This window comes from Dasypus novemcinctus, chromosome 10 (assembly GCF_030445035.2).
Source record: "Dasypus novemcinctus isolate mDasNov1 chromosome 10, mDasNov1.1.hap2, whole genome shotgun sequence".
In the NCBI taxonomy this organism is placed as follows: Eukaryota; Metazoa; Chordata; class Mammalia; order Cingulata; family Dasypodidae; genus Dasypus; species Dasypus novemcinctus.
This window is the reverse complement of record NC_080682.1, coordinates 15,444,643-15,516,731: the sequence shown is the minus strand read 5'-3', so window position 1 is coordinate 15,516,731 and position 72,089 is coordinate 15,444,643. Positions and strand designations below refer to the sequence as shown.

Sequence of the window (72,089 nt, the reverse complement as noted above, 5' to 3'; positions counted from 1 at the left end):
AGAAGCCAGAAGTTTAAATCAACAGAGCAAAAAAGCTAAGAGAGAAAGCCACAAGAGCAGAGAGAATGCCACAAGAGCAAGAAGCTGAAGGCAACAGAGTCCAGAGAAGAAGGCAGAGACTGGCCATTATTCCCTGCCATGTGAGAGGAACCCAGGATCACTAGCAGTCTACCTTTGGGGAGAGAACTGATGCTTTAATTTGGACATTTGTTTCAGCCTCAGAACTATAAGCTTATAAGGTAATAAATCCTCATTGCAAAATCCAACCCATTTCTGGAATATTGTGTGGCAGCTCCTTTGCAAACTAAAACAGTGTTTGAACAACTTTGTGCCCTATGTACTTTGCCTGATATCTGCCCAGTCCTAGGATTAACCTAAAAGCATAAGGCCCACACTACCAAACCCAGACAAGGTGGGTTTCCTCCTTTGCTTTTTTGAAGAAATTCAATCCTTCAAGCTTCAAGGTATTTGCTCAACACTTGTGTCCCACTGTGCAGTGGCTAGCAGGGGCCTCCTTATAAGCTTCTGCAGGTTTTGCACACTGCACAAGGATTATACATTAAGGGGCTCTACTCATGCCATAGATATTATAGACTAGAAAATTACAAAAAAAAATTGGGGAGATGGTGGTAAAGTGTGTTTTTTTAAACAAGCTTAGCTTATAACAATGATATTCCAGGAGATGTAAGTGAACTGAAAAAAGGGCAACTTTTTCTAATTCATCCAAAGTAGTCTTGCCTGACAGAAACAGGAGAACAGGCATCAAGAGCAGAAATTTTCATACATTCTGAATCCATGGTGCACACTGAGTACCACAGGGGTGAGAAAAACTATGTCTGCCTCCTCTTCCTCATCAAGAAGTCTAAGAAGAGTTCTGTCTCCTTAGGAGACAATTGATTCAAAATTGTTAACTTCTCTATAAAGGAAGCTACAAAAATGAGCCCAGAGTCAAGTGGTCCTGAAGCAACATAATAGCAAACAGCAGGTGGTTTTCTAAAGTTTTGCTAAGGAGAAATAGCCCCTGGTCAGTCACTGGGAATAGCTTCCAAATGGTGTCCCGCAGGCTAAAAGTAAACACAAATGTTTGGAAATAAGTAGAGGAAAATTTGGCAGCCCTTCTCAAGAGTCAAAGTTTCTGGTTAACAATTATTCCCCATCCCTTAACCATGTGTACATAGACTCCCAGGTTCCTATTAGCCATGTCTGTACTGCCCCAGGGAACTCAGTGAATTCCTTCATTGGACCAAAGCTTTGAATCAGGTTTAGCCATGCTTTTCAGTCTTCCAAACCCAGCAATGGTATGCAGAGGAGACCTGCATACCATTACCAACCTGAAACATGAAATGTTTGAGTGGAAAGACTGTCAATCAAAGGCAGCAGAGATGAAAGCCAAACTCAGGAGAAAATATTTATTTTTAATAAAACACATCTGTGACAGTTTGAATTTGGTGAATCCCAGAAAGAGAAAGATTATGTTTTTAAGCTAATCTAGAATTGTGAATGTGATACTCTTTGATTGCATTAAATTTGTTGCCAGCCCTTTGATTCAATTACTCAGTAAGATTACTTTAGGGCTTTCGATTGGACTACATCAATGAGGTGTAACCCGGGTTGCATTTCTGCACTTTCGCTGTATCAGAAAAATGGAGACACAGACACAGGAAAAGGAGGCAACCATTTTTTACCTGCCATGTAAGAGAGGACTAGAGATTTCTTAAGCATGAAGCACCCAAGAGGCTGGACCCATGGAGCAGCTCAAGAGGAGCCCCAGGGAAAGGCTGAGACCTCAGCATAAGTTGGTGGCCATCTTGCTTTGCCATGTGCCTGGACAATAGAATCAGCAGTAGCTGACTTTGGTAAGAAAGTGTCTCTTATGGTGCCTTGATTTGGACTTTTCATGACCTTGGGACTGTAAGCTTTTACCTCAAATAAATCCCCTTCATTAAAGTCAACCCATTTCTGCTACTTTGCATCAGCAGCCCTTTGGCATACTAATACAACATCTAAAGATAGGCTACCTACCACCCATTTGGATTGGCTAGTTTGGTTCCTACTCAATGCTTCCGTCTTCCCAAAATGCTCAACTCAGTGGTGGCATTTCTCAGCATGGGGCTTCCTTTGCCCTGCATGTCTCTGGTCTTCCCCAAGCTGCACAGACCAGCAGAGAGATGATGCAAATATAAAAGCAAAACTGTCTCCAAGTTGAGACTCTAAAATACCAGAATGTTCTATCTAAAAATAGCTGCAGTTGAAATTGGGGATGACCAGAACTCAGTCTTTGACTTCAGACCTTTAAATATTATAGTAACCCTAAAATGTCAGATGTGACATTGTCTCTTCTCCCAAATCAAACTGTTGTGAATAAGCCCTGAGCTGCCAAGGTGACAGGTTGCACAACTGGCCTGTCACAGTAGAGACAGTGCTTGGAATGCTTGAGGCACAAATTCGCTGGCCCTGAAAGAAAATTCAGGCCAGGCTCTGGCATCAGGAGCAATACTTACACCCCTCCCTCTGTCCCTCTGCATTGCAATTTGTGCATATGGCTGTCTCTCTGACTTATTTGTGAGTTCCTAAGAGACAAGAGGGGGTTTCTTTTTTTAAAAAACAAATCAATTTTATTGATACATTATATCAATAATTAATAAAGCATAAATTCATCCAACGTGTACAATCAATGGTATTTGGTATAATCACATAGTTGTGCATTCATCACTCCAATCATTTTAGAGCATTTTCATTATTCCAACAACAATTAAAAAAAAAAAAACTCATCACCTCTCAATCTCTCTATGCTTTCCCTGCCATGCATAGCTACTATTGTTTCCATCTACCTGGCTTATTTTTATTTATAGTCTGTAAAAAATCTTATATATGTAATATCACCTGCATTCATATTTTACATGAGGTTTCACTATGTTATACAGTCCTATGTTATATTTTTTAGCTTTCCTTTTTGTAATATATATGACCTTAGACTTACTCTTTTACCTACTGTCATACCCATATAATAGTCCTTCTAGTTACAAACAATATGATGTTCTCTCACCATTTCCATTCATTTCCAAAGATTTACAAACAACTTTTAACTAATTCTGCACTGATTAACCAACAATTTTCCATTCTCTACCCTCATTCTATTTTCTGGTAATCTATATTTCACTTATTAATTCCATGAATTTACATAAAATATTTGGTTCTTAATAGCACAAGCATACACTATTTGTCCTTTTGTGTCTGGCTTACTTCACTGAACTTAATGTCCTCCAGGTACATTGATTTTGTCATATACTTCATGACTTCATTTCTTCTTACAGCTGCATATTTCATCATGTGTATATACCACAATTTGTTTATCTATTCGTTGGTTGATGGACTCCTGGGTTGTTTCCATAATTTGACAGTTGTGAATAATGCTGCAGTGAAAATCTACGTGCCTATATCTGTTCACATTTCTGTTCTTAGTTCTTCTGGGTATATATCTAGTAATGGTATTGCCAAGTTACATGGCAAATCTATATTCAACCTCCTTAGGAACTGCCAAGCAGTCCTCAACAGTGGCTGTAACATTCTACATTCCTACCAACAGTGAGTAAGCATTCCTATCTGTCCACATCCTCTCCAACATTTGTAGTTTTCTGTATTTTTTTTTAAATAGTGGCCGTTTCAATAGGTGTGAAATGATATCTCATTGCAGTTTTGATTTGCATTTCCCTAATTGCTAGTGATGAGCATTTTTTCATGTGTTTTTCACCATTTGTATTTATTCTTTACACAATTGTCTTTTCAAATCTTTTGCCCGTTTTTAATCACATAATTTGTCTTTTAATTGTTGAGTTGCAGCATCACTGTAAATATCATGGTTATTAAACCCTTATAGGATATGCTGTTTCAAAATATATTCCTCTTTAAGTCGGCTGCCTTTTCACCCTTTAAACAAAGTCCTCTGAGGTGCGAAAGTGTTTAATTTTGAAGAAGTCCCATTTAACTATTTTTTCTTTTGTTGCTCATGCTTTGGATGTAAAGTCTAAGAAACTAATGCCAACCACAATAGATCTTGAAGATGTTTACCAACATTTTCTTCTAGGAGTTTAATGGTTGCTGCTTTTATATTCAGGTCTTTAATCCAATTTGAGTTAATTTTTATATAACATGTGAAATAGAAGTCCTCTTTATTTCTTTTGGATATGGATGTCCAGTTTTCCCAGCACCATTTGCTGAATAGATTCTTCTGGCCCAGGTGGGAGGCCATAAAACCCTTGTCAAAAATCACTTGACTGTAGACGTGAGGGTCTATATACAGGAACCTCTTATATTTTTTAATGTAACATTTTTTTGTGATGTATATAACTTCAAAAAAATACAATTTACAAAAATGATGGTGTGGGAGGGTGGAGAGTGGGATATATGGGAACTTATTTTTTTATGTTTTTTATTTTTTTTAATTTTTTAAAATTCATTTTAAAAAAATATTACATTCAAAAAATATGAGGTCCCACTCAACCTCACCGCCCCCACCTCCCACTCCCCCTACAGCAACACTCTCTCCCATTATCATGACACATCCATTGCACCTGGTAAGTACATCTCTGGGCATCACTGCACCCCATAGTCAATGGTCCACATCATAGCCCACACTCTCCCACGTTCCATCCAATGGGCGCTGGAGGGATCTACAATGTCCCGTAGTTGTCCGTGAAGCACCACCCAGGACAACTCCAAGTCCCAAAAACGCCTCCACATCTCATCTCTTCCTCCCATTCCCCACACTCAGCAGCCACCATGGCCACCCTTCCCACACGAATGCCACATTTTCTCTGTGGACATTGGATTGGTTGTGTCCATTGCACATCTATGTCAAGTGGGGGCTTAGATTCCACATGGATACTGGATGCAATCCTCCTGCTTTCAGTTTTAGGCACTCTAGGCTCCATGGTGTGGTGATTGACCTTTTTCAACTCCATGTTAGCTGAGTGGGGTAAGTCCAATAAATAGGGTGTAGGAGCTGAAGTCTGTTGAGGCTCAGGGCCTGGCTATCATATTGTCAGTCCAGAGATTCAAATCCCCTAAATATATCTTAAACCCCAACACCAACTACAATTCCAGTAAAGTAGCATGAAAGGTTTGTGAAAAGAGATCCCATCTGAGTCCAGTTCCATCACGCAGAAACACCAGCTCCAAAGAAGGGCCATCTGCCATGGCAGTGAACCCCATCTGCCATGACCATAGAACCCGTGGGTCTCTTTATCCCTCAAAAGAACCAATACCTGGGGTTGTATCTACTTTATCTGTCTCTTAGACTCTGCTCAGTTGTGCATAAGGGCAATCCTTCTGACAAACTCCAGACTCTTTTTTAGAGACTTATAGCCAAATAAACTAATTTCTCCTTTCCCTTTCCCCCTTACATTAGGTCAAACAGCATTTTAAAGTCATGTTATTATATGTAGACAGGGATATTCTGCTGATCCGCATTGAACCTTTAATTCAAGGTCATTTTCTAGTTGCATCTTCAGCTGGTATTTGGTAGTGATCCCTTGGTGCCAGGGAGGCTCATCCCCAGGTGTCATGTCCCACGCTGGGGGGAATGCACTGCATCTACATGTTGAGTTTGGCTTCGAGACTGGCCACATTTGAGTAAGATGAAGGCTGTCAGGAGGAAACTCCCAGGCACAATGCTGCTCTAGGCCTTGTTCTTATTGCAGGCATATAGGCTCACAAGCATAGTCATTAGTATCAGGAGCCCACTGTTGGACCTTCATTACTTCCTGGTTCTTACTGTTGCACCTGGGGGACTGCCGCTGCTCCCCTAGGGACCATGACAGAACCCCCCCGGCCAGGAACCCAGTACCCCACCCAGCTGTTGTTTTTAATTGTTTCCACTATGAGTATATCTAAACATTACCATGCACCCTGGACATATGCCCTGTATAACTCCCTGTCAACCATATATAGTCTGTCAATAACTTCCCATACCAGTATTCCTCCGCCGCCATTGTTGAACCACTCTGTGATCCAAAACTTCCCGTAAAGTGAATCCCAATATAATGTCGGGTTCCCTTACTAGTACAATGGAATATAGCGATGAGTTTAAAGGTTAGATCTAGAGTACTTATTGATTTGGAAAAATTTCTACATCCTATCTTTTTCTTTTCTTTTTTCCGAATTATTGAGCTTCTCTTCACAAGAGTCTTAGACCACAGTAATTCATATATACAATATACAGTACTCCCACACATCCACCATAAAACCTTTTCCCTTCCACAGTGATAATCTTTTAACTTATTCATATCATATTTACTGAAACTGATGTACAGACTCCAAAACAATAGCTTTCAAACAAGGTGACATCTGTGCTTACAATGTGGTCCATACTTTAGGATATACAGTTTTCTAAATTTTTTAGTTATCCTATGTTTTACATTATGGTTTACATTATTAGTCTGTCATCCCCTATATGTTTTTGGTGTAATATTACATGTTTTATATTCATCCTCGTGTACTCTCGTGAAACTCCTCTCTTACCCCACATTTACCTTGGTTCCATCCATTCAACATCCATTTTCCCCTCCCCTTGGGGCCCACAGCAACAGCCAATCTCCATTTCCCCAGGAGCCACGTCCAGAGATACTTGCAACAGTGTTTAGGGCTGACTTGCTCAACTGCCCTAATGCCCTGGGAGCCACCCTTTCTCTCGAGAGATACAGTTCTCTCTATTTGATGGCATTAGTCCTCCCCAGGATGTGGGTCCACCCCAACTCTCACTTCTTGGGTCTCTACCCAATGGTACAACCCATCCTAGCAAAATGAGCCTTCAGACATTCACCAGGGGTCCATCCCGCATCAGACCATCCCCTCCGAGCATCCTAAACAGGTAACCCTCCTAATTATATTTTGATATGATTTTCTCAGCATTTTACTCTCAACCAACACCTGACACTCTCCTATGTTCGTATGTTGCCCCACCCTCACCCCAAATTCTTGGGCAATATTACCCATCCGCCCATCCCCAGCCCCCCTCAAACCCGCAAAGCCCCACCCAAAGGCAACCCCTTGCCTCCATTTTATCTCTTCTTTGTACTCATACTTACCACCAGCTCATCATAGATTCCACCCCTGCAGATGTCAGCTCACATCCTTCCTCCACCCCTGGAGTTCCTATAAGCCTATTTTTCAGTCTCTAGCTCTCTGAGGCAGGTTGCTTATTTCATATCATTGAGGTCATGTAGTATTTGTCCTTCAACACCTGGGTTGCTTCACTCAATATAAGGTTGTCAAGATTCATCCATGTTATTACATGTGTTTGTAGTGTATTTGTTCTTACAGCCGAGTAGTATTCCATTGTGTGTATATACCACATTTTATTGATCTACTCATCTGTTGATGGGCATTTGGGTTGATTCCAACTTTTGGCGATAGTGAACAATGCTGCTATGAACATTGGTATACATATATCGGTTTGTGTCCTTGTTTTCAATTCTGATGGGTATATACCCAGCAGTGGTATTGCTGGGTCATATGGCAAATCTGTGGTTAGTTTTTTGAGAAACCACCAAACTGTCCTCCAGAATGGTTGGATCCTTCTGCATTCCCACCAGCAGTGGATGAGTATTCCCCTTTCTTCACATCCTCTCCAGCATTTTTATTCTTCTATTTTTTTCATAGTTGCCAATCTTATGGGAGTAAGATGGTATCTCATTGTAGTTTTGATTTGCATTTCCCTGATAGCTAGAGATTTGGAGCATTTTTTTCATATGCTTTTTAGCCATTTGTATTTCTTCTTTGGAGAAATGTCTGTTTAAATATTTTTCCCATTTTTTAAATGGGTTGTTTATCTTTTTATTTTCAAGATATATGAGTTCTTCATATATGCAAGTTATAAGTCTCTTATCAGATATATGGTTGCCAAATATTTTCTCCCATTGTGTGGGTTCCCTTTTTACTTTCTTGACAAATTCCTTTGAGGTGCAGAAGGCTTTAATTTTGAGGAAGTCCCATTTATCTATTAGTTCTTTTGCTGCTCGTGCTTTTGGTGTGATATTCATGAAGCCATTTCCTATTACAAGGTCCTGTAGATGTTTCCCTACACTGCTTTCCAAGATCTTTATGGTCTTGGCTCTTATATTTAGGTCTTTGATCCATCTTGAGTTGATCTTTGTATAAGGTGTGAGATGGTAATCCTCTTTCATTCTTCTACATATGGCTATCCAATTCTCCAGGCACCATTTGTTGAATGGGCCATTCTCTCCCAGTTGAGAGGGTTTGGTGGCTTTATCAAATATAATACGGCTATATATATGAGGTTCTATATCAGAACTTTCAATTCAATTCCATTGGTCTGTGTGTCTCTCCTTATGCCAATACCATGCTGTTTTCACTATTGTAGCTTTGTAGTATGTTTTGAAGTCAGGTAGTGTGATTCCTCCAATTTCATTTTTCTTTTTCAATATGTCTTTGGCTATTCGGGGCCTCTTTCCAAATAAATTTCATAGTTAGTTTTTCTAGTTCCTTAAAGAAGGCTGTGTTGATTTTTATTGGGATTGCATTGAATGTGTAGATCAGTTTTGGTAGGATAGACATCTTAATGATATTCAGTCTTCCTATCCATGAACAAGGAATATTCTTCCATTTATTTAGGTCTTCTTTGATTTCCTTGAACAGTTTTGTATAGTTCTCGGTGTATACGTTTTTTACCTCTTTAGTTAAATTTATTCCTAAGTATTTGATTTTTTTATTACTGTTGTGAATGGTATTTGTTTCTTGATTTCCTCATGATCTTGCTCATTATTGGTGTACAGAAATGTACTGATTTTTGTGCATTGATCTTATAACCTGCGACTTTACTAAACTCATTTATGAGTTCTAGAAGCTTTGTTGTAGATCTCTCAGGGTTTTCTATGTATAGGATCATGTCATCTGCAAAGAATGAAATTTTGACTTCTTCCTTTCCAATTTGAATGCCTTTTATATCTGGTTCTTGCCTCAGTGCTCAAGCAAGTACTTCTAAGACAATGTTAAATAGAAGGGGAGACAATGGGCATCCTTGTCTTGTTCCTGACTTTAGAGGGAAGGATTTTAGGATTTCTCCATTGTAAACGATGTTGGCTGTAGGTTTTTCATATATACTCTTTATCATGGTCAAAAAATTTCCTTGTATTCCAATCTTTTGGAGTGTTTTTAACAAGAAAGGGTGCTTTATTTTGTCAAATGCTTTTTCTGCATCTATAGATATAATCATGTGATTTTTTTCCTTCAATCTGTTTATATGGTGTATTACGTTGATTAATTTTCTTATGTTGAACCATCCTTGCATACCTGGAATAAATCCCACTTGGTCGTGATGTATAATTCATTTAATGTGTTGTTGAATATGATTAGCAAGTATTTTGTTGAGTATTTTTGCGTCTAGGTTCATTAGAGAAATTGGTCTGTAATTTTCCTTTCTTGTGGTGTCTTTGTTTGGCTTTGGTACTACGGTAATGTTGGCATCATAGAAGGAGTTCAGCAATGTCCCTTCTGTTTCGATTTTTTAGAATAGTTTCAGCAGGATTGGTGTTAGTTCTTTCCGGAATGTTTTGTAGAATTCACCTGTGAAGCCGTCTGGCCCTGGGCTCTTCCTAGTTGGGAGATTTTTAATGACTGATTCTATCTCTTTGCTTGTGATTGGTTTGTTAAGATCATCAATTTCTTCTTTTGTCATTATGGGCTGCTTATGTGTTTCTAGGAATCTGTCCATTTCCTCTAAATTGTCATTTTTGTTGGAATATAGCTTTTCAAAGTATCCTCTTATGATAGTCTTTATTTCTGTGGTGTCAGTGGTGATATCACCTTTCTCATTTCTTATTTTGTGTATTTTCATCTTCTCTCTTTTGTTCTTTGTTAGTCTCACTAAAGGTTTGTCAATTTTGTTGATCTTCTCAAAAAAACAGCTCTTGGTCTTGTTGATCTTTTCAAGTGCTTTCTTATTTTCTATTTCATTTAATTCTGCTCTTATCTTTGTTATTTCCTTCCTTCTTCTTCCTGTTGGTTTACCTTGTTGTTGTTTTTCTAATTCTTTCAAATGTGCAGTAAGTTCTTCAATTTTTGCTCTTTCTTCTTTTTTGATATATGAATTTATGGCTATAAATTTCCCTCTCAGTAGTGCTTTTGCTGCATCCCATAAATTTTGGTATGTTGTGTTATCATTATCATTTGTTTCAAGGTAGTCATTGATTTCTTTTGAGATTTCCTCTTTGACCCACTGTTTTTCTAAGAGTGTGCTGTTTAATTTCCAAATCGTGGTGTGAAATCTGGGCCTCTGTCCCTTGCCAATTTCCAGCGTCACTCCACTGTGGTCAGAGATATTGTTTTGTATGTTTTCAATCTTTCTGAATTCATTAAGCCTTTCTTTGTGGCCTAGCATATGGTCTATCTTGGAGAATGATCTATGTGCGCTTGAGAAAAATGTATATCCTGCTGTGTTTGGGTGTAATGATCTATATATGTCTATTAGATCCAGCTCCTCTAATATACTGTTCAAGTGTTTTGTTTCTTTAGTGATTCTCTTTTGAGATGTTCTGTCCAGAGTAGATAATGGTGTATTAAAATCCCCCACTATAATTGTAGATGCATCTATTTTTTCACTTAGTTTTTCCAGTGTTTGCCTCACATATTTAGAGGCACCCTTGTTAGGAGCATAAATATTTATGATTGTTCAATCTTCTTGACAGATTGTCCCTTTCACTAAAATGTAGTATCCTTCTTTGTCTCTCACAATTGTTTCACATTTAAAGTCTATTTTGTCTGATATTAATATAGCTACTCCTGCCTTTTTTTGGTTATTGTTTGCTTGTATGATTGTTTTCCAGCCATTCACTTTCAGCCTCCATGAGTCTCTGGGTCTAAGATGTGTCTCTTGTAGACAGCATATGGATGGGTCATATATCCTTATCCAATGTCCCAGTCTGAATCTTTTGATAGGTGAGTTTAATCCGTTGACATTCAGTGTTATTACTTTCAAGGAATTATTTATGTTAGCCATATTTTGATTGGATTTATGTTTGTCATATTTTGTTTGCATTTTTTCCTTCTATTTTTGTCTTTTTTTGTTGCTCTTATACTCTCCTCCAATTCTGCCTTTCCTGTTTTTTCCTTTCTTCCTGCAGAACTCCCTTTAGAATTTCTTGAAGGGGAGGTTTCTTGTTCGCATACTCTCTCAGTTTCTGTTTATCTGCGAATATTTTGAACTCTCCATCATTTTTGAATGCTAGTTTAGCTGGATAGAGTATTCTTGGTTGGAAATTTTTTTCCTTTAGTACCTTGACTATATCATACCACTGCCTTCTTGCCTCCATGGTTTCAGATGAGAAATCAGCACTTAATCTTATGGAGCTTCCCTTGTATGTGATGGTTTTCTTTTCTCTTGCTGCTTTTAGAATTTTCCCTTTATCTTGAGCATTGGATAATTTGATAAGTATATGTCTTGGGGTGGGCCTGTTGGGGTTTATGACCAGTGGAGTGTGCTGTGCTTCTTGGATGTGTACATCTGTCTCTTTCAGTAGATTTGGGTAAATTTTCAGCCATTATTTCCTGCAACAGTCCTTCTGACCCCTTTCCCTTCTCTTCTCCTTCTGGAATGCCTATAATATGTATGTCTGAGCGTTTTGCATTATCAGTCAGTTCCCTAAGTCCTAGCTGGTTTTTTTCTATCTTTTTATCGACCACTTCTATTATCTGTTTGATTTCTGATGTACTATCTTCCACATCACTAATTCTCTGCTCTGCCTCTTCTAGTCTGCTGATATTTGCTGCAAGTGTATTTTTGATTTCTTGAACTGCGGTATTCATTTCCATCATATCTGTTATCTTTTTGCGTATGTCTGTAATTTCCCCTCCAAGTGTTGTCTTCATGTTGTTAACCTCTTCCTTTACTTCATCAAATTTGTTGGTGATAAATGTTCTGAGATCTTTCATTGCTTGTGAGAAGTTCTGCTCCCCTTCCTGATTTTTAGTTTGTTCATTGGATTCAGCCATGTTTTCCTGATTACTGGTTTGGTTTGTAGATTTTTGTTGCTGTCTGGTCATCATTTTTTCTTGACAGGCTTAATCAGTTCCTTAGCTTCTTTGTCTAGTCTTGGAGATTAATTAGCTGGGTTTTTTTGCATAAGTGTTATATCTTCTCTTTGTCACTTTGTTCTTCTTATTCTAATTTCTTATTGCTGGTTAAGTTCACTTTAAAGGAAAGTATTAGTGCTGGGGAAAGGCAATTGTGTAAGCAAGGAAAAAGTGTAAAGTAGTATTGGTGATATATGTTAACAAAGCAACAATATGAGATCTGGGAGGATGGAGGTTAGATTCATGTAACTTGTGTAGAGTTATACCAGTAGGTAGAGTACCTATAATGAGGTAGACAACTGAATATGGGAGGAATATGGTATGAACTAAAAAGGTATTGTTTTCGTGAGAGAGGGAAAGAGAAAAGAAAGGTAATAGTTTCAAGAGTGGATAACAGACAGAAAACAAAACAACGGTATTAGAAATTAAGAGTTAGACACTTTGTGAATCAAAGAAAGGGAGGTGGAATTTAGGAGAGATAGTAGATGATGGTGGATATCAAGATGTAGGGGAAAGGGGATAGTGTAGATAGCCAAAATCTATTCACACAGAAATGAGGCAGTGGAGGATGAGGAAACCCAGCAAACATGAGGTGTTTCCTGCAGCACCTATTGTATAGTTAAGATAAAATAGAATAAGAAGAAGATGGGGGACAAGCGAGAGAGAGAAAAAAAAATAGACTTTGGGGGATACGCTGAGCGAAAAGACTAGGGGATAATGCAATGTTAGCAATCAGAACATTAAAAAAATAAAATAAAAAATAAAAATAGAATAATAATAAAAACTAAACTAAACTAAAAAGAAAAAACGCAAACATTGAGGGCTAGGACATTCAAGGACCTCAGATGGACCTCAGGGTGTGTTGGATTCAGGGATGGAAAGTCTGAGATACTGAGGACTCAAGAGGTGTGAGTCTCTGGGGTGTGGGCCACCAGGGTTTAGGGGACTCAGACCTGGCAACCTCAAGTCCGGTTAACAGGAAGCCTGGGAGCACCACAGTGCATCACAGCCTTCAGGGATCCCTGCAGCTGGGTGCCAGCCCTATGGGTAAGGTCACATCCACAAGCTCTATCCTGTATTCTGTACCCCACAATTCACTCACTCACTGGGATCTGTTCTGTGGATATATCACCAATTGACTTCAGGACCCCTCCCACCCTGTGATCCCCCGGAACGGCCACCTGGGGGCGCCTCTAGGCTGCAGCCAATTTAATGACTCAGATCAATAGCCAGGTCCGGTGGAGGGGCTCCAGCCAGAAACGCTAATAACAGAGTCCAAACCCGAAATTCCCACACTTCTCAAAATATTCCCCTAATCAGCTTCCAAACGTCTCCCACCCTACCAGACCCTGGTGGCGTCTCTTTGTTGCTATCACTTTAAGTCCACTGTAGATTGGCAGCCCGGTTTGGGGGGGGGCGTGGCTCTAGGCGGAAGCGCTATTGTTTGTGTCCGCAATCAAAAATTCCCCCCCGCTTTGCCATAAAACTCACGTTTGTCTCCCCAAATCGGTCTGCAAGTGCCTCCTGTCCTATTAACCCCCCAATAGGCTGCTCAGGGCTTATGAATTCCCCAGTACTGCAGAGCCTCCAAAAAAGAAAAAAACAAAACAAAACCGCCGCGGCAGTGTCCCGTGCTCGACCCAAGGAGGGAACTTTCCGCGTGCAGCTGGGACCTCCGTGTATATTTTATAGACGTATTTTCTCTGTTACCTTTCCACCAAATCTATGTCCAGATACCTCCTGACCCGCAAAAATCCTGAAACAGCCTGGTCCTGAAGAGCCTCCAAAACCGCCCAGCCGCTTCCCTGCAGGAGATACTATCAGGCAAGTTCACTCAGACACCATCTTGCCAGGAAAGACCTATGTTTTTTAATGTAACATTCTTTATGATCTATTAAATTTAATAAAAAAGTGTGAAAAAATAAAGAGGAGAACTCAAAAAAAATAAAATGAATAGAAGGTAAAAAAGGACGCTGGTTTTTGTCAAATGCATTTTCTGCATCTTTTGAAATGATCATGTGATTTTTTTCAATGTATTAATGTGGTTTCTTACAATAATTGATGTTCTTTTATTGAACCACTCTTGCATACCTGAGATAAAACCCACTTGATAGAGGTGTATAATTCTTTCAATGCGCTTTTGGATTTGTTTTGCAAGTATTTTGTTGAGGATTTTTGCATTCATGTTCGCGAAAGAGATTAATCTGTAATTTTCTTTATTTTTAGTATCTTTATGTGATTTTGGTATTAGGGTGATGTTGGCTTTATAGAAAGAATTTGGTGGCATTCTTTCAGTTTTTTGAAAACACTTGAGCAAGGTTCATATAAGAGCTTGAGCAAAGATTAATCTTTGAATGATCAGTAGAATTCACTTGTGAAGCCATCTGGTCCTGGCTTTTCATCTTTGGGAGTTTTATGATGACTTTTTCAATCTCTTCATTGTGACTGGTTTGTTGAGGTCTGCTATTTCCTCTAGGGCTAATGTGGGTTATTCTTGTGTTTCTAAAATTTTTGCATCTTATCTACATCGTCTAGTTTTTTGGCATACAATTGTTCATTGTATCCTCTTTTATTTCTGTAGGGTAAATGGTAATGTCCTCCCTCTCATTTCTGATTTTATTTGTGTCCCCTCTTTTATATTGTCAGTCTAGTTAAGGGTTTGTCAATTTTGATGATTTTCTCAAAGAGCCAACTTTTGGTTTTGTTGATTCTCTCTATTGTTCTTTTGTTTTCAATTTCATTTATTTTTGCTCTGATCTTTACTATTTCTTTTCTCCCACTTGGTTTGGGAATAAAGTTGAAAATTATTAATAGGTGGAAAAAAGAAAAAAATCACAAATATATGTAGATTAAAATATACACTCTTAAATAATCTGTGTTTCAAAGAAGAAATTGCAAGAGAAATCAAATATATCAACACAAATAAAAACAAGAACACAACATAACAAAACTTACAGATAAAGTGAAGGCAGTGCCAAGGGGAAAATGTATAGCCCTAAAGCATACATTGAAAGAGAAAAGCTAAAATCAAAGACCCAACTGCACACCTGGAGCAAAAACAAACATCAGTTAAGTATTGGTTAGCATCATGGCTACCTGTAGTAGAGAGACTATTTCAAGAGATTTGATCCCTACTTCATAGATGAGATAACTGAGCCTCATTCAGAAGGACTAAGGGAAGAAATGTTCAAATGAAACCCCCTTTGTCCATAGCCATGCAGTCTTATATATGGTAAAACAGTTGGAAAATCTTGTCCACAAAAAAAAGTTGTTCCAAGTTAACCAAAAATGAGCTCATATTCTTTATCCATTTTGTCAGTCTGTATATTTTGATTTCAGAGTTTAGTCCATTAACATTCAATGTTACTACTGTAAAGGCATTACTTATTTCATCCATTTTTTATCCCTTGATTTTCTGTTGTTATATCTTACTATTGTCTGTTTTTTAACCTTTCAGTTACTCTTTTTCATAATCTTCATTTCTACACTCTTCTCCTGCCCTTGTCTTTTCATTTCTGGCTATAGCACACCCTTTAATGTCTCTTTTGGATCTGGTCTTTTGGTGATAACTCTCTCAGTTGTTTTTATTTTATTTTTTTATCTTGGGCAAGTGCCTTAACTTCTCAGTTTTCATATTTAAAATAGAGACTGATAAACATACAACATCACTCCAAAGGAATAGTTTGAGAAAATATTTATCAAACACTAGGAACAATGCCTAACACAGTGTGAGTTTCCTCTTCCTCTACCTTTCCCAACCTCCCCTGCCTAGACAACTCAACGGTCCATCTACCCATATTCTGAAACCTTTATTTTCCCCAGGGAGCCCAACTCCCTCCTCCCCCCACTACACACTCACATACAGGCCCACCTGGAGTCCTGAAGATCACCAGAGTGACTTCCTGGCAGCACCTCTCTTGCTAAACCAAACAAAAAGAAATGTAATATATGCTGGAAAGTTGCATCTTAATTTGTTATATCCTAGATGTATATATCTAAAAGTTCTTCTTCCTTTCTGACAGTCCTGCACATGTGCACACACACAGATGCTCACTCTGCCACTACATATGATTGTGCAAGTAAAATATTCCACAAATCCAGGGAACTCCATTTTTGTATACTTTTTACAAAAATTACCCAGCAGATGGCAGCAATGTGTCTTGAGGAAGGGCTGCTTTTTCCAATCCAGACAAAGTACCGGTAAGCACTAGAGGTTGAGCTGTCTGTTTGAACAGGACGTGAGCAGGAGATTCCATCTGCTCAGTTGCATCTGAGGCTTAATGGCGATAGAAGTCACAGCTACAAACCTGGCAAGGGTCAGTGGGAGGAGCCTGACCCTGGCACAGGTAATTGTTTAGATTAGAATTTAGACCAATAAATGTTTTCTTTCTGAACGTATTTTATTACCAATATTGTTTAAAATTGCCTACATATGGATAATAAAAGGCAGATGGAAGTTCTGTTATTGTTTTAAATTTTCCAAAATTTGCCTTCACTTGGGGATACAACTCAGACCACCCAGTCTTGGTTTGCTATAGAGATAACAATTGCTCCCACTTTTCAAAGTGAATTGCCGTATACCCAAGTAGAAAGTACAAAGGAAATAGCCAAAACTGGTTTCCAGAAGTATAAAAGAATGAACTGGATGTAAGAGAATTTCATAATAAAATTTTAAAACCTTATTGAAGAATTTCACTGGAAACCACTTGTTGAAGTTCTGTGTTCTCCTGCCCCCTCCCACCAAAGGGGAAGGAAGGAGGAACTTCCCCTTTATCTCTAGCTCAAAGAGAGGGACGCCAGTGGGGAGCTTGGTGGATATCCTCAGTAGTTTGCATTGAAAACATGCTGATGAACCCAAAATGGCTATGGCAGGTCTCTGATCTGATGGCCAGTGTGTTAGTTATCCACCGCATCATAAAAACTCACCACAGACTTTGTGGCTTAAAACAATATGCATGTATTATCTCACAGTTTCCATGGGTCAGGAGTCTCAGCACAGTTTATCTTTATTTTGCTTCAGGGTCTTACAAGGCTGAAATCAAACTGTAATCTCAACTGTGGCTTAGGTGGGGAAAGATCCACTTCCAAGATCACAGTTGTTAGCAGAATTTAGTCTTGCAACTGTCGGAATAAGGGTGGCATTTTCCTGCTGGCCTTGGGCCAGAAGCCCTTGCAGTCTGTTGGCTGGAGGCCACACTCAGATCCTAAAGGTAGTCTTTTGCCACATGGTATACCTCCACATGGCTATTGCATCCTCAAAGCCATCAAGAGAAAGGAAGAGATTCTAGCAAGACCGTGGTATAATTTTGTATAATGCAATCACATAGTCACATACATATAATCATACATCCTGTAATCTTTCCTGGATTCTGTGGGTTAAAAGCAAGTCACAGGTCTTGCCTATGCTCAAGGGGAGGGTACTACACAGTGATGTGACCACAAGGAGGCAGGGGGCATGGAGGTCTCCTCAAAGGCTATCAGCACAGCTGAGCAAGAAAGCAGGCTTTATTGGGATGGCCTGTACTCCTCCATGTAAGCCATGTGAGAGCCTCCAGCTGGCTGGTCTTAGAGTTTGCCCCCAAAGGACACCTGGAAGAAGAAAGGAGACATGGCTAGAGTTTTCTGGTGTACATCCAGACAGGTCAGGGAGGAACTGGGAGCAGCCAGCTGAGCAGGTGCATTAGACTGGTGACAGGAACTGCAGCCCATGGAGCCAGTGATAGCTCCACAAATGCATTCAACACCTACCAGCCTGGGGAACAGTGACATCGACCTGGGAAAGTACCACTCAAGGAAGACCTTTTGTGCCCTCACCTCTCCTCGTTCCTGTCCTTGATTCTTCAAGGCTCAGAAAACTCAGCAAGTTAGGGAGAAAGGTGTGAGAAAAATAGAAAAAGAGCACTCTTTGCCAATTTCTATGACAGGTGTCCTGAGGAAAAGAAGCTTAAAGTTTAAATGAAGGTTGGGTTTTGCTTCTTGCATAAATCTGCCCATTTTAATTACTGATGTAACTGGAAAACTCTTCATTAGCTGACATAACTTACCTTAGATTCCAAACAGGAAGCAGGAGAGAACCAGCCTCATAGAGGAAGTCTAAAAAGGACAGTTGAGGCGGGATATATATATATCCTCCCACAACCCAGTGAATGGACTGGAGAAGTGTGTAAACTGCAATGTAAACTATGATCCATGTGGTGCAGCAGTGCTCCAAAATGTCTTCACTAAAAAATGTGCCACAATGATGAAAGAGGTTGTTGATGTGGGAGGAGTGGGGAGTGGGGGTAGGGGGATATACGAGAACCTCTCATATTTTTTAGTGTAACATTTTTTGTGATCTATGTATCTTCAAAAAAATACAATTAAAGAAATTAATTAAGAAAAAGAAAAGAGAGTCAAGGGTCAAGGATAAGATCGTTTTGTTTTTATCTTGTGAGTCCTGCTTAGTCAAGCACAAATTAAAAAGATTTTGAGAACTCACATAGAAGGAAAAGTATATTGTTTTTGTGTTCTCCACATTGATCATACTAATATTTTAGGAATTAAATTTCTTTATACCATGTGATATATCTTAAAGAGTCAAGATTTCTAAATTGCTCTACTTTAGAAAAAGTGTTATAACTCCAAATCCTGTAATTCAAGAGCCATAACTATAAGCCAGTTGTAATATTATTTACCTAGTCCAATTACTTTGTTTACTTAGTTTGTTTACTTAGTTTACCCCACATTTTCTATTTAAATAAATGCATTTATTATAAAATAAAATGCCGTTATGATACATTTTTATGCAAAATCCTTTGTTAAAATAAAAACAACCACAAACAAATGGAATTTAAATTAAAAATTTATGAAAAAATACAAAAGACCTGTAATAATAAAGCTAATTGTATATTCAAGAATGAGAATTAATTTGATTCTAAAGGTTAATGATGAACAGATTTGGTAGGGATGCCATTTAGTTTAAGATGAAAACATTTTCATTAATAAGACATCTTTTTTAAATTTAACAGCATTAAGAATCTCAAACCATGTGTAGCTCAAGACAGAATATTGATGAGATTTTTAATTCAATTCTCTGATATTTGATACTTGTGTCAAAAAATAAAACAATAGAGCTTATAAATAAAATACAAATTAAAAAAGCCAAGTTTATGTGTTTATATATGTGCCAAGTAAAGAAATTTCTCAGTGAGGAAATTCATTAAGTATTCACTGAGTATTCACTGAAGTGGGAAAGTGAGGGTCTGTTTTTAAACTGATGAGCGGAAGCTTCATGCTGGGTTAAGCAAATTGATGACTGAGAATTAGCACACTGAATGGGAGGAATGGGTCCACAGATCTGTATTCTGTTATTTAAAACAAGTCTTGTTCAATGTTTATAGTCATTTATCAGCTTCAACTGGATAGAATCAGCCTGTGATGGGTCACAGAATCAGTTTTGATTTATCTGCTAGAAATATTTTCTTTTTACACTGAAAACCAAGTGCTAACCAAAATTGTAGGAGAGATTTGATCAAGAAGCTATGGTTACAAAATACCATTAAAATTATGTATTATTGTCTTAGTTTGCGAGGTCTGCTGTAACAAATTACCACAGACTAGTTGGATTAAACAACACAGTTTTGGATGCTAAATGTCCAAAATCATGGTTCAGCATAGCCTTGCTTCCTTCTAAAGGGAGAACCCCTTCCTTCCCTCTCTCCTGGCTTCAGGTGGGTGGCTTGGAATTAATGGCATGCCTTTGTTTTGGTAGCATAACTCAATCTCTGCTTCAATCACAACATGATCTTCTCTCTCTCCCCACCCCTGTCTTCTTCTTCCTCTCTCTTTGTGTCCAAATTTCCTCTCCATATGACACCCATCATACTGGTTTGCCCTAATCCAGTTTGGTTTCATCTTAGCTAGTAACATCTTCAAAGATCCTATTTCCAAATAAGATCATGTCTGAAGGACTGGGGCTTAAGACTTGAATATAACTTTTTTCTGGGGTGGGGGATGGTGATAATTCAATCCATAACAATCATATAGGTGTGTGAGAGAGAGAAAATGAAAAATAAAGTTCTTCCAAGAGTTGTTTAGTAACATTTGCAAAGTGATGGCAAAACAGTTGTGTAACCATTCACTGCTACCACCTGGTTTAAGGAAGTGCTTGGGAAGAAATCTTAAACCTGTCATTTCATAATTTTCCAAGTATTTTCAGCCAAATCCTCCAATGAGCACATAACCAGGTTGTTGAAAACCATGCAAAGGGATAAATGTACGAGAGAAATTATCTTGCAAATTCAAAGCTGATTATAAACAGATGATTTGCCTTTACAATATGTTCTACATACCTTACTTACAAAAGAACCATGATTTTGCTCAGGAATAGCACTGTGCCCAGCAAAGAGACAGTGTTTTCCAGCCTCCTTGTGTATAAAAATGGCAAATGGATATAGTTGTGGCCAATCAGAGCTAAGCAGAATTTTGCTGGCGATTCTTGGGTATATTTCAGTCTCTGACCTTGGTGCTACCCTCCTCTTCCTATCTTTTTTCCTCTTCCTACATGGAAGGCAAAGGGAAAGGTGGCGGTTGAGCATACTCAACTTTTACCATTCAGCTTCAGGCGGAGCAAATCTCGCATTACAAATAACTGAGCAGAAAAATAGAAAGAACTCAAAACATTGATGATAGCATGGATCTTTTGTATTAGCTCAGAAGAGCCTACTTAGATTCTTGAGTAAGCTTACTTTCCTGATTGGCTAAGATTTGGTATTCAGGGACTATGGCAATAATAGAGTTAAATATAATCTCTTATTGCTAGGCTAATACAGGCATTCCTAGAAAGAATACATGTAATTTGTATGAATGAACAAATAAACCTCAAGATATCCTAATATGAAAGGCCAGGTTCAAAATGCTTCTTTACTAATGATTACCTCGTATATGTTTTCCCACACTTTGGGATATACTATTGTTTAAGGCTTAGCTGGGATGACCTTAGAAAGTCTCTGACTTGGTCCATCCTTAGCATTTAACCAATGAAGAAACTTGGCTACAGGTAACCACACAGAATTGCTCAGAGTTGTGATTCTGATCCAATCCTCCTAACTCAAAAACCACTGTTGTTTCTGATATGTTATGATGCCTATGGGGGTCCCCTTCATCTGTTCTTTATCATCTATTGTTAATCATCTACAGAACTATTGACATTATAGCAATTTGATAAAGTTATCAATTCCAAAAATAGATATTGGATTATGTTTGTAGTCTGATCTTTTACTGGGCTTGTTTTACGATTAGGGCTTCGCCTGGGCCATGTCATTAGGGCATTGAGTTCCCATCCCTTGGTGGGTGGGGACTCACAGATAAAAGGCATGGCAAAGGACAGAGTTGGAGCTTTTGATGCGAGGGTTCTTAATGTTGAAGTTTTGATGTTGGAGTTTGATGCTGAAGCTGGAACCACAGGAAGTAAGCTCACAGAGGAAAGAGAAGCCAGCCCCAGGAAGAAGCAAGCCCTGGGAAGAAAGGAACCTTGAACCCAGAGAGAAGCAAGACCCTGGAAGGGAGGGAACCCAGGAAGCCTGAACCCTTGCAGCTGTCAGCAGCCATCTTGCTCCAACATGTGAAAATAGACTTTGGTGAGGGAAGTAACTTATGCTTCATGGCCTGGTATCTGTAAGCTCCTACCCCAAATAAATACTCTTTATAAAAACAAACCAATTTCTGGTATTTTGCATCACCACCCCTTTGGCTGACTAATACAGACATCTCTGGGAAGCAAAACGAATTAATAGTAAGAATGGAACATGAATTAGTGAGCTACAGAGATAGCATCAGACCAGTTTGGATTCTTAGGTTCTCATAAATGTTTAACTTGTAACTTATTTCAAAATATCTTAGGGTGACTGTGGGTAAAAGTGTATCACAGGTGCTGGCAATTAATTATCTTCAAATTCAATTGTTGGGGATACCACAGATCTAGCTAGGAAATTGCCTGTATTAAGGCTTGGAACACCTCAGTTCCTTTGAGGGAAGCTTTCATATATGGGAAATACAATGAGTTCAGAGTAGGGATTACTGGATTCAATTTCTAGCTTGTGCAATTACTAGCTGTGTGCATAATTGCATAAAAATGTTGGCAGTCAGAGAATGTTTGTTTTGTATTTTGTTTTTGGAGGATTGTTGTATATACATTTGTGTCTGTATATTATATGTCTTTTGAAGGTTTCTGTGTGCCTACCTATGTCTATAAAGATCACTTTAGCTCAAATAAATTCTATAAATTCTTTGGTCATCATCTAGCTGTTGGCTTCCCATTTACTCACCGCACATCCAAAACTATAGAGTAATCAGTAGCGTGACTGTCCCATATGCATGCTATCAGAACTTCAGTTCAAAATAAACAGATCCGCTTTGACATGAAAGGAGAATCTACTTAGCGTCACAAGACTGCTATATCTTCCCCATGAAGATAAACACATGAGAGATCTCTCTGATGCTATCGGTTGTGAGCTGAGCCATACACAAAAATAATTTAAATAAAATCCTTATTCTAATGTGGTTTGTTTGTTTGTAAAGTATAAGAGTCTTCCCTGGTGGAATAAATAATGTGAAGAAAACAATTTTCTTACCTCTAGAGGGAAATGAACATGATGGTATAACCTCAAACTTAATGGAGCTCTATCTGATTTCTAGAGACTTCTGAGAGCTTATAAATATTTAGAATAATAGGATTCAGGGACTCTCAGAGGAGAAAAGGAAAAAGGGAACAATGGCATTGTACTTAAGGGAAGTGGATAGTGACTTGGTGAAGATAAGGAACAAGGATGTGCTCATTAGTATGAGGCCAGTTTTAAGAAATCCTTCTGCATTAAGTCCCTTTTTAAACAGAAAGGTTACAAGTACTTGGTAAACAAGTTTGTGCAAAATTCATTAACTCTCCTAATTATGGTAAATTCTTGGAACAAGTTGTTTTGTCAAATCCAGTTGAAAGACAGCTATGTCCTCTCCCCTTTGTTAAGAAGAAAGGACAACAGGGAGGCTGTCATTTTTAAGTTTGAGGAATTCAATGACTATCTAACTAAGGAATGGGATCCTAACTAATTGTATAAGATTCTTTACATGTCTTATAACTCAGATCAATTATCATTGCTCACACCAAACATTCAAGATTATCTAAATGCAAACAACTGAGTTAAACTAAATTGAATTGTAATAACAAATACTTTAATTAACATTGGTTCTTTAACACTTCAGGCAAGTATTACAAATTATGTGAACTCACAAAGTTACTCCATTTTCACCAGCCCATTAAACTGGGGATGAAATGGATTTTTCACTAAGTTTTTAAAGTTGAATTTCTTAATATTAAATTAAGACACAACTACAAGATCACTCAGAGATGTATTCGCTATATGCAGTGAATGTCTCATGATGATGGAGGAGGTTGTTGTTATGGGGGGAGGAGTGGGGTGATGGGGGTTGGGGGGTATGTGGGGACCTCATATTTTGTTAATGTAACATTAAAAAAAATAAAGAAAAAAAAACTTTAAAAAATGGGAAAAAAAAGACCTTGAACTAATATTAAATAAAAGGAACCAATGAATAATCCTCATTAACATGAACATTTTTAAAGAAATTAAAAGTGATAGATGCAAAAAGAGCATAAGTCACCACACTACAGTTTTGTACCTTGGTTAAACATTTTTATTCTTCATAGCCTTCACATTAAGAAGACAGAATCAATGTAGAAAAACCATTTTCTCATAATATGCTTGCTAGGCTTTCTTTTATATTCTAAAAGTAAAATGTAAAATTCCAGATAATATTGTCATCTAACAACATTTGACATTAGTGAATATATTATGCATATGATACATTAAAATGAATAATATTTTTACAAGATTATTAAGCACATAGAGAGGATATAACTGGGTAACTCCAAAGAAAATGGTATTTATACAAATAACCTGTTCTCAGCATAAGACAGTAAAACACCATTTGTGTTCTGCATTTTCTACCCAGATGGCAGAGTTTTGCCAAACTACATTTCCCTTTTAATTTTAGGAAAAAACTCCATAAACAGGATCCAAATGTGCCAACTGCTAATTGTTCAAAAGAGGTGTACTATAAACAAGCAAATTATGCCTAATAATGTGTATAGACTCCCTAGAATCCTCTTTGTTCTAACTTTTCAACCCACATAGTTGTCACTTTAGCTTTTATATATACACTTCACTCTTCCATCTGAAAATGCAGAAGATTTTGCATGACCCCGTAAGCTAGGTTGCATCCTCCCTTTAAAGAGCATTAATACCAACGTCAGCCTCCTTGCTCTCAGACGTCCCTGAATCAGCTTTAAGTAAGGTGGTGATCTTTGTATAACCACCACAGTTTTCCTGTTTTTATCTTCCTCCTCTGCTTCCTTCAACCATTCTTCTTCTTCTTTTGTTTTGTTTTTCCATCTTTATTTTTAATTTCTTGTTCATTTATTTCCCTTCAATCATTTTAAAAGTGGTTCTACTATAACATTAATCTGTTTGGCAAGATCTTTTTTTTTCTTATTTTTTTAAAATGTTACATTCAAAAAATATGAGGTCCCCATATACCCCCCACCCCCCTCACCCTACTCCTCCCACATCAACAACCTCTTTCATTATTGTGGCACATTCATCGCATTTAGTGAATACATTTTGGAGCACTGCTGTACCACATGGATAATGGTTTACATTGTAGTTTACACTCTACCCCACCCAGTCCACCCAGTGGGCCATGGCAGGACATACAATGTCCAGCATCTGTCCCTGCAGTACCAACCAGGACAATTCCATGTCCTGAAAATGCCCCCACATCATATTTCTTCTTCCCTCCTTTCTCTCAGCAGCTACCGTGGTCACTTTCTTCACATCAATGCTACAATTACCTCCATTACTAATCACAATAGTTCCATAGTACAATATCAGTAAATCCACTGTAGTCCGTACTCTATTCCTCCATCCTGTGGACTCTGGGATGGTTATGTCTACTCTACCTCTATATAGAGAGGGGGCTTAGATTCCACGTGGATGATGGATGCAATTCTGCTTGCAGTTGTAGGCACTCTTGGCTCCCTGGTGTGGTGGTTGACCTTCTTCTCCTCCCTGTTAGCTGTCTGGGGTAAGTCCAATAAACCAGAGAGTAGGAGTTGCAAGTCTGCTGAGGCACAGGGCCTAGCTGTCACATGGACAGTTCAGAGAGTCAGGCCTCCTGAGTAGACACCAAACCCAGTGCCAACTACAGGTCCAGTAAAAGTGACAAAAAGGCATGTGTAGAAAGATCGCATCTGAGTCCAACTCCAATACACTCAGGAACACAAACTCCAAAATAGGGCCAACTGACATGGCACTGAACTCCAGAGCCATGGTCATGGCAAGATCTTTTGAGAACTATTTCTTAGCCTTTTCCAGTGAGCTGATATAACCTTTTCTTACCAAACCTTTGGACCATATTTCTTCCTCAAGATACGTGTAATTTTGGAGATGATTCAGCTTGAGGAAACCACTACTGCATACTCCAAAATATAAAGAAAGAACCCTGAGCTTATTGTTGGTAGTACATCAAAATTGTAAAAAGTGTCACTGAATTTCTTAGTATTTTCTCTAATCTTCTCATTTAAAAACCAAAAAATGAGCAAATAAAAATTTCTGTCAAAACAATAGAGTCAGTCATGTCTTTATATCTTGTTTTTCTTCTTTTGTAACAATCTTGGTCAAAGAGTATATAATGCCCACTTTTTTTCCGTTTTTCTTAAAAAAAAAAACAAACAGGTATCATCCAGGCAACGCTTTCTTCCCAAAGAATGGCTATAGGTGATCCTGGACTACTCTCCCACATGTCAAGTCACATGGTTACATCTGCTGGTCTCTCTCTTCTCTTCCACGTTTCCTTCCTTGCAGCTTCTTACTTACATGACAATCTCCCTCTTTGTCTGAATTTCATTCTTTATAAAGGACTCTGGTAAGAGGATTAAGACCCATCCTGGGCCACACCTTAACTGAATTAACCTCATCAAAAATCTCTGATTACAAAATCTACACCCACAGGAATAGATTAGTTTCAAGAACATGCTGTTCTGTTGTACATACAGCTCCAAATCACCACAATGTCTTGAAGCTCATTCATCTCAAGAGAACCACTTGATATATCCTTCTTAACATCAGTTTCATACCATTGGTCTGTTTATCTCTTTTGTCCTTCCCTCTTACTAGTTCTACTACTATACCTCTTCTTTTTTCTTCTGTTGTAATGTTCCACTAAAATGTAAATGCCATGGAGGAAGGTGATTTTGTCTTTTTTTTTTTTTCATTTTTATACCCCAAACACCCAGACAAAGACTGACACCAAAGAGGCACTCAAAAAATAGTAATTGACTCAAAACTGAGGACCATTATTTTTCCACATGGAATTTTGGGGGAAGGAGGAAGACTACTGTGTCCCCACAACTCTTCAGTAAGGAGATAGTCTATGAAATACCACCTGAGGATTGCTCTGAGCACACTGAGATCAGTATAGACAGAGAGCAGGATGGACAGAAGCCTTGCAAAGCTGCAGAGAACATTGTGAAAAGACATCCAAGCCTAAGCTTCCATCACAACAAAGCATTTGTGTACTCTATTTACTACAAAGATACTTATGTTCAACCTCGTCATTATCTGAGACAATCTCATTCTCTCACCTCATCCATCACCACTGAATGGTCTCTCTAACAGTTCTGATTTACTTGGACACCAAGGGCACTCAGCAAACAACCAATGCTTGTTCCTGGGACATGGAAAGAAGGGTCTCACATCAGGTTTGGGATTCCAGTGTTGAAGTCAAAAGGATCAGAGAAGTGAGTTTCTGGGAGTAATTGTATGGCATATTACTTAAGACCATAGTCCCTGAATGCCTAGATTCAAATCTAGACTGAACCAGTTATTAGATGTGTGCCTTGGAATAAGTTATTAAGCTCTAAGTAGTTAAGTTTACCAGCCAGGATATAGGACCTTCCCAAGTTACTTTAACAGAGAGCATGTAATATAAACAAGTACTACATATGCATTATAGACCTGAAAAGACCTAAAGGAAGCATTAAATTATCACAGGATAGAAACTGCAGGAAGCAGCTACCTCCCCTGCCACCATTAAATCTTGGAGTAATCTCTGGGGTATAGTTTCCTCAACTACAAAATGTTGAGGTTGAGAAAAAAGGTCCTTTAGCTTTGTTCTGCTGTCAGGATGTGAGATTTTAAGAAGCAGAGAGAAAATCTCATGAGTGGAGTCAATCATAAAAAGGAATAAGTTAAATTAAGAAAGGACATGAAATGCACGTTGGGAACACTCTCCCTGTATTGTCAGACTCTGCACCATAACCCTGGCAAGTGTTTTCTTCCCTGAGCTCAGTAACATGCTATTTCTAGAGGAAAAAATCTCAGTACCCTCCATTAATATCAGTAGAGTCCTCTGAGATCTAAGACACACTTCTGCTTTATTAGCTTCATGGTTAGCTTGGGGTTAGCCACGTGGGCAACTGGGAAATCCCTAAACTGCCCCCTTGAGGCAGACATAGCACTATGAGTCACTGGTCAGTCTAGAGCAACAGGACCCTTTGAGAAAGGCTGAGAATATTCCAGTGTGCAGGAAGATGGATTTAGAGGAACTGTAGAAGGGCTAAGTCTAGAAGCCAGAGATCTGTCTAGGGATAATATATACTTTACTTGAAAAAAGGGATATGATGCTGAACAAGGAATACAGATTTCCTGAACAGCTAATATATGCCAGACTCTATTTTGGGTACTTTTATGTTATTTTCCTTCTTACAATTCTGAAGACATTTTTATCATTCTATATATGAGAAAAGTGACAGGATATTTAACTTACTTTTCCACAAATTCGTTCTCAGGCTCAGAAGAGGTATGACTGATGCCCAGATGCCCAAGTTCATTCTCTGACAATTTGGAAAGCAGACTATAGATCCAGAGGAAGGTCTGGATCATTAAGAGTTTCTTAAATGACAATGATGGTCATGGGGATTAAGGTGTTGATGAAATAGCCAACTGTTACCTCAACACAATCCAGTACTGGGTACCAAGAAACTTAAATTCTATCGCTACTTCTTGCACTGTGACATGTGATCTCAGGAGGATTCCTACAGCAATATCAGCCCCCTATGGAGAACTAAAGGATTGGACTGAAATTCTTTGCAAGTATTTATAAGTTTTTAAAACCTCTCTGGCTTGATCTATTCCTCTTTCAGGGGTAGCCTTGCCACCTTTCAAGAAACTGAGGCCATATGAAGTATGTAGTACTACCACGTGGAAGCTGACGTTCCCAGAGTCATCCTGATCTCTCCCTTTCTGAGCACAGGTTGTTCTCCAAGTATACTTAAGAGGAAAGTGAACATGGCAATGGTATTCCCTTGACAGCACATGCTCTCCAGAATATAAACTTTTTGGGAGCCCTGGTAGTTCTGCTTTTGACTCCAGTCCACTAACCCCTTTCCCAAAACATGACTGGGCTTCTCTGAGCAGGAAGTTAGGAAGATTCAAAGCCAGAGACAGAGAATGAAGAGGCAGAAAACAGAGGTAAAAATTAGGCAGCAAGTTCCCATAGACTGCTTTCAGCTTGCCAAGCGCCTGGAAATGGGAATATAAATAATTGCTCCCAAGTTTGAAATGAAAGTATCTTTATCAAGAGTTATTGCTTAATGACTGTCTACATTTTGTAGGTCTTTGACATCTTTTCTCTTTAATTCTCTCAAAAGCCGTATAATGGAATTATCATTACCCATATCCATAATAGATCAGAAAATTCAGCCTAAGAGGAACAAGATGACTTTAACTTCACATATCAGTTGGTGGGGAAGAATTCTAACTAGTCTGAATATAACCCTTTTCTCTTATGTTTACTTCTATTTTGTGCCATTTTCCAGACCTCAAAATTAAAAGAGGAAAGAGAGGCATATTTCATAACATCAACTGTCTGTAACTACAGCTAAATTTGTATCCGATGCAATCATAAATCCTACACTGAGAAAAGGACAGGAAGTTTCAGAGGTTGGAGAGCAGGGCAGTGCGGTTGCTCAGGTCAGAGCAGCCAGTGGGAGGTTCTGGCTAAGAGCTCACCAGGGTTGAGCCAAATCACCAGTCACGATGCACAGGACTGGCTGGGTGAACAGGAAGGCAACTCGTCTTGGCTCAAGACTTTTGGGGAGATTTTGTGCCTGTGGACAGACAGCTGGGGAATCGAATTCTCATCCTGCCTGCTGCTGACCATCCACATGAATTATCGAGTCTCTTGCTCTCATTGGTCTTCAGTTTATGCACTTGCCAAAGAAGATGTTCAGGTAAAACGATCCTTATATTTCTTTCAAGTTTTAAGGTGGTGATTTTCTACAATTCTCTGCATTTCTGGAGTGTCATGCAGTCTGACACTTCTATGACATTATCTAGATTTCCTTTGCACTGTTTAAATGCAGTAATGTGCAATGGATTAGGACCCAGAACTCTATTCTCATTCTTTAATAGAGAAGTGATGTTTTCGGAGGTGCAGGCCTCCAAGGTGATTTGACTCTAAAGCGAGGACTTTAAAACTGCCTCAACAAGTGTGGGCCACTCCAGGTTTATCTCCACTTAGTGACAATGCATCTCTCAGACTATGGTGCTTGGAAAAGAAAATGGCGTCAGTCCAGAGACCTCTTGGAAAGCCAGAATTTTGGCCATAAAGAATTCCTCTAAAAATCAGAAATATGCATCAAAATGTAAATATCATGAGTAAATCCACTTCTTTACATGACTCTGAGTAATAAACAAACAGGTGAAGCACCACAGAGGTGCAAAGAGGTTCATCATAACACTGTTCAGCATGGGATATAAAGAGAACAGTCTAAATAACCAGGAATGTGTGACTGGTTAAATGAATCTTGAAACATTCATTCACTGAAATATATCATTCAGCTTTTAAATTTAGGGCTTTTTATTATCTGTATTCATTAGTGTCAAAGATGTCCGTAGAATAATGCTGAGTGCACAAAAGAAGACTTCTAAGTGGCATGAACAAAGTGACTCTGTTTATGGAGAATTGTTATAGAATGTATATGAAATGGTAGCTATTGCAACAAAAAGTGGGATTTAAGGAACACTTTTGCTGTCTTCTTTAAATTTTATTCCCTTTTCGATTGAATTTGCTACTGTTTGCACTCTTTAAACACAGCAAATAATTAAAAAATAATAAAAGAATGACTTGCATGTAAAATCTGCAGGTGCTAGTTATCAAGTATTGTATTGCCTCTCAGATCCAAATCTACCCCTTATTCTGTGCTCTGCATTAATGAAGCTGAACCCTGTAACCATTTTTCCTTTGCAGCTCACATGATAAGAATTTGGATATGGTCAGTAGAGGCTGTTGGAGGACCCTGGAGTTGGAAGGTGTTTCTCTTCCTGGTTCTGGTGGCCTATGTAGATAAGCTCCTGTGGCAGGTGCACCCAACCCCTGCAGTGAGAGTGGCCTCTGCAGTGCCTGACCCCTGCAGCACTACTTGGCCAGCAGCACATGGCAGCTCCCTTGACCAGCCTTCCTCAGCACTCCTTGGGCAACTTCTCAGGGGAGTGCTCCTGGACCAGCATCCACCCATGAAAGTCTTCTCTGACACCCCTTGGGAGACTTTCTCATCTCAGCAAACTGCTCTGCCATCCAAGAAGAGAAACCCATGCCTTCTCCAGTGAAGTCTGGACCTTGGCTTTTCCAGATTTTTTTCCTTCCTTTGGTACCTTCTCTCAGCCATGAGTGACTGCTCCCTGTATCTGCTCTTCCCATATTCTTTAAAGTTCTCTTTACACCTTACTAGTCAATCCCAATTACTCCAATCCCCTCATACAGTTAACAAACATTTATATTAATAATAATAATAAACAACTAAATGTACATGGTAGAGTAGGGCTGTCACCAGGCTTCCAGGTACCAGCTTTGGGCTTAGAATAAAACATTTCCAGGAGTTCTTGGATATGGGAACTGAAAAATACAGGAAACAATCCAGAAGTAGAGAGACTGGTTATTAGGAATGGAAAGAAAAAGGGGTCTGGTTGGCAGATTTGGGTTATCACACAAAAAGGAGCAAGGCAGAGGCCACGTTATCACAACATGAGGACAATTCTGGACAGACATCCAACCCACATGGCCTAAGATCAGAAATATTCCTTAGGAAGTGCAGGAGCTGATGAGTGGCTGCCAATGGACTTCAACTATAAGGGAGAGGGGAGCAATGGCAAAGGATTAGGCATAAGTATATGGCCATTTCTAAGCCTGCTGGAGATGTAGAAAATCTCTGGCATTAGACTGCCTGTGTTGAAATCTTGCCTCCACTACTTGCTACATGTACAAGCTTCATTTTCTCATCCACAGAAATCAAATAATATCACCAACCTCTGAGAGTTGTTTGTGATTAAATGAGACTCCGTACAAAGCTCCTAATACAGTGCTTAACCCATAGTAAATGCTCAGTAAATGTTAGGAATTATTATTATTCTACCAGAAACTACTGTTTGATTTTGAAACCTAGACTTTCTCCAAATCTGATGCTTTCTCTACTTCTCTGGCTTTAAAGATGTGCTGGAATTCCATTCAGAAGAGGTCTGGTACCATCTATGACATCTTCACCTCAGCCCAGCTCTACTGTAGGGATTCAGTATCAATACTATTCCTTTACTGGTTCATGAACCTCACCCATACTTCAGCTCAGATTTCAAAATTCCGAGAAAAAAAATTAACTTCTTTAGTAAGGAGAACTTTAGTTTTAATAACTCTTCAGATAAGGTACCTGAGGCCCAAAAAGCATGAACAGTGTGACCAAGACATATATCAAGTTAGTATAAATAGGATAGAGATCACTAATATTTACAGAGTATTAGAGTACCTGAAAAACTCAGAGGGGCATTCACATATTTCACCTCATTCAAATCCTCATAAAGTCCTTCGTGATAGTAGTATTATCCTTATTTTAAAGGAAGCTTTAATGAGGGGAAATAACCTGCCTGTGGCCAGCCAATAAATATTAGAGCTGGCAAACCAATGGGTTTTAGATATAATTAATATGGATTAAGAGTTTATCAGAGGTCCATTCTATATTATGTCCATTATCCATTTAGTCTCATTTTACCCTGACTAGGGTTGGGCTAGTAGTAATTGGTGGAAATGGAATATGAGCATAAAACACTCTACAACACATGCTCAGACGTGCAACTAGATGCCCAGTCATCAGGTTCCCAGCCCAGTGCTCTTTTCCATCTCTCCCACTAATAACAAGATTCTGGCAGCCATTTCCAATCTGTCTATGGCACTTATTCCATTCCGGAGGGCCAGAAAAACCTTCTCCAAACACCAAGACATGAAGGTGAAGCATCAAGGAGCACAACTCTGACACCTTTGGATGATCGCAAGCCTTAATCTAAACTTTTGTCCTCAAGATGGAGAATGTAATTAAAAAATAATAATAATAATAATAATAAATAAATATTAAAAAAAAAAGATGGAGAATGTTGTGCTGAGAACAGATCTGGGGAGCTTCAAATACTGAACCTTGCTTCTCACACTACAGAGGTCCAGCAGTGCTGCTGATCTGGTGGACAGTCTATGGTTTTGCTCCCAAGTCTACATTGGAAATCAGTGTTAGGAAGGAAGAAAGAGAGGATGAGGAGAATTGAGGTGGTACAGAGAAAAAATCATAAGTTTCTGAGCCAGGTTAACCCTGTTCATGCACTTACCTTAAGCAAACACAGACAATACTAATTATATTTTCCACTACTTATTAAGTACTCCCAATGTGTCAGGCTAAAGTACTTTGTGTATCTATTTCTTTGTGTGCCTAAAGTCCCTTGAACTTGCTAGTCCTGAGTTTCTGATGTTCATATGGGTTTTGTAGCATATACCTTGTAAAATTGTTATAAGGAGTAGAGGTACTCTGCCTTAGTGCCTGAAATTCATCAGGAGTTCAATAAATCTTCAAATTAATAATTATTAAGCCAATGTAAGCAAGAGGAACATCCTGGGTGGAAAAGGTCCTATATGGGAAAAGGAAGTGCAATAGGATTTACTCAGTATCTTAAAGGAAATAAAATTAAGCAAAGGTTAGAGTATTGAGCAGTACAGGTGTAGTATAAATGTGCAATCCTGGGAGATAAACAGGGAAAGGCACACAGGTGAGGTGGGAGGTAAAGGGATTTGGGAAAAGAAACTGGGAGTAGGAGTACTGGAGAGAGAAAGAGAAAGACAAACTCAGGGTCATGAAGGCTATTCTGTGTGAACTGTTCATCTCTCAATTGTGTGACTCCATACTTTATACCGTTCTCTCCCAGTGACATGCTTGCTGTCAACAGTTGAGGAAGGTGCAATATGCTAGTGTTCTGAGGTTCCCATTACTCTCCTATTCTGTTTTATTCCTGTAGGACAGTCTGCCCCTTGGATAAAAGAGAAATATCTTCAAAAGTTCCTACAAAGTCTGGTCATTGTGAAGTTTATGCTTTTTAGTCAAACCCTGATTCCTAACTGAGTTTACTGCCTCTTCTAGCATCATCCGCACTGTGCTATCACAACTCAAGATTAAGGGGCCCTTTGACATCTTCATTCCAAAAGGTATCATTGTCCCTCAAAAAGAGAAACCTGGACAAACCTCCCAAAAAGAGGAAAAAATGTATAATGGTTTGCAAAAGGAGGCCACAGTTCTTGGGGTAAGTTCATCCCATAATAGGAAGAACACTGAGGGAAGAGATGATAATCATATCTGTACTACAGATCTATGATGGATATGGGAAATCTTTCATTATTTTCTGGTTGAATCCAGGATGATGAGGACATGAAGGGGGACTTTATGGGAAGACTATATCCTTCTTAGGCCTTCCTGTAAACTAATTAAAGTCATCAGGTCTTTTCCACCTAAATGCCCCTAATCAAGGGTCTCCTAATTTTTCTTTAGTAGGGATTTTAGATCTAACCATATTATTTTACTCAATATGATAAAACTAGATCATCTTAGTCTGAGCTTATTTTTTAAACAATTTGAGATGAGACTCTCTAAACTAATATCATTGTGCTTTTTATTCTGTATACATGAGTCACTACAAGACACCCAAGTACTACCTTGGGTCACTTTCTCTCATATCTAGGATTTTAATCCCCACATGGTTCTGAACATCCTTTTTATGACCCAACTCCTACCTAGTTCCAACTATGGAAACCTGACCAACTTTGCCCTCTGGAATTCATGGTCAGAAAACAGCATAATCTCCTTTATTCTCAAATTGTTTCCTAAAATCCCCCTTCATGTGCAAACAGAAATCTAGTTACCCAATGAGGGCACTGTTCCACTACAACACTTGTCGTTATCCTCTTTGCTCCTTATTTACATTTCCAGATCACTCTTTCACTATCCTCCCTAAAAACTTCCACTTTATATCTTATGTGGTCCTCCTAAATAATTCATTTTCCCTGCCCCAATCATTCTCCTTTGTTCCTTGAACATGTTGTTTCCAAGATCACTTTCACTCCCTCCACCAGAGTTCCTATAATAAGCCTTGGCTTAAAGCCCATTCCACTACTCTTCTTCCCACCATTACTCTTCTAAAGGGTAGAGAGTCAATGGAACCATACTCTCTTGATTCATATCCAATGGGTTTGTCTCCTTTCGTCCATTGCTAAGCCCAATTTTCAATTCTCAGTTCTCAACTTTCCTGAAATAACAGAAGCATTTGATGCAGCTGATCACTCTTTCCTTCATGAAACATTTTATTCACTTGATGAGCTAGACATCACACCCTTCTGGTTTCCCTCCTTTCTCTCTGGTTCTTGCTTTTATTCCTTCTTTACTGATTTCTCTTTATTTCTATGACCCTAAACTTGGAGTATCCCATAGCTCAGCCCTATAAAATACAGGGTTTTTCTGACAGTAAAAATAGTTGAGTCTGGTAGGGTAAGAAGAGAAGATAAGGGATGAAAATGACCAGGTCTTACGGCCTCTTTACCCCCCTCTTCTTGTCTTCTAGGTTATCCAGATCCTGTCTTGCCTGATGATTGCAAGCTTGGGTGCCATTTTGGTTTCTGCTCCCTACTCTTCCCACTTCAACCCAGCAGTTTCCACCATTTTGAGGTCTGGGTACCCATTTCTAGGAGCTCTGTGTGTGAGTAGAGTGTGATCTCCAACAGGGGACCTTCTTTATTAGTGCTAATTGGATGCTTGATCATGGAGTTCCTTAATGCCCCGGGTGGGGAGTTAGGGCAGGAAAAAAAGAAAAAGACTTCAGACTTTCCCTTTGAGCATCCCACATCATGCCTTTCTCATGTAGGTAAAGGGACAAATTCATCCTCCTGCATGAGTAGCCCAGGGAGGAATTAATAGGGGCAGAAGTCAAGAGAGGACGGTAATGCAATGGACACACCAGTGAAACATTTCTTTCATAGCTGTATCCAGCATGCCTTTGGAAAAGTGCTTTAAAGTTCATATCACTCTTTGGGGCTTCAATGAGATCACTGAATTCCCTCCATATTAAGAATACTCCATTTGGTAGATAGAGAGGAAATGATATTTGTAAACAATAAAATGAGGGCAAATAACAGATTCTACAGATTTGCAAAGGATGAGATTAGCAAAGTTAACATTTATGGGTTGCATTCAGAAAACTCTTTTTTTACTGCCTTTCATCTAAAACCTCATGAAGAAAGGCTCAGTGGCTATTTTTGGGTGATGATAAAAGCCTGGGCCACCTCACATCTCCCTCAAAGAACCACTTCTTTCTTATGTATAGCCTGTACAAAGGAGAAAAATCACCCATTCTGGCAGATGAATTATACCAAGACACCACCACTGGTTAGATAAAAACAGTGAAGTTACAAATAGTGGTTCTGCTTCTGCCCCCAAAATATAACTCCTCCTTGGTTTCTGTATCTGAACAGTAGTTGTGAGCCCCAAATGCCCTTTTGAATTCGAGAGTTAGCTCATGTTTGGGAACACTGGACTCTTGTCAGTGATAATTCAGCACCTGAATCACAAATCTAACTGGTATTTCAGCTTCTCAAAACAACCTTGCACCACACGTTGGATCCTTAATATCACTTTTGATCAAATACTGACTTCTAGGGCTTTAAGATGAAAGACTCTTCACATCTGCACTTGCCCTTTCCACTTTCTTCAACACCTAGTCTGGTTCAGGCCACCTACACCAATGGCTTGAAGCCCATAGGTTTCTGCACCTTGTTCATATCAAAGTCCCTTTCTCAAACCTCTTTTGGCTTCTCCTATCTTTCTATCCCACAGAGTCACTTGTCTGTCTCACACTTCTCTCTATTAATCCTGTGATTTAGTAGCATTCTCCCTTCCACGTATGTCTCCCCTGGCCTTCACTGAGAAACCACCAGTGATTTCCAACATAAATCCAGCTCCTCATTTGCTTATTCTTCAAAGTGAGCATGAGCATCCTAAGGGCAGAATTTGGACCTCTGTAAATAGAGCCCATCATCATTCTTTCAGTGTTCTCTCCCTATGTTTTCCAATAACACTTATTGATGGAGTGATTAACAGTAATATGGTAGTCATGTTTCCACAAGGCAAATGAAATGACCATTTCTTTCTTTTTTGAGCAGTTTGCCTTTACTGGATCCCTCTCAATTATCTCTGGGAGAAAATCAACCAAGACCTTTGTAAGTATGAAAACCCTTAAATCTCAAGTGGAAGGAATTGAAGGAATCCCAAGGTTTATTCTTCACTCAAAATCTGCATTTGAGAGTTTAGGGAAATGAGGCTCAGAGCAGGTGAGAGAGACCCTGGTCTCCCAGCTGGCCCATGGCAGAACCAGGAAGAAAACCCAAATTTCCTGCCTTCTAGACCAATGCTTTCTCTCCCACAAAATGGTCTTGTATCATATTCCAAGATTCAGCTGCTTAAATAGTGGGAATTTAAAACTATACATGGGTTCTTTACAAGTTGTTACCTTGGCCACTGAGGAGAGGGTCCAGCCGTCCTACCTAGAGCCTAGAGATCCCTTTTGCTATAAAATCTTGACTCATAATAAGGTTATTTTTTTCTCTCTTCCTAGGGTTTTGGGATCTCACACTAATTCTATCCCTTCAGTTGTAGTGTGATTGTCTTGGTTTTCCCAGGACTGTCTCAGTTTTAGTACTGAAATTTCATATTCTGAAAGATCTTGCAGTCCCAGAAAAACTGAGATAATTGGTCACTCTATTCAAGTTGAAAGAACTCATGTTGTAGTTTAACATCTCCACTCTCTAAGCTCAGGGTAAACCTCATCCAGTTAAAGAGCAAGTGGGGGGAGGGGAGAGGCACTCACCCCCTTCCCCATTTCCTTCCCAGAAGAGAATGCTGGCAAATTCTTCTGGGTTGGAGACTATCTCCATCCAAAGACCTATCTTTGATAGTTGGGGCTATCAAGAAAACTTTAGATCAAAGTATGGCTGGGAAGAATAAGAGCAATTGCAAGTTTATTCCTGCCTATAAAGGTGTCTAGACTCTAGAGAGTATGTAGGAGGGAGTGGGGAAGGAACATCAAGTCTGTGATGCCAGCACTGATGGCCATGCTGAAGGCAGAGGTGGTGCTGTTCAGACCAATCCAATATCTCCCTTGATTTCCTCACAAACCTTAGAATTGTTCTCTTGTCCTAAAAATTTCCAGAGTCTAAATTCTTTGATCCCTCTTGGGAAATCCAATCTTACCTAAAGAAGGAGCAGCTTCAGAGAAACAGCAGAAGGAAGATGGGAAAGTTGAATGACCTACTTATAAAAGATCAGGCCTATGAGATCCACATTCACCACACCTTCTTCCAGGTCCTAGTCCACATTTTGGGGAAAAGGGCTCTCCCAGGATATAATGAGTTTTTTACAAAGACACCAAAGTGCCCAGTTCTGTGCCAGGTTCCCAACCCATGCTCCTCTCTGTTTGAGCATCACTGAAAGATACTGTGTATCTGGGAAAGAAGAGTATTCTGCCCTCTTCTGCCTTAGCTCTGTGGCCACACACTCTGAATGCTAAGTCCCCAAAAGAAGAGCAGCTTGAATGGAACAGGGCAGTGCCTCTTCCCAGAACTGCCACAGGGGCAAGAGAGCCCACATGCTGTCATGTGTCCACATGTGGGGATCACATAGATGTCAGGTCAGTCCACACCTACATTTTGCTTGCTGTGTATTCAGGGCACTTGGGAAGCCACCTCAGAGATTAGCATATTCATCTTACAGGTTTCCTGATTCCAAGTCCAGAGCTCTGATTCTAGTGCTGCCTCCTATACTGGGAACTCTTCTATATCCAATATCCCAGTCCCAAGGTTGAAACTGACGGGGCATATACACCCTCTATGTGTCCTCATCTGTGGCTGCCCATGTGGGAGCTCCTTGAGTCAGGATGTGGCTTTTCCTAAGTCAACTGGTGGGTGTGTGGCCAGGGCAGAGGGAAAGGTTGCTATGGAGAAGAGCAAAGGTCTCAGCAGCTTCCTCCCCTCCCCACACCTGCCCTTTGTGGGGAGCAGCTACAGTCTGATGATTCCTGACTTCAGAGAGGATGGAACAGAGAGACAGGATCTAAACCCACACACCTCTGATTTGGACCTGCTATTGAAGGAAACTGAAGGCTCTTTCTTGTCTGGTGTCCCCACTCTGGGCAGAGAATGAGACAGCAGCCCTCTCCCCAAGAAGAAAAGGATCCATGCATTCTCTCAATCAACAAATATTGGCCAATTATATCAGGCACCATAATAGATAGTGAGGACGGATAAAGAAATGAACAAAACACAATCTGTGTCCCCCGAAAGCACACAACATAGAGAGGGAAACAGACCCAGGAAGCACCATTGAAGTGCAGGGGCAGAGGGACAGGAGCAGCTCCTGCTGCTTCTGAGATGAGAGCCCAATGCAGGTTTCTCTTCCAGGCCCTGAGCAGCCTGACCTCAAATGCTGTGAGCTCAGTTGCCGCTGGAGCAGGCCTTATCCTCCTCACCTACAGCCTGGTTGCCCTGGGGCCTGCCTCTGGACAGTGTGACTTGGAAAAGGATAATCTATCAGCCTTGCCTTATTCGGAGTATTATTACTCAATATATGAAATCAAGGACTGTCTCCTGGCTCGTGTCAGTCTAACAGTAAGTAGTTTCAGACTGAATAGACTGTCATGTGAAATCTCAGCATACACTTTTTGCATAATCCCTCCTTTTTCAGCAATGTCTAGTTCCATTGGTCTGAATGCCTGGAGGAAGACAGAAAAAAATAATTCAAAATTTAAATAAAGATGAGATTTCAGATGAAGGAATGCAATGAGACCAGTACAGGGTGGCGGGGGCAGGGAAGGAGGAGCCATATCTAGAAACATTATAATTTTTAAAAAATCAAGGACAAAAAGAAAATAATTTTTAAAAATCCAGTTGGAGACAAAGGACATATTATCGTATCTTAGAATGTTAAAAAGAACAAAATGCATGGGAACACCAAGGTTCACAGCTCATTTCCCTTCTACTAAGATATGCCAAAGAGAAAGCAGAAAAGGGGACTAAATAATTTTCTCAGCCCCTTATTCTCTCCATTGCTGGGGCCTTCATCTCTCTGTCTCCTCCCAGCCAGTCTCCAGGGCTGGCTTGCACTGCGCCCCAACCATCCCTGTCCTGCTTGCAGGGTGTGCTGGTGGTAATGCTCATCTTCTCTGCGCTGGAGCTCTTCCTTGCTGCATACGCTTCTGTGCTGTGGTGGACCCAGTTCAACTCCAATAGCCCAGGGGTGAGTACACTGGCAAATCACATGGCACTTGCTGGGTCCAGCAGTCTGGGATTATCATCAAGTGTGATGATGATCCAGGCACAAGCAGTAGCCCGAAGAGGAGTCACTTATCAGCCATGTGGTTCATGTGCCTTTTATAGCATAAAAAGATTTCAATAGATGGGCCAGGCTCAGCTGGTGCCTGCTGGGCAGACCAGTTAGAGAAGAACCTAGTATGAAGCTAGGTGCTCCCAGCTGGGAGCTAGATAAGTTGGCCTTATCTAGTCACCTCATGAGAAAACCAAGGCTTGCTTGAAGTCACATGGAGAATTAATGCTATATAGACCAATGAGCTGCAAGAACTTGCATTCCTCACTCTTGTTATGAACACAGCCACAGCCTCCTGGGAGCCGCCATAGCAAAGCGCCCTGGCCAATGTGATGAGAGTTTTTACTAAGACATTTATCGTTTTTTGTACTCTTCCTTAAATAATCTCTTAATATTGTCATGTTAAAATAGGTTTTGGTTTCCCTAAAAGCCCTAGCAGGATATTGTTGAATCAATTTACATGGAAAACTTTTAAAGGGATTGGATGGATTATGATTCAATAACAATTTATCAGGAAAAGGAAAATAGCAAACTGAGAATGGCATTTTTGAAATAATATTGATGCAATTATGGTAAATCTAGAAGGGCTTACTGAACAAAAATTGAGGGAGAGGAGTTTAAAATATATATCAAAACAGCCTCCAAAATGAGTTAAAGAACTGCAAACAAATTTTATCTTTTCCAGAGTTCATTTTTCCTGTCTCAGTCACAAGGCCATATCCAGTATATCAAAGAGTTCTTCAGAGTCATGGATATGAATAACTCTGGGCCTCAGAAGATAAAGGAGGAGAAACCCTGTGCTTATGGCAAAGCATGACCAGATGTTCCTCAAATCTCAGCCATTCTGGAGAGTGTCAAACTTAAAAAAAAAAAAAAAGGAAAGAAAGCCTTTGCTTTGTACTTGTTTTCAGTATGAGTCATTTTATTTCTCTTGCAAATAATTCCCAAAAGCCCAGGCCAGTAAAATGTTAGTCATTCTTCTGAAATGGCTGTAAACTTTATAAACTTTTCTGGGCAACCAAAAGCAGGGAAGCCAAAAGCAGAAAGTGATTCATCTAGTCATACATCTATAAGGAAGAAGAAGAGAAAATGTGTACGTTTGTGCAGTCCCTTGTTGCTAGTGTGAACTGGCTATGTCATGGTGGCTCTGCAGGCCCTGTTTGTACTATTTTCACACTCGTGTTATTTAAATGTTTAAATGTTAGGGATCTCAAGAACACTTTAATTAAAATACATTTAAAAAGGTAGATGACTGTACAATTTAATAAGTTTATTAAAAATCTGGGTTCAAATATCATAATTAATCATGATGCTCTCTCCCAGCTAAGCACACATTGCTTGCACTTAACTCCTGTTGGCTAGAATTTGCCGTATGGCCACACATAAGCACTAAGAAGTTAGGAAATGATGTCTAGCAGGCCAGCTGTGTGCCCAGCACTTCTATGATGAAGGAAAGTAGGGAGAAGGATTTTGGTGGCCAACTTTCAATCTGCTGCACTCATGTACCTGAAAGAGCAAAAGTTTTTACTTGTGGTCAATTATGGAGACATTTCAAGACATGCCACAAATGGTTATCACTAAATAAACATGGAGGAAAACAACATAGATGTAAAATCTCTGGGCTTCTAAATCAAACCAAAACAACAGAAAAGATATACCTTGTTAAGAGAAAAGTAGGTCACTAGAATAAAGAGAGTCAGTGCTATGGACTGGATCCTGTCCTCCAAAAAATACATATGCAAATCTTACCCCTAGTCTTGTAAATATGAGCTTATTTGAATTAATAAATAGGATCTTTGAAGATGTTATTAGTTAAGATGAGACAAAACCGGATTTGGCTGGGCCCTAATCCAATATTACTGGTTTCTTAATAGGCAGAGGAAATTTGGACAAGGTGGTAGTAGATAGACAGACAGCCATGAGACAGAGGCAGATACCAAGTATGCCACAAGCCAAGGAGCATCATGGATTGCTGGCAGTGGCCAGAACCCCACGGACTGCACAGGAAGCATGGTCCTGCCAAATGCTTGATCTGAACTTCTAGCCTCCAGAACTGGGAGACAATAAATATCTGTTTGTGGCAGTTTGAAATCATCTGACAAATCTCCCAAAGTAGATTAATTTGTGGGCTGATCTACTCTTGTGCATATAAAACCTTTTTTCATTGGACTGCCTCTGTGAGGTGTGACTTAGGTTGAATCTCTGCCCTTTTGCTGGGTCCAGATAAAAAATGAAGACACATCGGAAAAGAAAGCTCTGCCATTTTGATCCTGCCATGTGACAGAAAGGAAGGAGAGGCCCAAGCAGCTGAGGCCCCTGGGAGAGATGAGCCATTGCCTGATAGCTCACAGCTGAAATTGGGAAAAAAGCAGAGCAGCTGAGCCTAATAGAAGAGGTCAAGTAAGAGACAAGTTCTTTGGCTGGTTACCCTCAGCTGAGCTCCAAGAGATAGGGGAAAGCAGAGACCAGGCAGAGATTGCCCACCATCTTGCATCAACATGTGGCAGCTACTTGTTGAGAAAGCACCTTTAATGCTGCCTTGAGTTGGACTTTTCATGGCCTTGGAACTGTAAGCTTTTACCCCAAATAAATACCCTTTATAAGAGCCAACACATTCCTGGTATTTTGCAACAGCAGCCCTTTAGCCAAGTAAAACACTGTTGCTTAAGGCAGCTAGTCTATGGTACTTTGTTGCAACAGCCCTGGCAAACTAAGACGGTCAGCGACTCAAGTTTAAAAATTTAAGACTTGACAAAATATTTGGATAAAGCTCAAAAATGTATGTGATATAGTCATTCTCCCTCTCAAAACAAAACAAAAACATCTCCCATTATCCCTCTAGTCTTTCTTCTTGATGGAATAAGCAATGCCCCTTTCCAACCACAGGACCCCTGAATGCTGATGGTTTTATAAACCTGTTCCATACTCACACAACCCTCCTTTCTCCCCTCACTGAATTTTGCCTTCTGACTGACATTCAACACCATTTCTTTGACCTGGCCCCACCTCTGTAACCACCAGTTCAGACACCTCACTCTCATTACATCTTTTAATCTTTCCAATGTCCCCCTACATCTTGAACCTCACAAGCACCATCACGAGGCACCCCAAAGGGCCTTTGCAAAATGGTCTAAAGTCCTATCTTTGGGATCCACATTAAATTTGGAAAACTAATTGGCAAGAATCACTAACAAGAACATGTAATAAATTCATGGCAAGAAAAGGAGTGGATAATTTTAACCAAGTCCAAGTAGATATTTAATACACACACTAGAATTCTGAAGCCTTACTCTTGATAAAAGAAATGCAGCACCCCATAAAGGTAACCCAGAAGCTTCAGCTGAACCACACATGCTCAGATCCTTCTCACCAATTGTCCAACCCTCCCTCTCATCTTAGCCAACTGTGGTGAGAGATCCTTCTTGCTAGCCTGATGAAGTAAGCAGCCATGTTGAGGAAACAAAGAACTGAGGACAGCTCTAGGATCTGAAAGCAGCCTCCAGCCTCCAAGAAGCAAAAACCTTGGTCCTTAGTCATACAGCCACCAGGAAATAAATTCTGCCAACAACCCTAATGTGCTTGGAAGTGGGTTCTTCCCCAGTCAAGGTTCCAGATGAGAATTCAGTCCAGTTAACACCTTTATTGTGGCCTTTGGAGACCCTAAGCAGTGGACCCTGCTAAACTATATCTCGATTCCTGGCCCACAGAAACTCTGAGATAAAAAACATGTGTTGTTTTAAGCCATTACAGATTCCATGCTCTAATCTTGTATTAATTTCCTGTTGTTATGCAACTAATAACCACAAATGTAATGGCCTACTTTCCAGCAGTAACTGTGGCCTTGGTTTCTTCATCTTTAAAATGGGGATGATAATAGTACCTACCTTCCAGGGTTGTTGGGAAGATGACATGGTAATACCTGCCATGTTGGCACATACTAAGTGCTCAATCTCAGTAGTCAAATTGGAGGAAGGGTTGGCTACTGTAAGTTGAAAGAAGAGGAAATACCATTTCCACTCAAAGGGTATCATTCTGCATAAGGCACAGGTCCACAAGAACACTGCCATTTCACCTCTCTGTGGCTTCTGCCTTCTGGACTGATCTAACTGAGTCAGTAGAGGCTCCATTTTTTAGAAGCTTGGAAGTTGAAAGCAGGAGAAAAAGACAGAGGCTGAAAACTATAATCTAGTTGAAAAGATAAAATGAGGTGCATTAGGATATATCTAAATGGAATTATAAGCTTCTCCCACTTAACATTAGCAGTTTGTTCCTAAAATTCAGGAATTATGCATGAAGATGGTTCTTTTCCATCATTTCAAATAAAAGGATTTTAACATTTCAAATAAACATTTCAAATAAAAGGATTTTAACCCAAACTCACATCTGATTTCCTAAAATAGAAATAAAAAGCAGTAAAATTCCCATATACAAGTAATAAACTAACATGTTAGGTTGAAAAATGATAATATTGTAATTCCTCAGTCACCATTCAATCACAATCGTTGGTAGCATACCAGTACTTTGTATGTATTATGTGGCCTCAAACTCAATGCTGACCAGGATGAATTTCCCTTTTGTTGTCACTCAGCTTACTTTTCCAAACCTTTCTAACCAGTTTTGTTTAGAATCTAAATGTCAACCTGTCCCACACTTTGTTTTGTTTAAAATATTGTATTGCATCTTAGATACATAAAATTTACCTGAACAAATCTTGGCAGAAATGTTGTATTGAGAAATACTTACCTTCTGAGAAGTCTGGGTGTGAAATAAAAAGAGGTATACTATCAGGAAAATCTGAATGGAGGAGGCATTCTGTGATTATTTCTACACCTCAGTGGTTCTCAACCTGGAGTGATTTTATCTACCGCCCCCATATTTGGCAATGTCTGGAAACAGGCTGTGGTTGTCTCAACTGAGGATATGCTGTGCTCCTGGCATTTCATGGACAGAGGCCAGGGATGCTGCTACGTGTCCTACAATGCACAGGACAACTCCCCACAACAAAGCATTATTGTGCCCAAAATGTTAATAGTGTCAAAATTGTGAGACCCTGCTAAAATATTCAAGATAAGTTTTTTATATATTGGCTTTGTGAAACAAGTTGCCTTTATGATTTAATAACTAAAATTATAACAAATATAGGAATATAAAGAATTAATGTGAAAATCAAAATTCCAAAAAGCATTTTACATTGTCTCTACCAAGTTGTTTTAATCAGTCTTTGTATAATTTAACCATGAAGATCTTAAACAAAATTATTTTTTCTTTATTAAAGTTAAAACATCCTCTATTAAAGCAGCCAACTCCAACTGGTCTTACACATTTTTAACTATAGACTTTTTATACTAGAAAGGAATATGGTTAAATGATTAGTGAGATAATTCATCAGTGGGAAACTCCTTTTAAAAGAAGGTAGAAACCTGGTTGAATATAAATGATACAGATTTTTGAGACAGACAAATGGAGTTTTGACTCCTGCACCTGTCCCTTAGAATGTGACCTTGGGCAACTTAACATTTCTGTATCTGTTTCAGCAAGTTAAAATTGTTAAAAAATTAAATGTGAATTCATGTTAAAAGAAGCAAACAAACAAAATGTCTGGAACATAGTGGATATTGAAAAAGTTTCCATTTTTAATCTCATCCACATTAGGTATTGAGATTTGTTTCTCTGTGTAACACCGATAAACAAGTTGACAAGAGGGTAACTCTTCCGGATAACTGGATCCTTCACCAGGAAGAAAGGGGTCTGGGGATCCTCTAGAATTCTAAGATTCTATGACTCAATAATCATGATTCTGTGGTTCCAATTCCTAGCAGAGTAATTGCTAAGGACTCACTGCTGAGGACTCCATGTGACACTGATGGAGAGGCAGACCATGATTTTGGCTACGATGTTCACCTCCTCATTGTCTTAAGAGAATTTTCCCATTGAATGATGGAGTCACCAACCCAGCTCGAAGGAGGGACCCAGGTGGTCACTATACAACCTCAGGAAACTGTATTAACTGCGTTTCCCTACAGACCTCAAATCACTCTGCTGGATTTCCTGAAAGGAGAGTCCAAAGTCTTGGCAGTAAGTCCTCTCCAACCTGTGGTCTCTTCGGTGGTAATGGAGTGAGGACTTATTTTTTCCATGTGTGTCTGAAGAGAAACCATTGTGTATGAGGAGAGAGTTGATTTCCATTTTTGCCCCTCACCGTTCACGTGCTAAGTATCCTTTGTGACTAATCATAAATATTTATAAGGCATTTGCTTGTACAAGGAATTAGATAAATAGCAGGAAAACCAACATGTAGTCTAAGATTAGTATTTCCTTAGATTTTGACAAAGTAGTAGAAGTTCTGTTTACAATACACACTTTACCTCATGTTTTAGAAATGCTTCTAAGGGCTTATTTAACTTTGCAAAATCATATACTTAATGCTAACTAATACCTCCCCAAGCCCTGGGGAGATCCCAGGGTTATGCTGGGAGGAGTTAGTACAGACTGAATCCTAGCAGAACATAAGCAGAAAATTGGTGTGATTTCTCTAAATATCTCATTGAGGTGAGTCAGTGCTTCCCTTGGAGCTAAGACCACCTTAGAGGAGAAATCAACGCCCCCTTTTGTGCTAATGCAGGCACTGAAAGTTCTTTGAAAACTTCCAGAGTGAGTCACAAGAGAGACACACAAAAACTCCATACCTTGTAAAAGCACCTGCTGGGGAGAATGGTGTACACATGTTCAGCCTCAGTATACCAGTACATCCCTGCTTGTGCTGTGGTACTGAGAGGTTTAGCCTGGAAAAAAAACTTAGAGTACTAGAGAAGAAGTTTTGCCCTGAGAAGATCCACTGCCTGCCCCTCACACCACTTGGCTGCTGTGGTGCTTGTCTCCACAGAGACTTCTGGCATGTTGATAAAGCCACTGGGTTACCGAGATGGCTGGTCAGGCCCTTGGATGAAGATGAGATGAGACAGCCTCACCCCAGCTTCCCTACTCTGTCAGTGAACTTCATAAATTTTTAGAGAATTGTGCTGATCCTCCATTCTACAAGCTAATATTGAATGTGTACAAATGGAGTGTGGGTGGCAGGAATGGGGGAATAATACTAGGGTGCTGGTGTTGCCAAGGGAAAAGTAAAAGTGAATCGTGTGTAGCTGCTGTCCTCCAGACACTTACAGTCTCAGTGTAGAGTCAGACGTGTACTCAAATCTATCTCTGATACAGTGTAAATAATTTGGTAATACCAAGGAGTTTAGTGAATAGCAAGAGCTGAAGAGTGAAGGATTGAACCTGAAGGGCCCAAGCAAGCACAATCGGGAGTGGGGGAGGGAAGGGGTCTTGAAGAGCCGCCTCCATCTGAGAGCTGTTGCGAAAGGTATTCTGATGCGAGGAAAGGGGTGAAACGTTGCATAGGGGCATGAAAGTACATGCCTGAGGGACTGGGGGCAGCGCGGCAAGGCTGGCCTCTTGTGATCTCATGTACCTTTTCTCTCCTCACAGACTGTCCAGATTCTGCTTGCTCTGATCATCGCGGGCATTGGAGCTATATTTGCATTTAATTACGCCAAATTCTTCTACCTCTTCCCCCTCGTTTTCTTCACAGGATATCCATTCTGGGGAGCATTTATTGTGAGTATTGTCAATTAGGAGCTTTTGAGAAGTTGCTATAAGGACTGGTTCAAAATGACTTAAGTTCTGGGTTAATGAATTATATGAATATGGTTCCCTCAGGAGGCCAAAAAGTCTACCCCCTCCATGGCAAAAGAGACCACTCCATTTAGGCATAGAATCACTGTGGACAATCTAGGTACACAATGCTTAAAAGTTTTCAGAGATCTTGGTGTGTAGGAAGTCTTTTGCTTCCCACTATCAATCCGGGCAAATATCCTAATGTCCCCTTTGCAAATAAGGAAACTGAGTTTAAGAGAAATTAAAGGACTTAAGAATATCCAGCTAGCAGTCAGAATTACAGACTATCATAGCTTAAGGAGAATTTTAAGAATACTGTTGTTCCATCTACTACTTCACCCCAGAGATAATGTTAAGAGTGTCACTCATCCAGGTAATATTAGAGCCACAAATATAATTCCTAGTGCAGTTCTACTTCCATTCAGTCCCCACAGTGTTGGTTTCTTATCTTATGCAATAATATTTAAGGGTAGACTTCTTAGAGCTTCCACTAATAGAATGCATGCTCCCAGGAAGGCAAGTATATTGTCTTAGTTGCTGAGGTATTATCAGAGCCAAGAATTGTGCTTGACACAGTATGCATGAATGAATGAATCTATCAATCAATAACCAAATGGATGATAATACTGAATGTGATTTTTAAAATACACATGCCCCACTATAGAAATTCAAATATACCAACTCCTGGCTTCCTCCATTTCATAACAGAATTTCCCCTAAGTGACTCTATGTGATCAGCATATATGAATTATAATGAGTTCTAACATGATGCTTTTTCACACTTCTGCTCCTCATTGTACAGATATTGACTTAGCAAATACTATGCCTTGAGTAGTGTAGTAGGAATTCTGGTAAATAAGACCCTCTCTGAGAGAAGTGATGGATTGCTCTGAGAGGATTTGCCATTTAATGGGGAGGCAATTTACTATGAAAAAGTAAAAATAACTTTAGATATGTTATTATAGTAAGTAGGCTAATTGCATTAAGATAGGGGTTTCAGGTGCCATGTGTAGGGCTTACTGGGGAACTCACCTGCCCTGGAGGTCAAGGGAATGTTTTATGCATAGGTATTTGCTGAATGAAGCAGAAAGAAAGCATGCCAGAAGGCAGAGCATGAGCAAAAGATTGTCATGGGAGCAAGCAACTGAAAGAAGACCAATGAGTCTATGGCAGTGCCATAGAATGAGGCCAAAACTTTAGGTGGGAAAACTGCATCATGCCAGACTTTATGGTCATATGAAGAATGACTTTAATATGAGAGTAAGGGAAAACCACTGGAATTTTAAAGAGGGTAATAATAATGAAAGACTTGTTACTTTTTAAATGTCATTCTGTTTTCTGAGCAAGAAATGAATTCAAGGATAAGAGCACACCTGGGTGAATGAATTGGGAGCAGGCTGTGATAATGCAGAGGAAGGAGAGGAAATGATACCCCAGACTAGCAGGGCAGCAGTGGGAATGAAAAGAGATGGGCAACTTTGAGAGCGACTTGGAGGAAGAACTGGTAGATGATGGTGACCTGATGAAGCGAGTGAAGTAGATGCAGAAAGCACAGGCAGCTTTCAGCTGTCTGCATTGTCACCTTGAGGTCCTAAGAAGCCAAAACTCAGAGGTCCCCAAGGTCTAAAACCATTTCCCATAGGACAGTTTCCCAACCCCAGAACATCAGGAAAGAGAGGTGGCTCCACTTTGGAAGGCAGAGCTCCCATTTCCCCAGGGTGGTACTAGCCTTTTTATACTCTTGTTAATGACACCAGATTCCAACCCCCACCTCAGCCTTCCGAGGGCACTGCTCTGAGAAAGCCTCCCTCAGCCTGCTCAGAGCAGACAGTACATAGACGCACCCTGACTGCCAGGCCCAGAGCCCAGGCACCCTTGTCTTTCTGAAGGTCAGCAGGGCCAAACACCAGGGTGGTATGTTCAAGACCTGAAAGAGAAATCTGCCTCTCCAGCCGACCCTAGCAGAGAGCCCCCATCCAGTGCCAGGCATGTATTTATTCTTACTCTCCTTCCTTTCTAATGCTCAGGCAGAATTCAGGTTTGTGAATTCAAAGGAAACTATATGGTAAGGTGGTCACTACATTGCCTGCTAACTTATACCTTTTCTCTTCCTGACAGTTTATTCTTACAGGATATCTCACAGGAACCAAGGAGAAGAAATCACAAACGTGTTTGGTAAGTCACATTTGTGACATCTATGTAATTTTAAGTCTTCTACTTGCTGTCTATCATCTTATATGTGTATAAAGCCTTTAGCAATTATGGATCCCCCAGCAAAATTTGTATACCTCATAGCTGCAGTTCAAGCAATTCCTGTCAATGTCACCATCTCCTTAGTCCTACTACCTTCCCCTGGTTTCCATTTTCCTGGCCAAATACACCAGGAAAGTTGCTTATTGAAAACATTCTATATATCTAACTTAGTGCTGCTGAATCAGGGGTGATTTTGCCTCCCATGGGATATTTGAGAATGTCTGAAGATACAGAGATAGAGACAGACAGACAGCTAGATAGATGGAGATTGACTCATTGTCATCTAGTGGGTATAGTACAGGTATACTGCTAAACATCCTACAATGCAAAGTATACAGTCCATGATATTCCATTGAATCACATATTTGTGCATTCATTATTTCAATCATTCTTAGAGCACTTTCATTATTCCAATAATTATAATAAACAAATACAAACAACCAAAACTCATCACTTCTCATTCTCTCTAAGCTTCCCCTGCTGTACATAGCTGCTATTCTTTTTCCTTCTCTCTAGTATATTTGTATTTATATTTTGTAAAAACAGTATCATATATGCAATATCACCCATATTTGTGTTTTACATGAGGTTTTACTATCATATATAGTTCCATGTTACAGTTTTTAGCTTTTCTTCTAGTAATATACATGACCTTAGACTTACCCTTTCAACCACTGCCATACTCATATCCATACAATAGTGCTTCTAGTTACAAACACCGTGATATGCTTTCACCATTTCTATTCATTTCCAAAGATTTACAACAACCTTTATACTAATTCTGCACAGATTAACTCTCAGCTTTCCATTCTCTACCCACCTCCTATTTTCTGGTGACCTATATTAATTATTAACTCCATAAGTTTACACAAAATACTTAGGTCATTGTAGTGCAATCACACAGTATGTGTCCTTTTGTGTCTAACTTGCTTCACTCAACATAATGACCTTCAGGTTCATCCATGTTGTCATATGCTTCCCGACTTCATTTCTTCTTACCACTGCATAATATTCCATCATTTGTATACACCACAATTTGTTTATCCATTCATCAGTTGATGGACACATGGGTTGTTTTCAACTTTTGGCTATCATGAATAATGCTGCTATGAAGATTGGTGTGCAGATGCCTATTCGTTTCTCTGCTCAGAGTTCTTCTGGGTATATATCTAGTTATAATATTGCTGGGTCACATGACAAGTCTATATTCAACTTTCTTAGTGTAGTAGGCAGGGTTCTTTAGGGAAACAGAATTAACAGGAGATAGCTTCACACTTAGGAAGTGCCAAATAGTCCTCCACAGTGGCTGTACAATCCACCCACAATAAATAAGCATTCCTCTCTCTCCACATCCTCTGCAACATTTACAGTTTTCTGACTTTTTAATAGTGCCCAGTCTAATAGGTATGAAATGATATCTCATTGCAGTTTTGATTTGCATTTCCCTAACTGTGAGTGATGTTGAACATTTTTTCACGTGTTTCTTTGCCATTTGTATTTCATCTTTAGAAAATTGTCGTTTCAAATCTGTTACCATTTTTTAATTGGGTAGTTTGTCTTTTTATTGTTGAGTTGTATGATCTTTGTATACCATGGATATTAAACCCTTATCAGATATGTGATTGCCAATTATTTTCTCCCATTGAATTGACTGCCTTTTCACCATTTTGACAAAGTCCTTTGAGGTGCAAAAGTGTTTAATTTTGACAAGATCTCATTTATCTATTTTTTCTTTTGTTGCTTGTGCTTTCGATGTAAGGTTTAGAAAATACCACCTATTACAAGATCTTGAAGATGGTTTCCTACATTTTCTTCTAGGAGTTTTATGGTTTTCTTTTATATTTAGGTCCTTGATCCATTTTGAGTTAATTTTTGTATAAGGTGTGAGATAGGGGTCTCCTTTCTTTCTTTAAGATATGGTTATCCAATTCTCCCAGCACCATTCGTTGAATAGACAGGTCTTGTCCAGCTGGGAGGGCTTGACCACCAGTCTCTGATCTCTTTTTAGGCCCTGGATATGTAGTCCTCTTCTCAAAACCATTTTAACTCTGTCCTCATGGCCCTCTGCCAGTTTCCTTAGAGGACAGCTACAAGCCATAGGGAAGCTATGGGGGGGGAGGGGAGAGGGGAGAGGAGGAGGGAGGAATATCCTCTTCTCTTTCTGCCTGTGGAAATAAATGCAGACAAGGCAGATGAAGCCCCACATGCTGTGCTCCTCTCTGTATTCACTGCCTGCAGCACTGAGGACTATGCTAAGATGAAGGCAGACCTTAACCCCTCACTGAGACTCATGCAGGTAGAGGCAAGCAGGATGGCACAGTGGCAGCAACCCTGGGCCAGGCTTCAGAGACCTGGACCTCAGTCACAGTTCTTCCACCAGCTGCACAATCGTCATTATTCTCTTAACGCCCAAACCTCTCCCATCTGTAAAGTGGGGATAACAAGTGCCCTCCCAACATCGCAAAACTTGTATGAGGATCCCAGATATGTTCTCAGTGCACCATAAAGCATGATGCACACAAAGGATTACTTATCTAGAGACTTTACTGCACAAAATTGCTCTGATGCCATCAAAAGAGTCTGGAGAGATAAAGGACAGAGACTTGAGAGAGATGGCAAAGCTGCATGGTCCTGTGTGTGTTCTGCCAAAATGCCTTTTTGCAGAAAAGACCTGCATTTGGGGCCCAAAATAAGGCCTAGTTATATATCTGCTTCCTGCTGCATAACACCGGTGGCTCCAGAACAGGACAGGCTCTGCCAACACATCATTACATTTCCCACCACAATCAATAGCTGCATAACAAATAGTCACTGAATTGAGACATGAAGTTTCAGTTAGTTTTACATTTAGGAAAGCAATAGTGTATTAGGAGTGGTTATGAAGAGATGAACAAGAAGTTCTCTTCCTTTGAAGGAATTCAGAGAGAGAGATACAGATATAGGAATAGATATTGATGATTATATAGTTAAGGTAGAGGTATATAGATGATAATGTAGATATAAAGATATAGAATAAATATATGTATGTGTGCATGTGAATAAAGGGAATGGAACTGAAGAGTAGCCGGGATGGCCCTTGGCCAAGCTAGGAAGGAAAAGTGGCTTTATTTGTCGGTGGAAGACTAAATATGTACAATCTCAATTTCTGTTAAGGGTTTTTCTCACAGCCATTATACTGGTTGAAACAAAGAAAGCTAATAGGTAGGGTGACATTTCTATGAAGGGTCCATAAAAATTAGTTTGTGCTTTCTTAGTTAATCTTAACATGTGCATGGCTCCTGGGGTCAGGTAGCCCTGGTATGATAAGGATGGGGCTGTGGTAAGGATGTGAAGGCATAGATAAGGACAGATGTGAAGATACAGATAAGGGTGGACAGGACTAAAGATACTGAGTAGGGAAGTGCTTAGCTATACTATTTTTTTTAGCACCAGGATACAGCGTGGTTTATTTTCAATAATTTCAATAAACAAAACTAAAAGTAAGAAAAGAGATAATGCAGCAAAAGGGTATTCTCTCCAAAATGATTGGTTATGATTCTCCAAACTTATGGCTAACAGAGAGAAAACTAAAGAAAAGTTTGCATAGAATTATTTTTAAAAATGATCCATATTTTAATTTATGGCAGAGTTTACCATCTTTTATTCATTTTAAGTCTTATTTTTGAAGACTGGATTTGTGCAAATAATCTTCCCTAGGGGTTAATGTTAAATCTGTAGCTCTGCCTGCCTTCTGACATTTGAGCAAGGGTTACAATGAATTTTTCTAACATTATAAGATACAGAACAGTGTCAATATTTAAGCTATACTGTGTTTTTCTGGTAATATTGAATGGGACCATATGAAATTTTTATAACTTTCACATTGGGACACTGAGCTCAAGAAAGGAAACATTCAAACACCAGGTTAAAAATTTGATTTCATCTGTAAATAGAGTAGTGATGTGTTTGGTTATTGACTCCCCTTAGGGAATATAAGCCTCCTGAAGGCAAAACTCCATCCTCTTGTTCACTTTTGTGTCTCCACAAAGGAGGACAATGGACTTTGTGTCAATTCATCTCCTGACACATAATTGAAGTGAGCTGAATATTTATGATATAGATGAAATAAAAAGGATGCTACCCTAAAGTTAGGTGCCATTACTCTCATTTTTAAAGACAGAAATTGCAATTCCAGATTAGACAACATCATAATGTCCTAGTGAAGTTAGAACTCAAAATCAAGTCTGATTTCAAAGTCCACCTATTTTCTGTCATAACATTCTGTTTCCAGACTATGCAAGATAGAGTATCAAGGTAGGATGTACATTTTCTTTAGCATTAATCATAGAGCACCCCTTATCTACATGTTCTTTCTTGATTTCCTGGTCCATTCTAAAACTTGGTGTTTCTTTTGACTTTGATCATTTGGGATTCTGAGAAATATCTGGAAAGAGAAAGGAAGCAAGAATTTCCTTCAAATTTATTTTAACTTATTTATGTTTATTTTCCAGGGGCGATGTGTTCTGTGCATGAATATTATAAGTTCTTTGGCCGCAGTAGCTGGAATTATTCTCACAATTATCAGCTATAAAGATGAGCACGAGAACTGCCAGACACCTACCACTGTAGGAATATGTGTTCTAGGCAGAACACTTTTTATGGTAAGTGGTCTTATTTTGCACCATGAATCTGTGTTTATAATGAAATGAAAGCATCACCTTCGATTCGAAAAATTTAGGCCATGTCATCATTTGAACTGACATTTGCAAAGCAGTATTTTTATCATGATGGTGAAAATGATTCAGGAGCCATATGGTCTGGATTTGACTCCTGGCTCTAACACTTCTAAGCCCGTGAGTTTGGCCTAATATTTTGTCCTCTCAGAGCCTCAGTTTCCCTCATCTGGAAAATGAAGACAATAAGAATGGCTGTCTCTTTGGGTTGTTGTGAGGATTACTTAAATTGGGACAGAACCTGGCATGGTGTGAAGAGTCAAGTAGCAGAGCTTAAATGTATTTATCAATTGTAATAAATGAACCACAGTAATGAAGGATGTAGATTACATTTATGTAATCTAAAGCTTCTTTAAAAATTTTTTTTTAAGTCAATAGGTTTTAGCTCTTGCTATCACTATTGACAGGGATTGGATTAAATTTTATCTCTTCAGTATTAATGAAAAACAGAATTAACTAAAATGTCTAATCAATTAACATTAAAAACCAATTACAGTGGGAGAAAGTGTTGGAACCACTTAAGGAAGTATTTTAATAATTTCAGGACATAAATCATTTTTAGATAAATGCAGTAGTTTTATGGATTAAAGAAAATGAAAAATATTCTATACCAGAACATAAAACTGTAATTTTAAGTGCTTATTTATTAATAAGTAACAAATGACATTATTTTTAAGCATGTCAATGATTCCAGTAGGTCTTTCCTTTTAGTTTCAACAAACAAATCCTGGGGTTTCATTCCCCTTCTACCAGCTATATCTTTTTTTATTTATTTATTTATTTTTTTTAATATTACATTAAAAAATATGAGGTCCCCATATACCCCCCACCTCCTTCACCCCACTCCTCCCCCCATAACAACAATCTCCTCCATCATCATGAGACATTCATTGCATTTGGTGAATACTTCTCTGAGCACCGCTGTACCTCATGGTCAGTGGTCCACATCATAGCCCACACTCTCCCACAGTCCACCCAGTGGGCCATGGGAGGACATACAATGTCCGTAACTGTCCCTGCAGCACCGCCCAGGACAACTCCAAGTCCCGAAAACGCCCCCACATCTCATCTCTTCCTCCCACTCCCTACCCCCAGCAGCCACAATGGCCACTTTCTTCACACCAATGCCACATTTTCTTCGATTACTAATCACAATATTTCATGAATAGAATATCAGTAAGTCCACTCTAATCCATATTCTATTCCTCCATCCTGTGGACCTTGGAATGGTTATGCCCACTCCCCCTCTACATCAAGAGGGAGCTTAGATTCCATATGGATGATGGATGCAAACCTCCTGCTTTCAGTTGTAGGCACTCTTGGCTTCCTGGTGTGGTAGCTGTATCTTGAAGGCTTGGATCTTAGAATTTTAAAGAGATTTGAGGCTATTTGGATGCGGATGAAGTAGAATCTTGGGAAACTGTCTCCTTCAAGAAGAACAAAAGTGAAAAGAGCTCTCTGTTACTGAATATGTGATATTAATGAATCCTCATAATCATCCACTGAATGGGCCTCAAGACATTTTCATAGGTTCTGAAATAAATTCCAAAATTGCAGACTTATAAAGGGCTACTAAGGAAAGCCAGAAAACAATATAAGGGACAAAATCCTGTACTAATTGGGCCAAGAACATCATTATAAATTTTACTGTTTCAGAGCCCACTGTCTTTTATTGATCACATACTTGGTTATAGAGTATCAGGGTCACTGTCTTTTATCTTTAAAATTATATAAGCTTTCATGCCAAATGCCATTTATTTATCTTTATTTGCAGGGAATTTTGTCAGTTTTACTGATCATCAGTATAGTAGAGTTCAGCATCTCTGTGACCATCCTATCCTTTAGAAACAAGTGCTGGACAAAGTCAAATGAGGTGCGTTCAATGTACATATGAGAACACATTGATTTCTAGTCTATACATGGGCAGAGCAGCATGCTCAGATGCTGCACTGAAATTTTTAGATTTAGTAAGGTGAGGGAGGACCTACTTAAGATTGAAGCTTCTTGCCCTATTGGCTATCCACAGTCTTTCTATTCAGACATAATTCATTATCTCCCTGCCAAAATATATGAAAGACCAGATTTACTGGGAACCCAAGTGACTGATACATTGGGAACTTTGACTTGAGTTATCAGGGCTTATGAAACAATATCTCACCAGAGAGGAAGGAGAGAGAAATATTAACTGTGATACTAACACTATTTCTAATAATGAATAGTTATAGCTAACATCTACTGAATGCTTACTATGACCACCACTGTTCTAATCCCTAAGGAAGAACTCACTTGATGTTAAAAAACCTACTATAACATCCTTATTTTACATACGAACTAAGTCACAGAGAGGTTAAATAAACGTTCCAATACTACATAGCATCAGGATCTGACTGAGTGTGAGTCTGCTCTCTAAATCTCAAATACAATTTCCAGGCCTTGTGCTAGGTGTTGTATTTTTTTCTTTCTTCTATCAATTCTACTGAAGTGTAATTTACAAACAATAAAAAATGCACACATTTTAAGTGCTCAGTCTAGTGGGTTTTGACAAATTGTAAATACCTGTTTAGCCACAATCTCAATCAAGATATGGTACATTCCCATCACCCACAAAAGCTTTTGCTAATCCCTCTGTAGTCAATACCTTTCATCACCATAAACTAATTTTACCTGTAGAATTTTGTAGACATGAAATCCTAAGTACTTACTCATCTGTGTCTGGCTTCACTCACTCAGCAATATATTTTTGAGATATTTTGATATATGATTTTTGAGATATACATGCTATTGTATTCATGTTAATTGCTAAGTAGCATCCATTGTATAAAGTTGCTATGAACACTTGAGTTCAGATTTTTATATGGATATATGTTTTCATTTCTCTTGGAATGCAGTATTTGGGATTTGATTGCTAGGTTATTTGATAAGTATAAGGCAAAAAACTGCCAAATAAATCTCCAAAGTGGTTGTACCCTTTTGCATTCTCATCAGCAATGTATGAGAGGTACAGTTGCTCCATATTATATGTACACTTGGAATTGTCTGCCATATTAATAATTTAGTCATTCTAGTGTATGCATAGTGGTATCTCATGTGGTTTTAATTTGCATTTCCCTGGTGACAAATGATGATGAAAATATGATTTTATTGTTCATTTGTACACCTTCTTTTGAGATGTGTCTGTTCAAATATTTAGCCATTTCTACTGAATTGTTTAATCATTGAGTTATAAGAGCCTAACTGATTGTTAATAAAAGTTCTTTTACAGATATGTATGTTGCTAATATTTTTCCCATCTGTGGGCTTACCGTTTTATTGTCTTAATAGTGTCTGTGAAAGAAGCAGAGATTTTAAATTTTGATGGAGTATAATTTATTAATTTTTTTCTCTCATGTTTGATCCTAACAAAAGTTTGCATACCACAAGATTATAAAGATCTGTTCCTGTATTTTCTTCTAGAGTAGTTTTATAGGTTTAGCTCTATGATATATGTTGAATTAATAATGTTAGGTACATTACAAGTTCATGCTCTCCAATGGAGATATCTAGTTGTCCCAGTACTGTTTGTTGAAGTGCAATGCTTTCTCCCATTACCTTGGCAACTGTTTTAGTTTCCAGGCTTCTGTGACAAATCCATACAGTGAATTGGCTTAACAACAGGAATTTATTGGCTCACAATTTCATAGGCTACAAGGTGTGCTTCCTCTTGGCAGTAGTGTTCTGCCTGGGACCAATCCTTAGTTCCTTGGCTTTCCTGTCACATGGCAGGCAATGTCTTCTTTTTCTTCCAGGTTCATGCTGACTTCTGGCATCTCCCTGTGGCATTCTTTTCTATGCCTGAATTTCTTCTTAGAAAGGACTCCAGTAATCTGGGTTAAGACCCAATCTCATTCAGCTGAATCATACCTAAACTGAAAATAGCATCTTCAAAATTTCCAATTTACAGAAGGTTCATACCCGCAGAGACACAGATTAAAATTAAGAACACGTCTAAATTGAGATACATAATTCAAGCTACCATAGCATCTTTGCAGAAAATCAATTAAATGGTTAATTATAGGTCATGTTCGGAAACTTTATTTTGTTCCATTGTTCTGTTTATCCTCCCACCAATTCTAGTCTATCTAAATTTCTCCAGCTTTAGAGTAATTCTTGAAATCAGGCAATGTAAATCCTCTGACTTTGTTTTTCTCTTTAAAAAGTGTTTTGTTTTTGTAGGTTTTAAGGATTTCCATACAAATTTTAGAATCAATTTCTACAAAAATCTTGCTGTGATTGTGATTGAAATTGTGTTAAACCTATATATCAATTAGGGGAAAGCTGACATGTTTAGTATGTTAAGTTTTCCAGTAAGGAATTCAAAGATGCTATATAATACAGACCCTGTCTTCAAGAAGAGGAAAGGGAAAATGGACCCCTAATATTTATTGAGAAACTCTCCTGTGCCAACCACTGTATTTATTTATTTTTTATTGTATTTTTTGAAGATACACAGATCACAAAAAATATTACATTAAAAAACATGAGGGGTTCCCATATACCCACACCCACCCTACCCGACTCCTCCGACATCAACAACCTCTTTCATCATTGGGAGACATTCATTGCATTTGGTGAATACATTTTGGAGCACTGCTGAACTGCATGGATTATAGTTTACATTATAGTTTACACTCTCCCCCAGTCCATTCAGTGGGTTATGGCAGGATATATAATGTCCAGCATCTGTCCCTGCAATATAATTTAGGACAACTCCAAGTCCCCAAAATGCCCCCACATCACATCTCTTTCCTCTCCCAGCAACTACCATGTCCACTTTGTCCACATCAATGCTACAATTTCTTCCATTTACTAGTCACAATAGTTCTATAGTAGAATACCAGTAAATCCACTCTAGTCCATATTTTATTCATCCATCCTGTGGACCCTGGGATGGTGATGTCCACTCCACCTCTGTATCGAAAGAAGGCTTAGATCCCACATGGTTGATGGATGAGATTCTCCTGCTTGCTGTCTTTTAAAGCACTGTTTCATATGGCCTTGAGTCGTAATAATCCTGGAGTAAGGTGTGACTGAGTGATTATTATAAGGAAGCATAGATTAGAGAGAAAACACAGGATCAAGGATTCAACTGCAGTGTCTGGATCCTGGCTTTACAACTTAATAGCTCCATAACACTGGTCAAGTTACTTAACTTCTTGAATCTCTCTTCCCTCATCTGTAAAATAAGGACAATTGTCCCATGAGGATGTTATAAAAATTACCTGAGATGACTTTGGAAACTTGCCTAAAACCAGGTAAGCATTCAATTATCATTATGCTTGAAGAAACCTGAAATCGTAGCCTTTTAGAGCCTGAATAAACTTAGAGACAGTATAATGCATGCCTCCAAACAGCCTCTCATAATAAATGAATTACAATCTAAATGAAACAGAAGTTTAGAGATGAATAAAAATATAGAAATTTCCCTTAAAGTACCACTTACTCTCATGTATATAGCCCTTCAATGGGGATAAAATAAAGATGCAGGAAACACATTAGGAGGGTAGGGAATGACAGTGTAAGAAAATATATAGTTTTTCATCTAGACCTGCCATCAACTAACCAGGTAGCCATTAAGTCATTTAATCACTCAGAGTTCCAATCACTTCAACAAATAGAGCAAGCAGTCTATTCTTACCCCATAAGTGACCTTGGAAAGGATGCAGTTTGCCAAAAATAAATGGGCTTGGATGTAATAACATCCCCCTTCAAAAAGCACACAATAAAACAAAACATGGGTGAGAATGAAGGCATTGACTAAGGGTTGTATCTGATCCTGTCATTTAACTGCTTTAAAAACTCCAATAGATCTTTCTTGTCTATAAATGAAAGCCCCAAGTTCCTAGCCTAGCAAACCATCTAACCATATCTAACTGCTTACCATTTGTCATCACCACCTGTATCTTGACCTTGTGATTCTGCATCCACTGTTTCCACTGTTTATTCTACCTGTATTTTGACTCCTACCATATTTCATCTTATCTTATTCTGCCCAAGAATCTCCTACTTGTCCATCATGACATGGTTCAAATGTCTCCTCTTCTGTGAAGTATTTCCTAGCTCTCTCAGAATTAGGTCATCTTCTACATTCACACAGAGCACTTTGTACCTATTTCTGTAACAGTATTTGCTGACCTATATTGTATGTACCTTCGAGACAAGACCCACATCTAATTATCTTTGATACAGTATTTAGTTTATCTTGTAGGTGCTTAGTAGATAATTATAGATTAAAACTGATTATAACAATATTGAGTGGAGAAGAAAATGTCTTAGATGCTTCATAATATTAAGAATGCAAGGAATATTTCAAACAATCTTAGTCAAATTTTTGCTATTGAATATTTGAGATGAGTGATGACTTTCTAAAATAAATTGAGTGTGTTAGTAAAGATAGGATGGTATTTGTTTTCTGACCCCTCAACTAGATGATATTTCTAATCTATTGTCTTGAGGCAGAGAGGGAAAATAATTTGGGAATACAAAAAGAAAAGAACATCAAAGATGACTTTGGCTTATTAATTATTCCCTTCCCCTTGGTTTTACAGATTGTGTTTTTCTTACCTTCGGATGTTACTCAAAATAATGAACTACATGCCCCAGAAGCAAATGCCCAGTTACAATTTGAGCTTCAAGAAGAGTCTTCCAGTGAAGATACAAGTCCACACATACACACTGCTTTCTTTGGAGGGTATGCTTTCTTCAAATTAAGAGTCTCAGCAAGTTCTTTAGCCTCCCAACCCACACGACACCTGCACTGGAGAAGCAAGGAAAGTTATTACACATCTTCTCTAACATCTTTGCTAGATGGACACCAGGAAAATCTCCCACCGTCTTTAGAATTTCCACAGGAAGAAATTGAACTGGAATCTCTGCCTTCCACATTACAGATAAAGCCCTCAGACAATACAATGAACATTCAGCAGGACAATTTAGTTGAACAAGTAGAGGATGAACAGCAACAATTTGCTATGGCACAGACATCAAAAATTCAAGCCCAGTTGTCACAGGCCCAAGACTTGCCATTACAAGTATTTCCATCCCATTCTACAGAGTCCCTTATGCAAAAAGTTCAAGATTTAACATCCCAAGAGCTGTCATCAGATGTCCTGCCAAATCAAGTTCTACAACCCCAAGACTTGCAGTTTGAAGACTCAAAATCCCATTCCATAGAGTCCCATATCTCTAAAACACAAAAGTTGACACTGCAAGACTTGCCACCCCAAAATATGTCATCACAAGACATGCCATCTCAAGACATGCCAACAAAAGATATGCTATCTGAAGCCCCAACATCCCATATTTCTCAGTCCCTTAGTTTATTACAGCAGTCCTCAGGTCTTCAACCCCAAGACAGTCAACTTCAAGATGAGAATGTTAAGGACCTATTATTTCAAGACATTGAATCAGAAGTCATGTCACTGACCAAAGAATGGAAATTTGAAGAGAATCTGCAAGCTAGGAAATCCCCAAAGTGGCTTTCCCTAATCAAATGCTTGCAATCCTCAAAGCAGAGACCAACAGATGAGCAAAGCCAGGGCCAGCCATCCCCAAAGCAGAAATTCCTAGACCAGCAGAGCAAAGACGGGGGATCCCCAAAGAAGCAATATCCAAATTGGGAAGCTATTGATAAGCAAACTCAAGATCAGCAACACCCACATCAGCAAGCTGAAGACAAACAGGCTAAGCAGGCCCAAGAGAAGCAATCTCCAAAGCAACAACCCCAAAATGGGCAAGATAAAGGTCAAAAAGCTGAGAAGAAATCCCCAATGCAACAAGTCCAAGATCAGCAATCTGAAGACCAACAAGCCCAAAAACAGAAACCCCCAAAGGGACAATCCCAAGATTGGCAAGTCAAAGAACATAAACCTGAAGAGAAGAAAATTCCAATGCAGCAACCCCCAGATTGGAAACCCCAAATCCAGCAATATCAAGGCTGGCAATCCCAAGACTGGAGAACCCAAGGCTGGAGAGAAAAAGATTGGAAGCCACAAGAATGGAAATTTGAAGTACAACATCCCTTATATTGGGAATCCCAAACTTGGCAAGCCCAAAATCTAGAGAAAGAAGCCCTAAAGCAGAAAGCTCTGTATCAAGAGGCCCAAACCCAGCATGCCATAGCCCGGCATACCCTAGATTGGCAAATACAAGATGTTCCGTTTCAAGACCACCAGAATCAAGATGAGCACCAACAAAACCTTCAATCTGGAGTTACACAAAAAGAAGATATGCAAGTAGATAGCAATCAAACTAAAGATGTCGCACCAAGGGACAGGGAATCTAGAAACCAAAAACCAACAGACCTGCAATCAGAAAACATAAATTTTCCCTCTTCCTTCTGCCAAGACTCAGTAAAAGACACACATTTCAGCAATTTGTCCAGTTTAACGTCAGAACAAGATATGCAACTAACCCTTTCAACTTTCTCAAGTTCAGACAAAGATCTGAATTCACCTTCTACCTCATATTGTCCAAAAGATGGCCAGGAATCTGAAGATTATAAATAACATGAAGGGTCTACCCTAATACCATACTTCCTCCAACTATGACGCCAAATTACTGAAAAATAATATAGGCTCTTACCCCTATATTCTCAACTGTACCTTATTCATTCAACAGCAAATGAAGAGCATGAAGAATACACAAAGGATTTGTCCTTAAAATGACAACATATCAAATATTAATACTATATCAGAACTTTCTAGGAGTGGCAGAATAATTCACATTTAAACTGTATCATAAAGTTATAAATGATAGTGTTTCAATTATGATCACTAATTCATTTACAACTTAATATGTAGTGGACCAACTTTTCTATCCTGTGAACATTTTCCACCTCCTCTCTTGTATATTATAAGTGTTCAGTAAGTCAGCTGGGAAGAAGTCTTCTCTGAAGGCTTTCTAAGGACTCATGAATCAAAAGAGTCAGGGAGGAATAAAAGTCACTCCAACAATTTGTCGTGTTTTGTTTCTAGCTCTCTACTGCTCCTCCCAAATCTCTGTGTTGAGGATATATACTCTAATAAGGCAGAATGTAGCAATGAATAGAGAAAATAGAAGATCGAGAGCAACATTCCTTGAGTAGGGACGAAGGAGGCAGGTAAGGGCAGAGATGCAGGTGTCATAACAGAAATATGTAAAGCTCTAATGTGTTGTGTGAAGCTTTGGCTCCTTTCTGTATAACTGTACTCACTGCCTCTAATTCAGCAACACTTAAGACACATAATTTCATCCTTAGTGGTCAAAGAAAATTTTGTCATCAAAAACTGTCAGTTACTCACCAGCCTCCACATGTAATCACATATTTTTACTTCTTTCTCCTTGATCTCTTCGATATATTTGGGATTATTGATCATCCCTTCTCTCTGCTATCTTCCTCAACCCCACTGACTTTTTCACTTTTTTATGCCTATTTCATAAATTATTCTTCCTCCTTCAGTATTCTCAAATAGGTATTCCCAAGGATATCACCCAGTTTCCTTCTCCTTTGAAATCACAAACACTAGTATAGTTCTCTCACATTCTTGCCAGTAACACCAGACTGGCAAGAATGTGAGAGGCACATTCGTGTTGTCCACAGAATTCAGTCCAAAGGCTTTCTTCAAGTAGGCATTCTACAAATAATTTTAAAAGCATAAATGGAAGCCTGACTTCTCCACCTAGAGGGGAGTGGAGAAGTTATGGGTAATAGAATATAGAACAGAATAAACAGAACCTGGCTATCTGCTCCTTGATGCCTTTGCTTCTACATTAAGGATTCAAGAACTATTTATTTATGCTTTTTCATCATATTCTCTTTGAAAGTTCAACTCACTCAGTCATTCTTGCTCATTCAAGCCCTATACCTACCCATCCAAGGCATATACATATACATACGTGCACACATGCCCAAGGGTTGTGTGGTGTTTAATGGTGACACATCATTGGAGAGGCGATTCCTGTTACCAATGATTGTTCCAAACCCAAAGAAAACCATCGTCTCAGTTTATAGAGTCCCTATGAGTCCTGTGGACTTGTTATTTCTACACTTGGGACAAGGGAAATTTTAAGAAATTACAAGAATCCAGTGCTTGGTGTCTAGACTTAAAATGTAAGAATATAAGAATGTAAGAAACATCTCCTCTGAGGTTTTCCCAACTGACTGAGAGATGCTAGAGAGCAAGTCAGAAGCCTCTACTACTCCCAGGACTCCTGTCACCTTTTCACCCTCAGGGAATCCCACTTTTCTCTCGTCGCCTTTTGAAGGCATACCATTCCTCTACCTCAACTCCCCTTTCTAAGATACCTAATGTGCCTGCAGTGAATTCTGGCCTGTGTTGAAAAAATCAAATGTATTTAGGAACCAATAAGGGAGTGTAAATATGTGCAGTAGCTGTTTATAAAACAAGATGCAAAGGGCTGTGGGGAGCTGGAACATTTGACTTGCCTAAAGGCAATCTTAAAAATCACTGTCATATGGCAAACATAATTATGTCTTAGTTTCCAAGACCCTGTGGCAAAAATGTGCTGGTTTCTCACAAGTGTCCTTTCTTCATTTGCTCACTACTTCCAGGCTGGACCCCTAAAACCTGCTGCATTATTCCCCCCAATCTTCCTTACCCTATATATTGGCTAGATGCAGAGACCCAGGTCCAGAGCATGCCAAGTCACTAGATGACAGAAGTAATCTACACCATAAATCACTGTGTAGGTTAAATCTTCTGCTGAACATGCGGCTGGATTGTGACCTAAGAAACAAATCTTTTATGTATCAAGTCAAGGAAAGCATGGAATAGAACTGTTTGTCACAGAAGTTAGCCAATTCTGAGTAATAGTGATGCCAAGGCAAAAAAAATTTCAAAACTTGCTTTACATGATAAGAGCCATTTTCTTCTTGCATTATCTATTGCTGTGTAACAAGCTACCACAAATGTAGCTGCTTAAAAACAATACAAATTTCTTATCTTACAGTTTCTGTAGGTCAGAAGTCCATCACAGCTTATCTAGATTCTCTGCTTAGAGTCCAACTGAGCTAAAATTAGAATATCAGCCAGGCTGTGGTTCTAGGGCTCAGTATCATTGACCAAGATGATGTATTATTGGAAAAATCCAGTTTCTTGCAGCTGTAGGACTGAGGTCCCAGTTTCCTTGCTGGGTTTCAGCTGGGGGCTGCGTCCCATCTTCAAACCACAATGGTGCAGAAGTCCTCCTCGACTTTGAATTTTGGACTTCCCTGTTTTTACTTTTAATGCAATCCTGTGATTACATTGGGCCTACCCAAATAATCCAGGATAATCTCCCTATTTTAAGATCAACAGATTAGTATATTTAAATATATCTGCAATGTAGGGTAACATATCATGGGTGTGCTATCTCATCATATTCAGTCCTGGAATTAGGATAGGCAATCTTCTTGAAGGACATAATTCTTTCTAATACCTCTTTGGTGGATAATAAAGAGAAAATAAACAAATTAATGTAGTTTAATGTATCATTTTGTCTTTTAATACATTAACTTGCCATGCCATACACATGCAACCAAAGTAGTCATTTTTAAGGTTTTAATAACCAAAGTTACACATTCACATGATTTAAAGAATCAACTAGCTATTACAAGATTATTTTGAGTAATAACAACCCCATTTAGAGCTCCAAATCCCTCTATTTCAGCCAAGTACTAGGCAAATTATCATGTTCTATGAATGCCTTTATATGAAAAACAAAGTTGAGAAGCACTGATCTTCCCATTATGGAAGATCAGGATTTAACTTTTTTTTTCCAACCTCCCAAACATCAAACATTGTACTTTTCCCATCCCCCTTCCTACACAACTATGTCATAATTTGGGGCAGAGAGACATGCTTATATCTTTATATATATGCTATCAGAGCTAAGGCATTTAAGGAACTATGATTATTTTTCCTCTCCTGCACAAGGTCTAGTTTTCCCTAGAACTACATATAAATCTATGTGTGTGTGCTTGCCTAATTTTCAACCCCAAAATCTCCATTAGCTTTCTAAAGTTCTTCTCAATACACTGGTTCATATTAAGTATCATATCAATTTCATCTTCTCGAAGGAAAGAATGAAATCATGTGTGTGTTCAGTCTGTTGGGCTTTCTCAGTAGTAAAATAAATCTTTTAAAATGACATAATTTACAGAGATGAGGAGTACATAATTTGTGAAATACCTAACACAGTGCCTATCACATAAGTTGGTGTTTAAAATACATATTGAACAAAGGAACACAAATAGCAGACTGATATAAATACTGAGAAGCATTATTGCAGTATACATTTCCTTACCAGGCCTGGTAGGTGAATGATATGGGTCCTTTAAGTAAAACTTCCCCTTAAGACCCAGCTATTTTAAATCATATTTAAAAAGATAAAGAAACCAATTCAAATTTGAATCTGCCTCAACTAACTACATAGGGATGAATGGTGAAAATTAGGGAATATCCTTGGATTCATCAGTGAATTAGGAAAGATGAAATTAGGAATTTTAAATCAATCCTTTTCCATTTCTTACAAACTTAGAAAACTTTCTGCTTTCTCTTCAGGCTCTCAATATTACACAACAGCTTTAATCTGAGGGAAAATAGTAACTAACCCACTATTTAGTACAGTTGCCAAGAGATCCAGAAAAATCTTAAGACTTCAGTCTTAGCAAGAACTTTATTATTTTCAATGCTTTTGGTAGCCCCCCCTTATATTTCTAATCAAATATTTTTGCAGTAATATAATTTCTCTTATTTCTGATACTTAGTATTTTTTACCTATGTATGTGCTGGGTAATTATCTCATTTTCCCCTTTAATCAATGGTTAATCAGGATACAGTTTGCTTTCAATTTAGGAAATGAAAAGAACAGAAGACCTTTTTACCTCAAAGAAAATTTTGGAGAAACTGTGGAAAAAATATAAATACATGATAGATATTTTATAAATATATAGTAATATCCATATAAATATGTATATATATAAACATTTTATAACTATAATATAACATAGTAGATATTAATATATATTTATAAAATAGATATAAAAATCACACATGACTATGGATTATCAAGAAGCAAAAGATGTGAGAAAGTGTTGATGAACTGATTTACAGAGAGGGTAGTGTTCCTTAGGTGATCAGCCAGTTACAGAAACATTTGGGGGCAAATGCTAAGTCTGGGTGCAGACAAGCAAGACAAGGCCTGGTAAAGATGAAGAAACTTAACTGGATCAAGATAAGACCAGCCACACTATTAAGTGTAGCAGAAGTAAGTATAGTGGATTGGACTGTAGAATACCCTGTGTGATGGTTTGAAGCTCTATGTACCACAGAAAAAACATGTTCTTAAACATAATATTTTCCTATGGGTCTGAATCCATTGTAAGTAGGATTTTTTGATGAGGTTATTTTGGATAAGGTGTGATCCATCTTGATGATGTTGGGTCTTAATCTTGTTACTGGGGTCCTTTATAAGCAGAATGAAATTCAGACAGAGAGAGAGAAAGATGGAGCAGTCTGAAACTGAACATCAACAGAACCTGGAATAGAATGCAGAGAGCCCAGGAGACATATACCATATACCTTGCCATGTGACAGACCAAAGACCAAGGATCACCAGCAAACAGCCCAAGTGCCACCATCTCTGTAGAGAAAGCATCACCTTGATGATGCCTTGATTTGGACTTTTTCCTAACCATGAAAACATAAGCCAAAAAAATTCCCATTGTTTAAACCAAACCACTGCATGGTATTTGCTTGAGCTTCCCAGGAAACTAAAACACCCTGCACATACAAAATAATTTTCTTGATAAGACAATTATCCCCCACACTATCTCTCCCCTAATTTTGCTGAGAAAGACAAAGGTGGAGTGACAAAGGAAAAAGAACCTGCCCAGTATATGCATCCTCATTGTGCTTTTAATTACTTAATCGAAAGGCCAAACTGGAGCCCATCCCACTCCTAGCTCCAGACTCATACACTACAAAAAAAGACAAGTTTCCAGGCAGCTGCAGCAAGGGTCAACAGCACCGGAGATGACAGCAGAAGCAATGAGAGAAGTAGGAGCTGGTTAACCAGAGGTGAGCTCCATCTTCATAAAGCAGCAACTCGGTTTCAGAGCAATTGAATATCTGGTAAAATCTGACTGATCACCTCCTCTCATTAGCCTATAGGCATAAAAAATACTGCCATTCTCAGAAAACCAAAACAAAAATTTGTCTTCAATCTCCACTATTTTTCTATACACAAAGTCTGGTATGAAACTATAAATTAAAAGACATAAGACATCACACCCACATCTTCACAGCTTGGGTCTTAACTGATGCCAGTGTCAGCTTCAGGTTCTTATAGATTTCTTTAATAAGAACAAAAGGGACAAAAAAAGAACAAAAGGGAGCCGGGCGGGGCCGGTGCAGGCCGCAGTGGCGAGAGGCGGACGCCGGAGCTGGGCCGGGCCGCTGTAGCGAGCGGAGCCAGGCGGAGCCGGGTCAGGCCGCGGCGGGTACGGAGCCGGGCGGGGCCGGTCCAGGCCGCGGTGGCGGGAGGTGGACGCGGGAGCCGGCTGGGCCGCTGTAGCGAGCGGAGCCGGGCGGAGCCAGGCCAGGCCGAGGCGGCGTAAGGAGCCGGGCAGAGCAGGTCCAAACCTCCGCGGCGGGCGGAGCCGGGCCTGCGGAGGGGTTTCTGTTCTTTTTTTTTTTTTTTTTTCTTTTTTTAATTTATCTTACTTTATTTTATTTTATTTTATTTTATTTTATTTTATTTTATTTTATTTTATTTTATTTTATTTTTTTTGGAGCATCTGCAGTACTGGGGAGTTCGTGGGCCCTGGGCGGCCTATTGGGGGTTTGTGGGAAGGGAGGTGCTTGCAGACCCATTTGGGCAGACAGACGGGGGGTTTTAGGGCAAAGCGGGGGGAAGTTGTTGTTTTAGATAGTGTTGCAATTGTGACACGTGTATACCTGTATCTCTCTTCTCCCTATCCGTTCCCCACCGTTTGCCCATCCTCTTTTTCTTTCTTCCTTTCTTCTTGTCTTTCTTTTTTCTTTATTATAATTAGTTTTTTTTTTTTGGTTTTCTCTTTCCCTCTTGTCCCTCATCTTCCACTTATTTTTATTTTAATTCAAGTATACAATAGGTGCTACAGGGAACACCTCACATTTGCTGGGTTTTCCGATCCTCCACTGCCTCATTTCTGTGTGAACTGATTTAGGCTACCTACACTATCCCCCTTCCCCTGCATCTTGATATCCACTATCATCTACTGTCTCTCCTATATTCCACCCCCAACCTCCCGTTCTTTGATCCACAAAGTGTCTAACTCTTAATTTCTAATACCTTTGTTCTGTTTTCTGTCTATTATCCACTCTTGAAACTATTACCTCTCCTTTCTTTCTCCCTCTCTCATGAAAACAATAGCTTTGTAGTTCATACCATATTCCTCCCAAATTCAGTCATCTACTTCATAAAAGGTACTCTACCTACAGCTATAACTCTATACAATCTACATGAATCTAACCTCCATCCTTCCAGATCTCATATTCTTGCTTTGTTAACATACATCACCAATACAACTTTACACTTTTCCCTTGCTTACACAATTGCCTTTCCCCAACACTAATACTTTCCTCTAAAGTGAACTTAACCAACAACAAGTAACTAGAATAAGAAGAAAAATCTGACAAAGAGAAGATATAACACCTATGCAAAAATAACAACTAATTAACCTCCAAGAGCAGACAAAGAAGCTAAGGAACTGATTAAATTCGTCAAAATAAAGAGATGACCAGAAAGCAACAAAAATCTACAAACCAAACCAATAATCAGGAAAACATGGCTGAATCCAATCAACAAACCAATAATCACGAAGGGGAGCAAAACTTGGCACAAGCAATGAAAGATCTCAGAACATTTATCACCGACAAATTTGATGCAGTAATGAAAGAGGTTAACAACATGAAGATATCACTTGGAGGGGAAATTGCAGACATACGCAAAAACATAACAGATATGATGGGAATGAACACCACAGTTCAAGAAATCAAAAATATACTTGCAGCAAATATCAGCAGACTAGAAGAGACAGAGCAGAGAATTAGTGATGTAGAAGACAGTACATCAGAAATCAAACAGATAGTAGAAGGGGTCAATAAGAAGATAGAAAAAATCCAATTAGGATTTAGGGACCTGAATGACAATGCAAAACGCTCAAACATACGTATTATAGGCATTCCAGAAGGTGAAGAGAAGGGAAAGGGGTCAGAAAGAGTGTTGCAGGAAATAATGGCTGAAAACTTCCCAAATATACTGAAAGAGACAGATGTACATATCCAAGAAGCACAGCGCACTCCACAAGTCATAAACCCCAACAGGCCCACCCCAAGACATATACTTGTCAAATTATCCAATGCTCAAGACAAAGAGAAAATCCTAAAAGCAGCAAGAGAAAAGAAAACCATCACATACAAGGGAAGCTCAATTAGATTAAGTGCTGATTTCTCTTCTGAAACCATGGAGGCAAGAAGACAGTGGTATGATATAGTCAAGGTACTAAAGGAAAGAAATTTCCAACGAAGAATACTTTATCCAGCTAAACTAGCATTCAAATATGATGGAGAGTTCAAAATATTCGCAGACAAACAGAAACTGAAAGAGTATACCAACAAGAAACCTCCCCTTCAAGAAATTCTAAAGGGAGTGCTGCAGGAAGAAAGGAAAAAACAGGAAAGGCAAAGTTGGAGGAGAGTATAAGACCAACAACAACAACAAAAAAGACAAAAAAAATGTAAAACAAAATATGACAAACACAAATCCAATCAAAGTATGGCTAACACAAATAATTCCTTGATAGTAATAACACTGAATGTCAATGGATTAAACTCACCTATCAAAAGATTCAGACTGGGACATTGGATAAGGAAATATGACCCATCCATATGCTGTCTACAAGAGACACATCTTAGACCCAGAGACGCATGGAGATTGAAAGTGAAAGGCTGGAAAACAATCATACAAGCTAACAATAACCAAAAAAAGGCAGGAGTAGCTATATTAATATCAGACAAAATAGACTTTAAATGTGAAACAATTGTGAGAGACAAAGAAGGATACTACATTTTAGTCCAAGGGAAAATCTGTCAAGAAGATCGAACAATCATAAATATCTATGCCCCTAACAAGGGTGCCTCTAAATACATCAGGCAAATGCTGGAAAAACTAAGTGAAAGAATAGATACATCTACAATTATAGTGGGGGATTTTAATACACCACTATCAACTCTGGACAGAACATCTCAAAAGAGAATCACCAAAGAAACAAAACATCTGAATAATATATTAGAGGAGCTCGATCTAATAGACATATATAGATTGCTACACCCAAACACAGCAGGATATACATTTTTCTCAAGCGCACATGGATCATTCTCCAAGATAGATCATATGCTAGGCCACAAAGAAAGGCTGAACGAATTCAGAAAGATTGAAATCATACAAAACATTATCTCTGACCA

General features: G+C 39.0%; 2 protein-coding genes across 3 annotated transcripts; both read left to right on the top strand.

Annotated features, from left to right (window-relative positions):
• Nucleotides 1–29,175: 29,175 nt before the first annotated feature.
• Nucleotides 29,176–41,169, top strand: MS4A7 (membrane spanning 4-domains A7). The gene is made up of 7 exons (XM_004477944.5): nucleotides 29,176–29,428; nucleotides 33,644–33,803; nucleotides 35,115–35,249; nucleotides 36,709–36,765; nucleotides 39,001–39,207; nucleotides 39,734–39,835; nucleotides 40,608–41,169. The coding sequence occupies exons 1-7, from the start codon at nucleotides 29,403–29,405 to the stop codon at nucleotides 40,737–40,739; spliced, it is 819 nt and encodes a 272-aa protein (XP_004478001.1). The 5' UTR covers nucleotides 29,176–29,402; the 3' UTR covers nucleotides 40,740–41,169.
• A 4,590-nt stretch (nucleotides 41,170–45,759) lies between these two features.
• Nucleotides 45,760–63,556, top strand: MS4A14 (membrane spanning 4-domains A14). 2 transcript variants are annotated; one of them, XM_004477969.3, is made up of 6 exons: nucleotides 45,760–45,997; nucleotides 47,411–47,539; nucleotides 49,718–49,774; nucleotides 54,343–54,492; nucleotides 56,339–56,437; nucleotides 61,149–63,556. In XM_004477969.3, exons 1-6 carry the CDS (start codon nucleotides 45,857–45,859, stop codon nucleotides 63,105–63,107), a joined length of 2,535 nt encoding a protein of 844 aa, XP_004478026.2. In that variant the 5' UTR covers nucleotides 45,760–45,856; the 3' UTR covers nucleotides 63,108–63,556. The 2 variants fall into 2 exon arrangements, with proteins under 2 accessions (XP_004478026.2, XP_058162356.1); XM_058306373.1 differs by lacking the exon at nucleotides 56,339–56,437.
• The last annotated feature ends 8,533 nt before the right edge of the window (nucleotides 63,557–72,089 follow it).

Excerpts from the sequence above, each read along its gene's own strand:
- MS4A14 (XM_004477969.3), top strand. The coding sequence starts at position 45,857 with ATGATGGAGTCACCAACCCAGCTCGAAGGAGGGACCCAGGTGGTCACT. Across the intron at positions 45,998-47,410 it reads GAGAGTCCAAAGTCTTGGCA|ACTGTCCAGATTCTGCTTGC; the intron begins GTAAGTCCTCTC and ends CTCTCCTCACAG. Across the intron at positions 54,493-56,338 it reads TAGGCAGAACACTTTTTATG|GGAATTTTGTCAGTTTTACT; the intron begins GTAAGTGGTCTT and ends CTTTATTTGCAG.
- MS4A7 (XM_004477944.5), top strand. The coding sequence starts at position 29,403 with ATGCACTTGCCAAAGAAGATGTTCAG. Across the intron at positions 29,429-33,643 it reads TTGCCAAAGAAGATGTTCAG|CATCATCCGCACTGTGCTAT; the intron begins GTAAAACGATCC and ends TGCCTCTTCTAG. Across the intron at positions 39,836-40,607 it reads TCAACTCCAATAGCCCAGGG|AGTTCATTTTTCCTGTCTCA; the intron begins GTGAGTACACTG and ends TATCTTTTCCAG.